Here is a 71,342-nt window from a genome sequence, read left to right on the forward strand (position 1 = left end):
TACTATAGGGTCAAGAAGAATGTATGAAATGGTTATTCTAGGGAGTGGAAAGTAAATTCCCGAGGAAAACAGTGATAGGTTTGCTCGGCAGTATTGAGCACCCACTTGAAGTCTGGGGTCGTAAAACTAGAGTGAAATAGTTGAGGGGAGGGTGTGTCTGGAGCAAGGAGGTGGAAAGACTTCATTTGGGTCTCTCTGCATTTGGAGACCAACCTTGATTCTTCGACAGAGAAGTCTTTCATCTGTGCTCTTTTGGCACATTGGATACTTTTTGGTGGGAAGGCATTGTCAGAAAGAGGGGTGCCATCAAAACACATGAATGACATAGAGCTGGGATTACCAGGCATTTAGAAGAGCAGCTGGCAGCAAAGGACCAGCTAGTTCCTGGAAGAACTGTTGGTGATGGGGCAGTGGGACATATTGGTAATGGGATGGATGTGTGGATTTGGGAGTGCTGGCTTTGGATACTGGTGCTAGCTTGGTGGTGATGGCATGTGGGTAAAGAGGTATTGGCACTGGGGTGTTAAAGGGGCAAGAATAGCTATGGATGCCCTGGGGGACAACAAGAAGGGCTGCCATTATGAGGTACAACCCAAACTGTGACATAGAAGAAAGATCAGAATGAAGCTTAATCTACAGAGACCAACCTAGACAGCATATTAAAAAGCAGAGACATTACTTTGCCAACCAAGGTCCATCTAGTCAAGGCTATGGTTTTCCCCAAGGTCATGTATGGATGTGAGAGTTGGACTGTGACGAAATCTGATCGCTGAAGAATTGATGTTTTTGAACTGTGGTGCTGGAGAAGACTCTTGAGAGTCCCTTGGACTGCAGGGAGATCCAACCAGTCCATTCTAAAGGAGATCAATCCTGGGTGTTCTTTGGAAGGACTGATGCTAAAGCTGAAACTCCAATACTTTGGCCACCTCATGCGAAGAGTTGACTCACTGGAAAAGAGTCTGATGCTAGGAGGGATTGGGGGTAGGAGGAGACGGGGACGACAGAGAATGAGATGGCTGGATGGCATCACCGACTCGATGGACGTGAGTTTGAGTGAACTCCGGGAGTTGGTGATGGACAGGGAGGCCTGGTGTGCTGTGATTCATGGGGTCACAGAGAGTCGGACATGACTGAGCAACTGAACTGAACTGAACTGAACTGAATCTACAGAGACAGAATAGCTTAATGGTGGCCTGGGGCTAGAGGTGGGTCCAGAGATTAACTGTAAGTGGGCACAGGGATCTTATTGGGGGTGATGAAAATGTTCTAAAACCAGATGATGTTCATAGTTACACAACTGACTAAATCTACTAAACATCGTTGAATTGTATACTTGAAATGGATGAATGTCATGGTATGAAAATTATACTTCAATAAAACTGAAAACAAAAAGAATGACAGGATAATGCGTGGCACAGAGCAGGTCCTCAATAAATAATTATTGAATGAATAAGCTATGCCTTCACCAACAAGTGAAAGAAAGTCAAAGTTTAGTCGCTCAGTCGCATCTGACACTTTGTGACCCCGGGGCTCCTCTCTCCATGGGATTTTCCAAGCAAGAATATTGGAGTGGGTTAGAGTAGTCTACCCAGGACTGATTTCCTTTAGGATGGACTGGTTGGATCTCTTTGCGGTCCAAGGGACTCTCAAGAGTCTTCACCAACACCACAGTTCAAAAGCATCAATTCTTTGGCTCTCAGCTTTCTTTATAGTCCAACTCTCACATGCATACATGACCACTGGAAAAACCATAGCTTTGACTAGAGGGACTGTTGGCAAAGCAATGTCTCTGCTTTTTAATAGGCTGTCTAGGTTGGTCATAACTTTTCTTCCAAGGAGCAATTTTAATTTCATGCCTGCAGTCCCATCTGCAGAGATTTTATTTACCACTCTCCAGATCCTCCCCTGCACAGAATGCCTCCAGGCCTTTGTGTCCTGTCTGCCTGGAACTCCCTTTCGGTCTCCAACTGGGAAACCTCCCAGCCTTCAGGGGCTCAGCTCTGTGAACCTTCCACAGCCCATTGCATGGAAGCTTGATGCTCTCCTCTGGGTTCCCTATCACTACGCAGCCTTGTATATGTGTCCCTACCCCACCCTCAACTGTGAGCCATCTCAAGGACAGGGGCCCTGCTTCCTACCTGAGCAGCCTAAACACCTGGTACTGGGCCTGGTACAGACTTGAATCCCTATTTCCTGGGAACCTGCATTAGCTGCCCACAGCCAGGCTGCCCAGTGACTGGGAAGGAGAGAATATTAGCACTTGGAAGGGGCCTTGTTTCTGCACCCCTTAAGTACCCTCCTTGTTGTCGGCCACATCCCATTGCCCAGTAGAGGGCCTGACCATAGTTGTTATTGTTCAGTCATTAAGTCATGTCCTACTCTTTGCAACCCCACAGACTGCAGCACGCCAGACTCCTCTGTCCTCACTACCTCCCAGAGTTTGCTCAAATTCATGTCCATTGAGTCACTGACTATCTAATCATCTCAGCCTCTGCCACCCACTTATCCTTTTGCCTTCAATCTTTCCCAGCATCAGGATCTTTTCCAATGAGTCAGCTCTTCACATCTGGTAGCCAAAGTATTAAACTTCAGCTTCAGCAACAATCCTTCCAGTGAATATTTAGGGTTGATCTTTAGGATTGACTGGTTTGATCTCCTTGCTGTCCAAGGGACTCTCAAGAGTCTTCTCCAGCACCATAATTTGAAAGCATCAATTCTTCAGCACTCAGGCTTCTTTATGCACCAACTCTTACATACATACATAACTACTGGAAAAACCATAACTCTGACTGTACAGACCATTGTCAGAAAAGTGAGGTCTTTGTTTTTTAATACACTGTCTAGGTTTGTCATGGGCTTCCCAGGTGGCTCAGTGGTAAAGAATCTGTCTGTCAATGCAGGAGCCACAGGAGATGTGAGTTTGATCCCTGGGTCAGGAATATCCTCGGCAGGAAGCAATAGCAACCCACTTTAGTATTCTTGCCTGGAGAATCCCATGGACAGAAGAGCCTGGCAGTCTACAGTCTATAGGATTGTAAAGAGTTGGACATGACTAAGCATGCACACACACGTAGGTTTGTCATAGCTTTCTTTCCAAGGAGTAAGCGTCTTTTAATTTCATGGCTGCAGTCACCATCTGCAGTGATTTTGGAGCCCAAGAAAATAAAATCTGTCACTGCTTCCACTTTTTCTCCTCCTATTTGCCATGAAGTGATGGAACCAGATGCCATGATCTTAGTTTTTTTTGTTGAATTTCAAGCCAGCTTTTTCACTCTCCTCTTTCACCTTCATCAAGAGGCTCTTTAGTCCCTCTTCACTTTCTGCCATTAGAGTGGTATCATCTATGTATCTGAGGTTATTGATATTTCTCCTGGCAATCTTGATTCCAGCTTGTGATTCATCCTGCCTGGCATTTTGCATGATGTACTCTGCATAGAAGTTAAATAAGCAGGGTGACAATATACAGCCTTGTTGTACTCCTTTCCTAATTTTGAACTAGTCCATTGTTTTGTGTCCAGTTCTGATTGTTGCTTCTTGACCTGTATATAGGTTTCCCAAGATAAAGTGGGAATACCAGACCACCTGATCTGCCTCTTGAGAAACCTGTATGCAGGTCAGGAAGCAACAGTTAGAACTGGACATGAAACAACAGGAAAAGGAGTACATTCAAGGTTGTATATTGTCACCTTGCTTATTTAAATTATATGCAGAGTACATCATGAGGAACACTGGGCTGGAAGAAGCACAAGCTGGAATCAAGATTGCCGGGAGAAATATCAATAACCTCAGATATGCAGACCACCCTTATGGCAGAAAGTGAAGAGGAACTCAAAAGCCTCTTGATGAAAGTGAAAGAAGAGAGTGAAAAGGTTGGCTTGAAACTCAACATTCAGAAAACAAAGATCATGGCATCTGGTCCCATCACTTCATGGGAAATAGATGGGGAAACAGTGGAAACAGTATCAGACTTTATTTTTTTGGGCTCCAAAATCACTGCAGATGCTGATTGCAGCCATGAAGTTAAAAGACGCTTACTCCTTGGAAGGAAAGTTATGATCAACCTAGATAGCATATTAAAAAGCAGAGATATTACTTTGCCAACAAAGGTCCGTCTAGTCAAGGCTATGGTTTTTCCCGTGGTCATGTATGGATGTGAGAGTTGGACTGTGAAGAAAGCTGATCGCCGAAGAATTGATGCTTTTGAACTGTGGTGCCGGAGAAGACTCTTGAGAGTCCCTTGGACTGCAAGGAAATCCAACCAGTCCATTCTAAAGGAGATCAATCCTGGGTGTTCATTGGAAGGACTGATGCTAAAGCTGAAACTGCAATACTTTGGCCACCTCATGCGACGAGTTGACTCACTGGAAAAGACTCTGATGCTGGGAGGGATTGGGGGCGGGAGGAGACGGGGACGACAGAGGATGAGATGGGTGGATGGCATCACCGACTCGATGGACATGAGTTTGAGTGAAGTCCGGGAGTTGGTGATGGACAGGGAGGCCTGACGTGCTGTGATTCATGGGGTCGCAGAGAGTCGGACACGACTCTGTGACTGAAATGAACTGAAGGTAAAGTGGTCTGATACTCCCATCTCTTTAAGAATTGTCCAGTTGGTTGTGATCCAAAACATTCAAAGGCTTTAGCATCGTCAATGAGGCAGAGGTAGGTTTTTTTTCTGGAATTCTCTTGCTTTTTCCATGATCTGATGAATGATGGCAATTTGATCTCTGGTTCCTCTGCCTCTTTGAAACCCAGCTTGTGCATCTAGAAATTCTCAGTTCATGTACTGCTGAACTCTAGCTCAATAACCACTTGTCAAGGGACAGAGGTTTACAGGCATGAATGAAACAAACCCCCATGCCTGGCAAGACCCAGGGGTGATTTGACCCGACCTGTACCACCCACATGTGTCCCAAACAAAGAAGCTGAAGTCCCCCATGGAGCAGGGGCTTGCTCAGGGAGAAGTAGTGGCCTCTCCCCGAACAAAAGACTAAAACCCAGATATCCTTTCCTTCAAACACAAGATGGTTTCCTCTCCAACCTCTATAAAGGAGAAGGCTTTCAGGAGCAGGTGGGGTCTGCTACTAACGTTGTCCACCATGTCTGAGCACATGCTGTGTGCCAGCTTGGTGCTTGGTGTCTTCATACATCTACTTGCATAATCCTAAGTGAGCCTGGAGGGAGGCACTTTTGTTACCATTTTACAGCTGAGAAATTGGAGACTCAAACAACTGAAGCTGGTGAGAGAGAGCTAAAGAGAGAATTTGAATACTTATTTATCTGCCCCCAAGACTGATTTTCTCAGAAACCACGTCCCGTACCAGGATGGTTTGGAAAGGAGTGCCTGAGGGGTGGAGTTGGCTGAGCAGTGTGTCCTATGTGAGGGGAAAAGGACCAGCAGGGTGATGGCCCCTTGCGAACGTGGACCCTGGCCCTTGACCCCTGGCCCTTGACCCCTGGCCCTTGGGGGCAGAGTTGGGAGGAGGTAACACTTAGAACCCAGGAGACAAGCCTCCCTTTCTGAAATACTAACTGCACAGACGCAGGCCCTTCTTCACACTGGCCTCTGATGGTCTTAAAAATGGAGTGGATTTTTAGGAGGTTATTCTAAATGACTTCATTTGGGTGCAGAAAAGATGGATTCTAAAGGAGAAGTCAGGTCATGGCCTGAGCTGACACCCAAAAACCATGACATTTGAAACCTTTGTCAGGGGCCATGGCGGCTCTTCTTCCATGCACTTTCCTCCCATCCAATTCCTTTTTAACAAGCTAAACAGGCCCACTTCTATCCCCAGACTAGCAATGGCTGTTGGTTGTCAACTAGTCCAGGTATCTTAATCTGGCATCACAGAGCTCTTTGGCCCCATCCTTGGCTATCTACCCTACCTCATCTCTCTCCCCAGTCTCTTAAACAAGCTCTTTGCAAACTTACACCGCTTACTATTGCTCTAAACATTCCTGCACAGAGCAGTGCTCAATGAATGCATACTGGCTAAATAAAAGCATGAGAGAACTTCTAAAATCAGAAGTATTTCTGGTCCAGGGGTATTTGATTTTAATGGAGATCACCACTTACCCTAAGTTAGAGAAATTATCTGAAACCTGGAATTAAGACAAAAACCTGCCCTTTAAAAGTCCTCCTAGAAAGATGGTACTGATGAATCTACTTGCAAAGCAGCAGTGGAGACACGGACATAGAGAACAGACTTATGGACGTGGGGTGGGAGGGGGAGAGGGTAGGAAGGAGAGGGTGGGAAGAATGGAGAGATTAGCATGGAAACATACACACTACCACATGTAAAAAGACAGCCAGCGGGAATTTGCTGTATGACTCAGGGGGACTCAAACTGGGCTCTGTGACCACCTGATGGAGTGGGAGGTGGGAGGTAGGAGGGACGCTCAAGAGGGAGGGGACATATATATACCTATGGCCAATGCATGTTGATTTAGGGCGGAAACCAACACAATATTGTAATTATCCTTCGATTAAAAAAAAAAGGGAAAAAAAGCATTTTCTAAGGATTGCCTAAGGGTTACTGACTCTAGGGATGTAACCTCATTTGAGTTACTATTTACCACTAGTCAGGGCCCAGATTTTGTAAACATTGATGTTAACTGTAGAAAATTGATAAGCTACAAAGGACTTCCAGACATTCAGAAAAAAACAGCCCTACAAACTATGTGGTTTGACTGTCCTGTGGGACATGAAGCAGTTTTGTATCTAATTTAGCTTTCTAATAAGAAAGGTCTTATTTCTGCTTTCTTTATTTCAGTAACTATATAGACCCCAGTGTCTAGTGCCCTCCTTTGAACCAGCTTTGCCATTCTGCTGGGTTCAGTTCTTCTGCCATTGCCCTCCTTCATGAATTCAACAAATCTTTGACATACGTCCATTACATGTTTGTATGAAAGCTCTGTGCTATAGATTTTTGTTCTAAGTTATGTGTACATTGACTCAACCTTTGGAGCATATTAGAAGCATCTGTGGGGGCAATTAAACTGTTAGATACCCAGGCTGCACCTCTGTATTCTGATTCAGGAAGTCTCGGGTGAAGTCCTCATGTCTGTCTATTCTTTTGACACTCTAAGGGAATTCTACTTAATATTCAGAGCTGAGGACCTCTCCACCAAAGGGTGTTGACCAGATGGTCAAAACTGAAATCAGATTGATTATAACCTTTGCAGCCAAAGATGGAGAAGCTCCACACAGTCAGTAAAAACAAGGCTGGGAGCAGACTGTGGCTCAGATCATGAGCTCCTTATTGCTAAATTCAGACTTAAATTTAAGAAAGTGGGGAAAACCACTAGAACATTCAGGTATGACCTAAACCAAATCCCTTATGACTATACAGTGGAAGTGAGAAATAGACTTAAGGGACAAGATCTGATAGACAGAGTGCCTGATGAACTATGGACAGAGGTTTGTGACACTGTACAGGAGACAGGGAGCAAGATCATCCCCAAGAAAAAGAAATGCAAAAAAGCAAAATGGCTGTCTGAGAAGGCCTTACAAATAGCTGTGAAAAGAAGAGAAGAAAAAGCAAAGGAGAAAAGGAAAGATATAAGCATTTGAATGCAAGTTCCAAAGAATAGCAAGGAGAGATAAGAAAGCCTTCCTTAGCAATCAATGAAAAGAAATAGAGGAAAACAATAGAATGGGAAAGACTAGATCTCTTCAAGAAAATCAGAGGTACCAAGGGAACATTTCATGCAAAGATGGGCTCAATAAAGGACAGAAATGGTAGGGACCTAACAGAAGCAGAAGACAATAAGAAGAGGTGGCAAGAATACACAGAAGAACTGTACAAAAAAGATCTTCACAACCCAGATAATCATGAAGGTGTGATCACTCACACTCACCTACAGCGAGACATCCTGGAATGTGAAGTTAGGTGGGCCTTAGGAAAATCACTACAAACAAAGCTAGTGGAGGTGATGGAATTCCAGTTGAGCTATTTCAAATCCTGAAAGATGATGCTGTGAAAGTGCTGCATTTAATACGTCAGCAACTTTGGAAAACTCAGCAGTGGCCACAGGTCTGGAAAGGGTTAGTTTTCATTCCAATCCCAAAGAAAGGCAATGCCAAAGAATGCTCAAACTACCGCACAATTGCACTCATCTCACACACTAGTAAAGTCATGCTCAAAATTCTCCAAGCCAGGTTTCAGCAATACGTGAACCGTGAACTTCCAGATGTTCAAGCTGGTTTTAGAAAAGGCAGAGGAACCAAAGATCAAATTGCCAACATCTGCTGGATCATCAAAAAAGCAAGAAATTTCCAGAAAAACATCTATTTCTGCTTTATTGACTGTGTGGATCACAATAAACTGTGGAACATTCTGAAAGAGATGGGAATCCCAGACCACCTGACCTGCCTCTTGAGAAACCTGTATGCAGGTCAGGAAGCAACAGTCAGAACTGTACATGGAACAACAGACTGGTTCCAAATCGGGAAAGGAGTAAGTCAAGGCTGTATATTGTCACCCTGCTTATTTAACTTATATGCAGAGTACATCATGAGAAACGCTGGGCTGGAAGAAGCACAAGCTGGAATCAAGATTGCCGGGAGAAACATCAATAACCTCAGATATGCAGATGACACCACCCTTATGACAGAAAGTAAGGAAGAACTAAAGAGCCTCTTGAAAGTGAAGGAGGAGAGTAAAAAGTTGGCTTAAAGCTCAACATTCAGAAAACTAAGATCATGGCATCCAGTCCCATCACTTCATGGCAAATAGATGGGGAAATAGTGGAAACAGTGGCTGATTTTATTTTTCTGAACTCCAAAATCACTGCAGATGGTGACCACAGCCAGGAAATTAAAAGGTGCTCTTTGGAAGAAAAGTTATGACCAACCTAGACAGCATATTAAAAAGCAGAGACATTACTTTGCCAACAAAGGTCCGTCGAGTCAAGGCTATGGTTTTTCCAGTGGTCATGTATGGATGTGAGAGTTGGACTATAAAGAAAGCTGAGTGCCGAAGAATTGATGCTTTTGAACTATGGTGTTGGAGAAGACTCTTGAGTGTCCCTTGGACTGCAAGGAGATCAACCAGTCCATCCGAAAGTGTTCATTGGAACACTCAGTCCTGAGTGTTCATTGGAAGGATTGATGTTGAAGCTGAAACTCCAATACTTTGGCCACTTGATGCGGAGAGCTAACTCATTTGAATAGACCCTGATACTGGGAAAGTTGAGGGCAGGAGAAGAAGGGGACGACAGAGGAAGAGATGGTTGGATGGCATCACAGACACAATGGACATGGGTTTGGGTGGACTCCGGGAGTTGGTGATGGACAGGGAGGGCTGGCATGCTGTGGTTCATGGGGTCGCAAAGAGTCGGACATGACTGAGTGATTGAACTGAACTGAACTGAACTACCAAAGGGAGACAGACTTTAAATTAAAGCACTTAACCACAAGCCTGGCACATAGTAAGTGCTTCTTAAAGTTAGCTATTATTCCTGGTAGCCTTAACCATAGAATTTTAGACATTGAGAGTGAAGGTTTGGCATAGGGCCACCATGGGTGTTCCTGAAGTCATATTACCTCTGACTTCTTAGATTATGACATGCAGCCAGGTTTATCACTGTGTTTTTTTTTCTTATTGCAGCTGTAATGAATTATCACAAACTTAGTGGTTTAAAACAGCACAAATGTATTCTTTTACAATTCTGAAGTTCAGACATCTAGAATGCGCCTTATTCAGTTGCTAAGTCTTGGGTCCAAGTGTTTGAGACCCCATGGACTGCAGCTCATCAGGCTTACTTGTCCTTCACTGTCTCCCAGAGTTTGTTCAAACTCATGTCCATAGAGTAGGAGATGCCATCCAACCATCTTATCATCTGTTACCCCCTTCTCCTCCTGCCCTTAATCCTTCCCAGCATCAGGGTCTTTTCCAGTGAGTCAGCTTTTCGCATCAGGTGACCAAAGTATTGGAGCTTCAGCATCAGACCTTCCAGTGAATATTCAGTGTTGGTTTCCTTTAGGATTGACTGGTTTGACCTCCTTGCAGTCCAAGGGACTCTCAAGAGTTTTTTGTAGCACCACAATTCAAAACCATCAATTCTTTGGCAGTCAGCCTTCTTTATGGTCCAACTCTCACATCTGTACATGACTACTGGAAAATCTAAAGCTTGGACTATACGGATCTTTGTCAACAAAGTGATGTCTTTTCTTTTAAATACATTGTCTAGGGTTGTCATAGCTTTCCTTCCAAGAAGCAAGCATCTTTTAATTCCGTGGCTAAAATCAAGGTGTCACCAGGGCTGTTTCTTCCTGAAAACCAGGGGAGAATAAATTCCTTGTCTCTTCCCATTCTGGTGGCTTCCTGCACTACTTTGCTCAAGGCCTCACCCCTCTCATCTCTGCTTCCACGTTCACATGACCTCTTCCTTTCACCCACTCATTCTGATCTCCTGCCTCTTCCTCCTATAGGATTACATCAGGCCCATCTGAATAAACTGGATAATTTTCCCATCTTAAAATCCTTAATGTAATCACATCTTCAAATTCCTTTTGCCATAAAAGGTAACATTCACAGGTTCCAGGGATTAGGATATGGATATCTGGGGGGACGTCATTCAATCTACTGTAGTTCTCAATGCCCTGAGCCCCTGCGACCCAAGGAATCACCACTTGCTGAGCACCAGCTGCTGTTTCCCCCAACCACCACAACCCCTATAACCATGGGGGACCGAGTCTGTTCTGTGTTGGGGATCGAGAAAGCATGTGGAAGTTGTGCAAACCTCCCAAACTAGGATTTTTATTTTTATTTTTTTAACCTTCCAAATACTGTTTACTTCACTGAAACTGGGGACGGGGAGAAGGTATGTGAAAGTCTGGGATGCCAAACCTAGGAGTGCATGTTGACAACAGCGACATACAGGGCCAAGGTGCTGAGGGTCAGCAGCCCCGTCACCAGCACTTGGGCCAGCAGTGCCATCCAGCTGCCCAGGGAACAGAGGTGGACGAAGGTCTCCATGACAAAGGCCTTGTAGACGCTAAGGAACATCAGGAGGAGGACTGCTGGCCAGTAAGTGTGGTACGGTCATAGCGTGTTATCATCCACACCTGGGCAGAGGCAACGATGTAAAATGGACCAGGCTGATGTTGGAGTCGATGCTCATCTGTAGGATTTTTATACTAAAAACTGTAATATATTTGGGACTCAGGAAGTCAGGAGGGAGAAGTTAAAGGCAGCTCTGATGCTCTCATTGCCTGTGGGTTGTCCACAAAAGCAAGTGTGACATCTCCCTGCCATACAGCCGGGTCAGGGCCACCTCTCTTCAGGACTGGACGCTCTGCTGTCTGGACTGCAGCTGCGTTCACTGTGTATTAAGCTGTTAAAACAAACCTATCTACTGTTTTTTTAAAAAAATGATCTCTATAGATAATAACAGAAACAAGTTGAGATTGTTGCTGTTATGTGTCCATTAAACAATTATAATCTAAGAGCTCCACAAAAGACCATTAGAGAAATGGTGGAGGAGGTTCATTTCCTTCCCTCTGGCTGGACACAGCCTAGGTTTACAAGGGCAGGCAGGGACACTCTGCACCATAAAAAGGCATGCCCTCCACGGTCCTGTGCCAGGGCGAATGGCTTGGCAAGCAGTAGACACTGGATGTCTGGCAAGACTCCCTTGAAGAGTCAACAACGTGTAGATTCGGACACAGCTGCCCTGCTCACCCAGCTGCATCCATCTCCCCCTGCCCCCACCATATGTGAATTTATTTCACAGAAGCACAGTCTTTACAAACTCTCAAAGCTTTCCCCCACAGCCTCTCACTCAGTCCTCACAACAACCCTGAGACACTGGCCACGGTGCTACCGTCCCATTCTGGAGATGAGAAAACTGAAGCTAAAAGACACGAGTGACGTGCCAATGTCAGTGGGCTAGTAGTGCTGGGGCTGGGTGTAGAAGCGCCACCTGTGTGACATCACTCGGTGTAAGGTGGCCCTGGGGCAGGGAATGGGGCATGCATTTCAGCAGGCAAGGTTTCCATCTTGTCACCTGCTACCAGAGGCCCAGTCTTTAGGAGGTTCCTTTTTAGAAAACTACCCACATTCTCCACCCCTCCCTGCCCTCCTCAGCATTACTTTTTCCACTTCTGATGGATCACACCTCTAAGACACTCAGCAAACACTCCCTGCTGCCCCAGCCATCATTACATCAGTTTCCATATTACAGGCCTCAGGGCAGATAAATCACAATTACTTACTCAAAGGAGTAAGGGAATTAACATGCTCTGAATGGATTTTGCCTTTAATTGAACAAGCCAGTACATTTGCTGTGGGTCTAACTAAAGAGCCTCTTGATGAGGGTGAAAGGAGTGAAAAAGCAGACTTAAAACTCAACATTTAAAAAACTAAAGATCATGGCATCTGGTCTTATCATTGTAAATAGATGGGAAGAAAGTGGAAACAGTAGCAATTTTTTTTTACTGGGCTCCAAAATGACTGTGGGTGGCAACTGCAGTTGCCAGTTAAAAGACATTTGCTCCTTGGAAGAAAAACTATGACAAACCTAGACAGTGTATTAAAAAGCAGAGACATCACTTTGCCAAAAAATGTTCGTATAATCAAAGCTATGGTTTTTCCAGTAGTCACATGCAGATGTGAGAGTTGGACCGTAAAGAAGGCTGAGAACTGAAGAATTGATGGTTTCAACTGTGGCACTGGAGAAGATTCCTGAAAGTCCCTTGGACTTCAAGGAGATCAAACCAGTCAATCCTAAAGGAAATCAACCCTGAATATTCATTGGAAGGACTGATGCTGAAGCTGAAGCTCCACTACTTTGGCCACCTGATGCAAAGAGATGACTCACTGGAAGAGACCCTTATTGAAAAGAAAAGATTGAAAGAGGAGAAGGGGAGGACAGAGGATGAGATGGCTGGATGCCATCACCGACATGAGTTTGGACTTGAGTTTGAGCAAACTCCAGGAGATAGTGAAGGACAGGTAAGCCTGGCGTGCTGCAGTCCATGGGGTCACAGAGTCAGACACAACTGAGTGGCTGAACAATGAACAACTAGGCTGAGGGTGGTCCCATCAGGGCAGCAGCTGGCTGGCCTTTCATGGGGCATCAGGGCCAAAAGAGGATGAAGCTCAACCACACTGACAGGAGGAATAGGCAGCCAGGTTGGAGGACTTGGAAAACAACTTGGCACTTTGTTTTGGAATAACTGGAAATTGCTCTGACTGCGAGGCCTGGGTGCCCCTGCTTTGCTGAGCAATGCTGATTTAGTGATGCTTTCTCTACCTGCACCTCATGAGGGGCAGAGATTAGAGAGGCATCCCACCCACCCTTTGCTTAAAAACCTTCTGCCCTCAGGTTGGCAGTAGATCCCACCTGGAGACTTGTAGTAAGAACAGACCAAGGAACCCTGTCCAGGGGTCCCCAACCTCCAGGATCTAATAGCTGATGATCTGAGGTGCTAGGTGCTCAGTCACTTCAGTTGTGTCCGACTCTTTGTGAACCAACGGACTGTAGCTTGCCAGGCTCCTCTGTCCACGGGATTCACCAGGCAAGAATACTGGAGTGGGTAGCCATTCCCTTCCCCACAGATCAGACCCAGGTCTCCCACATGGCAGGCGAATTCTTTACCATCGGAGCCACACCAGTACGTGCTTATAAAATGCACATAAGAAGTAGTAACAGCATGGTCTCTAGTTGCTGGGGATTGAGAGGGAAACTTTATATTAAGTTCCCCCGGTACTTTTCAATTTTGTACCATGTGCTCGCATTGCCTTTTTGAAACAAGATGCCTGCCTGACATTCGCTGGAGGCACAGGGAATATTGTGTACATCAGAAAGGGCAAGGCTGTTAAATTTTTTCATTGAAAAATGTCCCGGAAAAATCGTGCCAGCAAAACCTTCCCCCAAATCTCCTGTGATTACACCACCCACCCCCCTGCCAAGAGAACACAGCTCTTTTTCTGTGGGTCTTTCTTACGAGTGTCCTCTTCCAATCCCTCCTTTCACAGCCCCATCCCTGAGAGGAAGAAGCGTGGCCCTGAGTGGAGGCAGAGTGGTGGGGAGAGCGAAGAGATGTGGGGAGTATCTTTCCTTCTCATCAGCAGCTGACCGGCTGCATGATCTCACACCACAGCTGTAGCCACTTGAAAACTGCCAGCCGATAGACCTCAGCTCACGGCTTAGAGCCGCGCCTGCTTGCCAGAGCACCAGGCTTACCACCTCCAGGCAGCAGCGGCTGCTCCAGGGTGGGGCTCTCACCCTCCCCCAGGGAACAGCACACACTGGCTGCCGACGCCAGAGCCCCAGATGCCCACGGGGGAATGGCACAGGTCCCTGTGCTCTTGGGCTCTGCCCTTGATGGATGTCCCATTCTACATTCAATACTCCATAAAGAAGGGCAATGGAAGAAGGGAGGGGCCCCTTCTTCTCTGAAAATTTACCCTTGTTGAAATCTGTGACGGGAAAGCAGAAGCACATGAAGTGTAAGTGACTTGCCCAAGCTCACACTGCTTGAGTGTGGAAGAGGCAGGATGCAACCCAATTCTAGGTGGGATCATGAGTCCAGCCCTCTCACTAAAGGACAGGAACTCCAAGGCCACCAGGGAGGTCACAGAGACATCGGCAAAGGGTCTGTGCCCTTCTCTGCTGCCTTCCTTGACCCTTTTGTTGTTGTTCAGTCTCTCAGTTGTGTCCAACTCTTTGCAGACCCCATGGATCGCTACATGCCAGGCTTCCCTGACTTTCACGGTCTCCCGGAGTTTGCCCAAGTTCATGTCCATTGAATTGGTGATGCCATCCAACCATCTCATCCTCTGCTGCTCTATTCTGCTTTCTCCTTCAATCTCTCCTAGCATCAGGGTCTTTTCTAATGAGTTCGCTCTTCACATCAGATGGAACTTCAGCATCAGTCCTTCTAATGAGTATTCAGGGTTGATTTCCTTTAGGATTGATTGGTTTGATCTCTTGTAGTTCAAGGGACTCTCAAGAGTCCTCTCCAGCACCACAATAGCAATTTCTCATTAAAGCTCTTTGAATTTTCGTTTTCTTGGCTATAAGAAGGGACCACTAACACACATCTAAAAGATTTTGACGAGGATTGTTTGCTGAAGACAGTAGTGCTTCTGGCACATATGTCTCAACAAATATGAGTGCCCTTCTTCCTTCTCTTTGGCTTATCCTGAAACCTCACAGATTGCTTGAGGCTCAGTCAAGAACACTGCCCTCCCTCCAGAAGCCTCAGGTTTTGAAAAAATCCCTGGGCAGGCCTGGGAGCTAGGCTCTGCATCCTGGATGCTTCTGCCCTGAAACCCAGATCCAGATTCGCTTGGCTTGCCATCCTAACTCAAAGCAGCGAGTGCAAAAGTTGGGTTAACTTCTCCTGTTATTACCATTTCCAGGACTGTCTTCCCAAGTAAATTCTGAACAATTTTCAAAAAAAAAAAAGAGAGATGAAAATGCTCTGTCATCTTGAGCCTCTGACTCCTCAAAGGCAGGGCTAAGTGGGTTCTCTGGCAGATTGACTTGCATTAGCACATCTGGGATTCTGCTCAGCCCCCCATATCTGCCTCTCTTCCCCCACCCCCACCTCCCATCATGATCTAAATAAGCAACTGGATCTGTTACTGAATGGGATGGCTTCTACCTGTGTTTCTAAGACAAGTGTTCCTGGCGGAAGTCCCAGGCCTGGCTCCTGGCCCCAGAGCTCTCCTTTCTTAATGATGGAGCCAGCTCTCATCGTGGGCTCAGCCCCTCTTCAGCCTCTGAGACTGAGGTTGTCAATGGTTGGTACCAATGGAAGGAGCCCGAGGCTGCTACTTACCTTGGTGGCTTAACTTCAGATCATCCTTGCTACGGGCCTCACTGTGACCTCCCACCTGGAGTGTTACCGCTACTGTGTCAGGTCCCATAGCATCCTGCAGCTGCTCACTTGGCTAGACTTCCCTTGTTGCCTGTAACAGTTGGGCCTGCTGTCAGCTTCCCTGAGCCATCCTCATTCTCTCTCTCATCTGCTAACGTCTGCTCTGTGCAGTTACTGGGCATGGAAATTTGGAGATGAAGGAGATACAGCCCCTGGTCCCCTAAGTCCCCGGGACTAGCAAAAGAGACAGGCATTAATGAGACATTAATGAGGGTGGCCGGTGCTCTGTTGGAGCAAGGCACAAGGGACTCTGGCAAAAAAAAAAAAACAAATAAGGGAAGAAGCACTGAAGTTCTCTCAGAGAAGTCAAGGGTGGTATTCCAGTTATTTCTTGCTCCAAAACAAACCACTCTAAAATTTAGTGGCACAAAAATCCACGCGCGTTTACAGATTACAGAGGTCGGGAATTTGGACAGAGTGCTGTGAGGCTAACACTTCCCTGTTCTATGATACCTTGGGCTTCAGCTGGGGTGACTCTAAAGGCTGGACGTGACCTGAAGATTGGGTGTCTGGGCTGGGCTGGCTGAAGAATGGGCTCAGCTGGGACTGTTGACCAGAGCACCTACTTGTGGCTTCTCCAGCATGGTGGTCTCAGGGTAGTTGAGCTTTTTACATGGTGTCTCAGGGGTTCCAGAGTGAGTGTTTTCAGTGAACAAAGTGGAAGCTTTATAGACTTTTATGACCTAGTCTCAAAAGGAATGCAGTATTACTCCCAACATGTTCTATGGGTCAAGCAGTCATAAGATGGGTCATAGAATCCACTTCTTCGTGGGAGGGGAAGCAAAAAAAAAAAATTGTAGCTGTGTCTCAGACTGCTACAGAAGGTCTTCTGGAAGAGACACTCTTTGAGCTAAATTTTAAAGGCAGAGTAGAAATTTGCCAGACAAAGTGGGGAGGGTGTCCCAGACTGAGATATCAGCATATGCAAAGGCCCAGGGGTACAAGAGTGGGTTGTATTACATGAAATAAATCAGATTTCCTAGGAGCTCAGCAAGATATCCTGCCTGTCTCTCACCAAGCAGTTATCCTATGCTGGTCCTCCCCAGACTGCCAGGGCCCACTGTGCCCCAGAGTTCAGACACCAGCTCCCCAGCTGAGGGCTCGTCTCAATCAGGGATTTAAATGGCATATCTACATCCCCGTGGTCCCATCTGGCTCCCAGGCCGTTGTGAGCGTGCAGGGAGATGCCACCTGGAAGAGGCCTGAATACAGTCTAGCCATTCGCGCCACATGCATGTTCTCGTCTTCAGCTCTTGATTTAGAAGCCCTTGCAGCTGAGCCAAAGCTTTCTTGGTTTGGTTTCTTAAAGCACTGAAGGCTCTGTGTCTGTTGGCTTGAATCCCAGCAATTCTTTCCATAATGGTTTTTCCTTTTGATAGTAGGCATAAAAACTCAGACTAGATTAAACAAAAAGGGGAAATTATTGGTTCTTGTAACTAAAATGTTCTAGAAGTGAACTGTGGAGTTTAAAAAGTATCAGAATTCTATCTCTTCCTCTAAGCTTCTTAACTGTACATTTTTCTGTGTTGACCATTTTCAGGCAGCATCTCCACAAAAGTAATGACCATTGGCTTGAAAACTCTAGGCTTAACAAATTCTGAGAGCCAGAAAACCCAGCCAAAAGAGGGTTCCTCTTTCCTGGGCCCCCTTCCTTCCCAAACAGGGTTATGACTGGCCCAGCTCCGATCACATGCCCCTTCCCAGAACCAATCACCGGGGCCATGAACATGCAGTATTCTGACTAGCTATGACTGAATCAAGCTAAGTAGGGGTTAAGGGTTACCCCTGCAGTAACCACATAGAATCACTTCATTTCAAAAAGTAAGGTTTCTTTAATTAGAATGGAAAAGGAAAATGTGAAGGGCAGGCAAAATTTAGCAGCTATGGTCCCAGGGCCACTAGAACAGTTGCCCAGTTTGTGTACTGTGCAAGGGAGGATGGGGTGCCTTCTGTATTTGCCCAGAGAGCATTTATTTTTCTAATTCATGCAAAAGTGGACATGTGGACTACTGCCAGGCTTTGCAAAGTCGACCACACACTCCATTTCCCAGTGTTTCAATACTGCCTGGAAAATCCCTCCTCCTTCTTCATGTCCTTGTTCAAATGCCTTCTCCCCACCCTGAACTGACTGTGATGAATCATGAGTTTCCCATGTGTGCTAAGCTGCTTCAGTCATGTCCAACTCTTTGTGACCCCATGGACTGTAACCCATCAGGCTCCTTTGTCCATGGGATTCTATAGGCAAGAATACTGGAGTGGGCTGCCATTTCCTACTCCAAGGGATCTTCCCAACCTGAATTCCCCACAGGCTCTCAGAATTATGGCTTCTGCCTCAGTCAGGGTCATACAGTTGAACAGTTTTGTTTCCTCATCTGTATCTCCTCACCTGGCCAAAGACGGGCTCCAGGAAAACGGGGAGTGGGTGTGAGCTCCCCTCTCTGGCTGGCAGGAGGGCTGCACAGGTGGGATCTGTTCAGTGGATGGGAAGAGACCAGAACAATCCTCCTAGCTGCCTAGCCTCTCTCCTAGCTGTGGCTGCAGAAGCCAATTGTTGTACTGTGGTTATAAAATGACTGTTGGACTGATCCGTGCATCTTCTATCTCCCCTCTCCTAGCCCCTGGAAACCTTGCCCAAAGGAAAGGGCCTTGAATGGTGCGTTCACAGGGCCACCACCCAAGGCAGGGGCTCCAGAAATCTAGCACCTTTCTCCAGGAGGCCTCTGAGGAAGAGAAGGTGGCTGGGCTCCATCGGGGTCTCACTGAGGACTGCCAGGCCACTGCTCCAGGGCTCAGCTCTAGCTCCTGATTAAAACCAGATCCAGGAGCTTGGAACCTTTGGTGAAACTAGATACCTATCGATGGAGGTAAAGGAAATATACTGTGGGAGGGAGGGAATCTGGCCAGCAGCCCAGCAGCCCTGGGCTGGGCAGCAGGTTGAGCTTTCCTTCTGAAAGGTCCCCAGGAGCCCTTGCTATGTGAGGTGATGACAGCTCTAAGAAACTGGAGACTAGAGGAACACACCCACTGCTCTGTCACTTGCTTCCCACTTCTTCTCTTTGTCTGCTTTTTTTCTTCAGATAGAAGGCCTGGGTTCAAACCCACTACCAACTTTTATCCATTTGGGGTAAAGTTATTTAACCTCTCTGAGCCTCAGTTTTATCATCTGTAAAATGGGGATAAAAATTGTACCAACTTGATTAGTTTATTATAGGATTAAAAGTGATACTCCCTGAAAAGTGCTTTGCACAGAACTTGGGACAGCATGTGTCCTGTCAGTCACTTCAGTTGTGTCCGACTCTGTGACCCTATGGACTGTAGCCCACCAGGCTCCTCTGTCCATGGGATTCTCCAGGCAAGAATACTGGAGTAGATTGCCATTTCCTTCTCCATGGGATCTTCCAGACCCAGGATCGAACCCGAGTCTCAAGTCTCCTGCATTGGCGGGAGGGTTCTTTACCACTAGGACCACCTGGGATGCCTTGGGACATAATAAACCCTTATTAAATGTCAGTTATTGTTATACTGTCTTTTTTTTTTCCTATGAGAAGCCATTTGGTATCATTAAACTATAAACACTATTTTGTAGTCCTTGAAGAGCTCTCATTTTCCTAGGCCCTGGGCTTGGGGCACATTCCTCCCCCACAGCAGGACACCTGGCTTCTGACTTTGCCTTCTCACCCCAGCACATAGTGGAGGCGACAGGCTGAGAGGGCTGAAGGTAGGCTAAGAACCTGCATGAGCTTCTAGGGGCTTCCTTGGGTGGGAGATGGGCCTGGGGGTTGGCCCGGTGCTGAGGTGTGGGGGCTTACCCTGTGCTCTTGGCCAATGACTTCTGTGGAGGAACCGCCTGTGCCCCTCAGGTTGCAATGGAACTGATGCCCCAAGGTGGCCCAGAGACCCCTCAGCCTGAGGGCAAGACAGGAGCCGGGATGCAGAGCAACCCCAACTCCGAGGGAGCCTCCCCGGAGCCCTGTACCGCCCCCGCTGGCGCCGTGAAGCTGCACAAGAAGCTGGAGCTGAACCCCAAGGAGACTCAGGACATTAAAGCTCTTCAGAAAAACTCCGAACAATCTGCCAAGCTCGTAAAATAGAAGAGGATCACCCTGGAATCTACTCAGGCTGCTGTGGGGCTCACCCTAGGGGTTCTCTTTGGGAAGGTGTTCAGCTAAATGACAATCTGCCATTTCGAGGCTTTGAGGCTCAGTTTCAAGGACATGTATAAGCTGTGGCCCCTGCTGCAGAGATGGGTAGAGGAAACAGACAAGAATGAGAATCTGCAGGAGATACGCAAGGCAGAAACCCTCATGCAGGCCTGGAAGAGAAAGCAGACGAGTATGGAGAGTTGAGTGAGAGGCAACCTGGACAGCAACAGGAAGAACAGAGGCTTCCTGCAGTGCCCGAAGCCCACCTTGCAGCAGCCTAGTGGCCCAGCATTTTGGGCTTGAGAAGGATGTGGTTCTACAGCCATCGCCAGAAGGACTAACAATCAAGCAATGACTGTTCATTCCCAAGGAGAGGATTTTGAGGTTGCTGCAAAATCCTTGAGGTCTCTTTTGCACCAATACCCTTTCCTGTGGTGTAGGGCCCCATTTTGGTATCCAAGGCTATGGGGGCCCTCACTTCACTAGTCTATACTCCTTGGCCCCATTCCCTGAGGCCTTTCCCCCAGGAGTCTGTCACTGCTCTGGGCTCTCCCGTGCATTCAAACCGCAGGGCCTGCCCTTGCTAGGAATGGGGGGCAGAGGAACAGGAGAGCTAGGGAGAGAACCCTGTGGGTTTGTACTGGGGGGTGGGGGATTAAGTTCTTCATTCACTAAGAGAGGAACTGGGAACACAAAGGGTTTGGGGGCAGGGAGTTTGGGGGAAACTGGTTGAAGGGAAGGTGAAGTTCAGTGATGCTCTTGATTTTAATCCCCACATCAGTCATCACTATGTTCTTCAATAAAGAAGCCTGGGACCTAAAAAAATGAACACAATCTCTGGTGATCACAGTAAGGGAAACATTTCGTGTCACCAGTGGTAGAAAAAGCATTGGCTCTGGGGTCAGACAGCCCAGGATTGTAATCCCAGCTCTGCCATTTACAAACTGGGTAACTCACTGCAAGGACTTAACTTTTCTAAACCTCAGTGCTCCCACCTGTGAAATGGGACACCGGTATTACCTGACCTGCCTACATCGCAAGACTGCTGTGCACGTCACAAAGGATACATGTGTGAAGTGGTACTGGAAACTGTACACAGCCATCCACCTCGGTCATCGTTATCTCTGCTTCCAACATTGTGGCTTTTTGCTGTCTTCTTTTTTCTCTTCTTTGGTCCATCTCTTCCTTTCCCCAAAGTCTTGAGTCAAAAAACTTCATGGGGTCATAGTGTTAGGAGTCAGGGGACCTTTGTGATCATAGGTTCAGTTTTTCTATTAGAAATCACTTGGGGAAACACAAAGAAATTCAGATTCCTAGGCTCTATCCCAAGCCTCGACAAGAATTAGGATTTCTTACATTTTAAATGAAAATTTGCTTTAAATTACAAAAGTAATACATACTCTTTCTAAATGAATTTCAGCAATACAGAAATAATGAGAGTTAAAAACAGCCAATTCTCAGAGGCAACTGCTATTGAGCAGTTTGGTGTGTGTCCTCGAGGGTTTTGTATTTGTCCTGAGAAGAGCTGACCGTGTAGTTTTTGTTTTTCCCATTAAACAAGATCGTCACTCATCTTTAAAAACGATATAGCTTGGACAGCTCTTCACATCAGCACACATGCCTGCGCCTCATTCTCCTTGACAGCTGCAGAGAATTGCATGCTGTGGTCTACTGTGATTGATTTAACCATTTCTCTGTTGGACATTTTGGATCCCTCCTTGTGACTCATATGCAGCCAGTCCAGCCTCTGTTCACATTTGGCAACCTCTGCTTTGCACAGATGGGGAGTGAGAGCCTCAGGGAAGGGTTGTCAAGAACAAGAGCAACTTATTCACAAAGCAAATTAGCGGCGAAGCCAGGCTTACAGTTAGGATCCTCTCCTGTGCTCTCTGCATTGAACTATATCATTACAGTTATTATTTTTTTAATGACCAAGGGAACTTAATATTTTTCTGAACCTATTCCTGATAGGAAGAGAAAACAAAAAAAAAAACTCAGTGTTAATTTTGTTTTGTATATTTCTGAGAATTGGGTTTACCCCCAAACTTTCCCAGAGTTTTCACATTATGTTCTTTGTAAAAGTCCATGATTCAATGATTTTTTCTTGCACATTGTTTGCAAAGCCAATTTTTTTTAATGCTACAATCCCCAAATCTCACTTCCCCTGAGTATGACTATTCTTGGAGACCCTGATAAAATTCCACTTTAGGGACCCCCAGGCCCTACCCTTCACTCACCATAATTGATGAGTTTTCCTCTCCTGGAAACAAATGGAATTATACAATTGTGACTGTCATCTATTTTCTTATTAAGTAAATTTCTCCAAGTCCTGTAGGTAACTTTCCCAGAAAGATAAATTACCCAATTGTAACAAATATGACGCATAATATTTGCGGAACCCTTGTGAGAATTTGCCCTTTGCCCAGAAATTGTGCTTAATTTTCCTACAAAAGAATGGAACATCAATCCTGCCTCCCATGGAGTAAAGAGAGGTTTGATTGGAAGTGCACACTGCCCATCAAGTCACATGCTCTTTAAAGCAGATGCCCTCAGAGCTTGGTGCTGAATTGCATACAGATGTTTCCCAATCTACTTCCTCTACTACAAAGGGGTTGGTCAGAAACTACTCAGATTTCTGAGTAAAAAGGATGAGATGTCATTATCAGAAAACTGACCACAGACAGCGTTGGTAACATCTGAATGTTGTTTAGCACTGTCTTGGGCAAAAGATAAAGGGAACAGAGGACTACAGAGTTACTCTTCTGTCTAGTACTTGCCTCTTGGGTCCTAGAACTCTGGCTTCCGAACTAGACCCCTCCCCTGGCTCCTAAACTGTGTCTTCTATTGATAAACCCATTGCCTTCCAGAAGGACTGGACTTCTTGAAGAAATGGGTGATTCCAGGTCTGGAGCAGGAAACACACAGAATGAGCCTGGAACATCATGTCATACCAAACAGCAAGGAGTTTAAAAAGATGACCAGGGCTCTCCTGAAGGACTCAAGAGTCAATTTGAAAAGGCTCTCACTGGACAAAGATGGGCCACTTTCAACATCTATAAGGATAGCAACTGCAATGAATTAAAACACATCAACTATGTTTAGATCTACAAATTCACAGTGACTTTCCAAAAGAAAGCAAAAACAGGGACTTCCCTGGTAGTCCATGGGACACTTTGAATGCTTTGAATGCAGGGGGCACTGGTATGATCCCTGGTTAGGAACTAAGATTCCACATGTTGCATGGTGTGGCAAAAAACAAACCAAACAACAGACAAACAAACAAAAAACTCATCAAAAGTACATTGCTCTCTTTTAAAGGATGTCAAGAGGACCAATACATTATTTTGAAAACTAGTAAATACAGGGCAAGAATCAAACATTGAGTCTGCCTTTCCTATATAAGGGCTTCCCTGGTGGCTCAGACGGTAAAGAATCCGCCTGCGATGTGGTAGACCTGGGTTCAATCCCTGAGTTGGGAAGATTCCCCTGGAGGAGGGAATGGCTACCCACTCCAGTATTCTGGCCTGGAGAATTCCATTGACAGAGGAGCCTGGCTTGCTACAGTACATGGGTTCACAAAGAGTCAGACTTGACTGACTGACTTTCACTTTCTATATAAACTATGCCTCATGATAATCACATAGTAGATGAGAGGTATTATCTTTTAATGGAAATATTCCAGCTCACAAGTCAAGAAACAATGATTGAAGTAGAGTAGCCCCAGGTTTCAACCTCTCGTGAAACCATGACTCTAGGCAATGGTCACTGCTGCTGCTGCTAAGTCACTTCAGTTGTGTCCGACTCTGTGCGACCCCACAGACGGCAGCCCACCAGGACCCTCTGTCCCTGGGATTCTCCAGGCAAGAACCCTGGAGTGGGTTGCCATTTCCTTCTCCAATGCGTGAAAGTGAAAGTGAAGTCGCTCAGTTGTGTCCGACTAGTAGCGACCCCATGGACTGCAGCCCACCAGGCTCCTATGTCCATGGGATTTTCTAGGCAAGAGTACTGGAGTGGGGTGCCATTGCCTTCTCCGAGGCAATGGTCACTAGTGGCTAACATCACAGAGAGGCAGACAGGCATCACGAGTCCACTGAGTGACATACAGCAGACCCATGACCTCTGCAGTATTCTTGCCAAGAAAACCAAACCTGAATCCAAATGAGCTTGTGGCTCTAATTACCACTTCTCAAGAAATACAGGAGAAACAAAACATGTTAAACAACACCGTGGAAATGTAATCATCAAAATTTAGACTATAGGAAAATTTCAAGACAAACAACCTGTTTCTCCCACAAATTCACTGTAAAAAAAAATCAGATGAGGTAGAGAGGAATTTACAGATTCAAAGAGACTTAAGAGAAGTATCAGTCAGTCACAAAGTATGGCTATTTCAATCCTAATTTGAACAAATATGAAGAAAAAAATTATGAGACTGGAAACTCTGAACACTGACAAGATATTTGATGATATTAGGAATTATTTTTAATTTCCAAAATGTGAGAATGATACTGTAGTTACTTTTAAGGTAATGATTAACATCTAGAGACAATACACTGAAATACTTGTAAGTAGAATCTTAAAATGTCTGGAATCTGCTTCAAAATAATCCAGGAGAGGAGATCTAGGTGAAACAAGACGGGACACAATGGTTGTTGAAGGTGGGTGGTGGGCATATGGGGAATCATTATACAATTCTATTTTTGTGTATGCTAGAGATTTTCTATAATAAAGAGTTAAAAAAAAAAAACACATCTCAATCCAGAGAAAGAAGTCTTTCTGAACTTGACAAGCACCTACAATGATGACCCTGGGCAAATCATTTCTCCTCTGAGTTTCATCTCTTCACGGTTGAGCGCGCTTACAAGCAAAGCAGCCCTGATGAGTTGGGATAAGCACAACTGTCCAACCAATTTAAGGGTTTTCAGTCAGAGAAGACTTCAAATCTACTCTGACCCACATTTATCTGGCCATCGGGGACTTTGTAAAGATTAATTTTTCACCCAGTGACATACTGCTTTTCTTTTAGCTTAGAGGAGATGGTTTGCTGGACATTGGGGAGGCCAGATATAGATGCAAGAGACATTTTTTAGAAGATCCAAGGAATTTCTGGACACAATTGAGCTTTAAAGTAAAGGAGGGAAGAGCCCTGGTGTGTATTCCCAGAGGACAGATGGCTCTGAAAGCAGTGGGTGGGGTTGGACTGGTGGTGCGAAAGGCTGCATTGGCAGGCTGGTTGCCCTACATTTTCTTGAAAACATCCGCTGTTCACTTGGAAATGTTGGCTGCCATGATGAGGAGAAGATGAAGTAAAAGGGAATCTGAGGGACTTCCTGGGGTCCAGTGGCTAAGACTCCAGCGTTCCCAGTGCAGAGGGCCTGGGTTCAATCCCTGGTCAGGGAACCAGATCCCATATACTGCAACTAAGAGTCCCCAATGAAGATCGAAGATCCCACCTATTGCAACTCAGACCAGTGCAGTCAAATAAATAAAATTTAAACATTTTAAAAATAAAAAAGGGAATTAAGAAAGATATTACAATATACACAGAATCTTAACTGCCACAGAATATTTTGACATTATTTTTTCCTTTGAGCAAGATGGCACATTGTCTAGTTCCATAGCACTGGTAGTCATCATCAAGACAAGACTCCCTAGAAATCTGCAATCCAGACAGGCCCCTGTCCTTTCCATCACCTCAGTGTATCAGTTTGAAATGCTTTTACTTGCAAGTACGGAAACCACTGAATTAACAGGTTTGAACACACAAGGGCTTTTTTTCTTTTTTTTAGATCACATAGCAATACATCCAAAGAGAGGTAGGGGTTGTACTATCTCAATGAGTCTGAGCTGACAGCTCCTTTCCTCATGGTTATAAGATGGTTGCACCAGCTCCAGGCATCACAATCACATACCATATTGAGAGGCAGTAAGATGTTACCTTCTCAGGCTCTCCTCTCTCATCAGGAAGGAAAAGTCTTTCCCGGAAGACTTCTGGAAGACTTACCTTTATGGTTCATTAGCCAGAATTGGGTCACATGCTCAACGCTAGTTACAATGCAGGCTGGGAAAAAAAGCATTGACTTTCCCAGCCTCTACTGTGGGAGGTGGATGGAAGGGATGCTGGGACAAGCAATCAGTAAGTTTGCGTCTTCCAAGTTTTCCTGCTCCTAAGCAGGGTTTCCTGCACCATTCACACTTTTATTTTAAACGAGTCTTGTGATCTCTATCCCCCTGCCTCTGAGATATAATATGTGTGTATTATATATACTACCTACCTGAGGAATTTCTCACTGTTGGATGGTGTTTGAGTTGAGTACTGCTGTTTGTGCCCATATGTCTGCTTTTCCTTGTAGACATCCATTCAGGAAGGTTTGGATCTTATAAAGAAAAAGTTGGCCCTTCATCAGTCAGATAATCAGCACATGTTTACAGAGTTATTCCCATTTGCCAAGCCCTGTGGTGGGGCAGTAGGGGGTGGTGGGGGGAGGAGGCAGAGATGGTTAAGCAGCCATTCCTGGCCTCAGGGACCACACAGGCTTGTTGGCAGAAAATGTCAGAAACCTAGGAGATGTGGAATGACAACACAGGACCACAACAGAAGACCTTCAAGCACAAGGCAGACTGTAATTGTGAGCCTGATGTGGGTTCAAGAGACATAGAGAGAAGATGCCCTAGAGGAGGTGAATGTGGGCCTTGAAAATATAAAAGATCTGAGAGACTCAGAGGAGTGGGAATCAGGGTCTGGACCCGTGTGGCCACAGGACAGGATTGTGTAGAAATCTCAAAAGCTCTTTTGTTGCTCAGTCACTAAGTTGTGTCTGACATTGCGACCCCATGGACTGTAGCCCGCCAGGCTTCTCTGTCCATGGGGTTTTTCAGGCAAGAATACTGGAGAAGGTTGCCATTTCCTTTTCCAGGGGATTGTCCCCACCCAGGGATGGAACCTGTGTCTCCCATGTCTCCTGTATTATTAGGCAGATTCTCTACCAGAAGCCACCAGGGAAGATAAATATAAAACTTTTAGTACTTTACAAATCTTAGTTCCACTAATCTCCACATCAACCAGGCCAAATGGATTTTATTGTCCTCATTTTACATATCAAGGGACTAAATAATTTGTCCAAGGTTTGCTAGCCAGTATGGAGGATGGCTTAATCAGTTCCTTCCTACCCAGTTCTTTTCCCCCTAGTCTTCCTTTTCTAAAAGGATCTGCCCACTAACCCAGGAGAGGTCACATGTCTTAGACCTGGCCAATCATTGTACTGTGTTTCCCTCAATTGTGATTGGTCCAGGGGTGGTCATATGACCTAAATCAGTTCTATAAAGAAGTCAAAATGGAGTCAGAGATGGAGCGGGTAGAGGGGTTTGCCTCAGATTCTAGGGCCTAAGGCCTAGCTCCTGAAGCTTTTGCTTGAATCCTGAGAGTTTTCCCAGCATTCTTCACAACCAGGTCAGCACTTCCTTAGGGAAAAAAGCAAGCAATAGCTTTATTAAGATAATTCGTATATAATTTATCCATTTAAAATGCGTAATTCAGTGGTTTTTTGTGTGTTTGTAGAGTTGTGCAACTACCACCACATCAATTTTAGAACATTTTCATTACCACTGCCCCCACCCCCACCCCAAAGAAACTTTTTATTCCCATTTCCTCCCATTATGTCCAGCCTTAGGCAACCACCAATCCGCCCTATGTCTGTATGGATTTATCTGTTCTGGACATTTCATAGAAATGGAGGTCCTTTGTTACTGGCTTCTTGCACTTAGCATAATGTTTTCAAGGTTGAACTGTGTTGTCGCAGAGTATGTTCCTTTATGCTGGGGCTGGTTGGGGATGGGTTTCTTGTACTTGCAAACCAAAGGTGTGGCCAGGAGTTGAAGCCAGGTGTGACAGACACTGAAGCCCTCATTCTTTGTTTCACCTGGTGAAACCAAGACATGGAGGGCGCCAGAGAGTTTGACCTTTCTGTCACAGACCATGAGTTTGCTGAGCAGAGGAGTGACATGTTTAGAACAGCATCACAGTGAAGTTATTCTGATGACAGTAGTATTTTGTGTAGGTGTTCATCCTACATGTATGGGTAAATTATATATCATATGTGATGTGTCTGTGAGTTGCTCAGTCATGTCCGACTCTTTGCGACCCCATGGACTGTAGCCCTCCAGGCTCCTCTGTCCATGGAATTCTCCAGGGGAGAATAGTGGAGTGGGTTGCCATGCCCTCCTCCAGCGGATCTTCCCGACCCAGGGATGGAAGGCAGAAAAATGGCAGCCCTCTCCCTCGTTGAAGGCAGATTCTTTACCATCTAAGCCACCAATGTGTGTACACACAGATATTTAAAGGTTAAAAATTATAGCAGCAACTCCCATATTGGGTTCCATGCTAATGTCCCGTGAGCAGTGTTCCAAGAGGGATTGAGAAACACTGCCTTTTTCTCTGGAAAATGAAGAAGAAAAGGATTCAAGAGAAACAGGCTACAGTCTCTGTTCTGAGTCTAAGTAAAGTGGTGCTCCAGACAGTCCTGGTTCTCCCCTTCCTCCGAGGTGCCACTCCAGCCCCCTTCTTCCAAGAAACCATTAGGCAACTCCTCCTACATGTAAGTAGTAGAATCTTTGAGAAAGAGCCGAAGTTCCCATCAGCAAAGTAGGGTTCTGGATTGCAGAGGTGTGATAAGTCAGGTAAAGTTGTCCTCGTTTACAAACAGCTGGTGACACCTGGGCCTTAGGTGTCTGCCCATCAGGGTGTGAACTCTTTGAAAGTGAAAGTATTAGTTGCTCAGTCGTGTCCGACTCTGCAATCCTGTGGACTGTAACTCATCAGACTCCTCTGTCCGTGGAATTCTCCAGGCAAGAATACTGGAGTGGGTTGTCATTTCCTTCTCCAGGGGATCTTCCCCACCCAGGGATCAAACCCAGGGTCTCCTGCATTGCAGGCAGATTCTTTCCCATCTGAGTCATCCCGGGTGAGCTCTTTAGGGTCACCTTAAACTGGTCATCTAAATTGGGCCTCACCTATGCCCACCCAGCTAACTCTGGCCTGGCTTTGCCAAGAACCCCTGTGGCTAGGATGGTAGGGAGAGGTGCCCAAGAAGCCAGGCAAGCAATGCAAATGAGGGCAGGGGCAATGGTGGGGGCCATGGGAAGGCAGAGAGTGTAAGTTCCACTTAAAAAGGGGGGAAGTTGCTAAGCCAACTCTTGCCCTATAAGAGATGCCAGGTTTTCCCCATTTTTCTAAGGAAATAGAAATGCAGATTTTCATATGAATTCTGATTTTTCGAATGTTAGTTGGTGACTGTGGATTATTGTCCCTTTGCATGTTGGAATCCATTCTCCTCTTGGCTGTGTCCTAGGAGGGTAACTCTTGTGGGCAGTACCCTCCTCCCCCTGACCTGCCCACTCTTTTGCCTTCTAGATTCCAGATGGGTTTGGCCAGTGGACAGAATAAGTATATCAGAGATTGAAAGTTGAGTGGTCAGTATATTTAACCCCCTTGTTCCAAGCCAGAGACTCTCCCCCACCCTCTCAACCCCCCTCTACCCACATACTGGGGCTTTGGCAGTGACCACATTCTTCTGTGTACTCCACAACTCTTGCACGTAGTGGTCTCTCTTCCAGGCTCTTGTGGTCTGATGACCCCTCTGTCCGTCTCTCTAGGGGAGTATACCAGCTCCCTACTGCTGGTCTCTGAGTACCTCCCCATCCTTTCTCTTCACCCCATCCATGTAAAGGCCTGTGTAAATAGTCCCTTCATTCTGAGCTCTCCTCAATTAACCCTTTCGAATATGCCCTCCCTTTCCTGCTGGGAACCACCAATGTATCAACTAATTCAATTAAAACACCAGCAGAGTGAGGTCTAAGCACACCTGGATCTTCAGCGTGAATCCTTTCAGAGGGAGCCCAGCTCGCCTCCCAGCTCGGCACCAGGGCAGCAGGTGGAAGCTGAAAGCCCCTACGCAGACCAATGCAGGGCTCGGGTCACCGTTATCACCAAGACCTTTGTAGAAACTGAAGAGGCAATCCAAAGAAGGAGAAAGCCTTGAGGTGTGTACACCCAGTTTAATGACTGATGAAACCATACAGATGCCAAACTATGGAGCGCCAGGGACACAGAGGCACAAAGCCTTGGGGAAAACACTACAGCATTACTTGGGGGACATCAGGATCACCTAACGTTAATACCGGGGAAGAGGAGGTTTGCTGGCGGCTCAGAACTATGACATTCCTTGGGGGAACATGCATCCCACCCCCAAGCTGGAGCAAGCTGGCCGCCTTCATTCCCGAACATAAATCCTCGTGCAGACCACGTCATCGGCGCCGAACGTCTGCAGGGAAGGAAAACCAATCAGTGCAGATGCCTGTGCAAAAATGTTTAAAGCATATCGCTAATAAGGCCACTTACTGCCCTGTTAAAAACTCTTTGTAACAGACATTCAATTTCCTGTGCTATGTGTTCATGCTCAGCGCTAAGGATTTTTTTTTCCTCCCTTGAGCTCTGCACTGGCAGAGAGGCAAGTAGGGTATAGAATTATATTGTGTGCAGTTTTCCTTTGCTTCTGGAACCTGGGATTGCTGACATAAAAAATGCAAGTTTCCTGGCTTTGGTTTTTTAAATTAAACTGAAGCAGGGTGGTGGTATGTCATACTGGACATTTCTGAAGTGGTTCTGTCTCTTTTCAAGTGATTTCAAGAGAGCAGTGGGCCCGGGCCACTGAGCCCTGGGATCCAGTAATGAACAGTCAGGTGGGATATCCTTGGAAAGGATGTAGAAATGCCTTCTAGGAAGCAGCTGTCCATCCTTAGAGACACCTGAGATGTTGTGTCAGTAATACTCAAGGAACCTATGAGCTAGAAATGTGATCTTGGCTGCAAGAGCATGGCATAGTCCTCCAGACCTCCGCCTGCAACTCACAGCCAGGTGAGCTGTGATACCACTCTGGTCTCTTGGACAATTTGGAGATGGAGCGGGAGGGAGTTGAGGGAAGGAATGCAATTGAACAAGATGATCCCACAGTTCTTTCAGCTACAGTTTTATGACTCTTTGTTTGTTTGCTGTGGAGAGGGCACAAATTATTCCACAAATGGAGGAGGACCATTTTCTTCTGGCCTCTGAAAAGATTTCCCTGTAAGTAAGCTGCCTCAACTCTTCCAAAAACTAGCAATTACTCACAGGCCTGCTCTCCTGGGTGTCTCACAGATAACTGGGACAGAAAAAGCAATATATACATTAAAAAAAAAATTTAAGACAAACAGGATGTCCCCAGTCTGTCAACTGACATAGGTATGTTTGTTTGCAGACATACATTTTTCTGTGGGAGAGTCCCTATCTTTCAAATTGTCAAAAGGGTCTTAGGTTAAAAACCCTGAACTAAGCGCATGAATGGGCTTCCCTGGTGGCTCAGTGGTAAAAAAACAATCCTCCTGCAATGCAGGATCCACTGGAGACATGGGTTCCATACCTGGGTCGGGAAGATCCCCTGGAAGAGGGCATGGCAACCCACTCCAGTATTCTTGCCTGGAGAATCCCATCGACAGAGGAGCCTGGTGGGCTACACAGTCCATGGGGTCACAAAAGGTCGGACACGACTGAAGCAACTTAGCACACATGCATGCAAGAGCTTGAACATACTTGTATTTTCCCCTGGGTCGCTCAGTTGGTCATGAGAGGCTCTCAGAGAACATGAGCTGGGACATTATTCTAACGTGTGTTTCAGGGATATACTAGTCATTAGTGATTATGAAGGAATCAAATGCTCATCACCAGCCTAAATAGGCTGCTGATCCTACCGGCACAGCTGTATCTGCTCTGGACACCTTCCTGGTCTTCCTCCCTCTCCTCATTAGTGAGGAATTAGCAGATGATGCTGGGTGCTGGGGGAGGGTGAGGCAGGGGTTCCCATGGAAATTCACCTCTCAAATGTCCAGACCTCTCAGAACCATGTCAGTTTTCCAAAACTCTTCCAGCTCTGTGGCCATGGAGTGTCAAAGTTTGGGGATTGGACTCTTTATCTGTGCTGGAATGATCGACACCTCATCCAGGCCATCAAATGGCTTCACGAAACAAGAAGAAATGACTACATTTTCAACCACGTTCGAATGTCCTTCTCAGCCCGCAAACTATTATGAGAGGTTCCTGAAAGAAACTCTCCGTACAATGTTCCAGAGTGGTTTAAGGGACTTCACTCAGTTTTCAAAAGAAGGCAAGTTACAGCCCGGGGTTGCTGGGAGAGCTTATTTCAAGTTAACCAGAATAAATTGTCTCTTGTTTATAGAGACGGCATCTCCCTACATTTGGATTTATTAATGATAATAACCCTTGGAACAAAAGCCCATATTTTAGATCCCAAATGCCAAGAATTAATGTTCCCTTTGAGGCTCGTATGTATGCATGTATATGTCTGCTGAGCCAGGGAGAGAAGCACGCGTGGAGATGCAGCGGGGGAGTTGGAAGCAGGGGAAATCTCCTAACAGAATCAAGTCAGTGTGTGGGCTGCTCAGATACTACAGACAGTAATAAAATCACACTTTCTCACCAAGCACACCGAGCCTGCTTAACCCTCAGCTACCCTCAAGATCTCTAAAAATCATCTCCCTCTTTGCTATCCCTGGTCCCAATGAGTATGTCCCTTTTTCTCTTAAATTTCCATGTCTCGGCCTCAAATTGCTCCTCCAACCCCAGGATGTATTCCTGCCCTGGAAACAACATTAACCAGGTTGCAAATGAAGCCAGTCCTTTCTGTGAAAGGAGGAAGTCTGGGAAATCATCTCAGGGAAGGACAAGAAGGCAAGAGTGAGATCAAGCAGCCTCCACTGAAGTAACAGAAACAGCTCAACTGAGGGTCTTCCTACAGAATAAACATGTAATTTCAGGGCTGAGAGGGACCTGGGTGGGGGGAACCAGGCTTTAGTCCAAACCCTCATTTTAGAGCTTGGGGAGGGAAGGGCCAGGCCCGGGTCACACAGTGAGTCCTGTCCTAGCATTTCTTGCCACCTCCTTTCCCGACATTTCAGGGTGACGCTCATTAAGACGGGGCAAGCAGGCAGTCTTAGAGGGGAGATGTTAACAACAGGCCTGATGGAGAACAAAGGATATCATTTCCTGGTTACCCACAACAGCTTTCCCCTTTTCTAGTGTGGGGGTGGGGTGGGGGTGGTTGCGGGGAGTGAAGAGGCAGACGGGGAAGGCTGTTGTCAGAAAAGCTTGGTCTGTTCTGAAACACAAAGGGAGCATAACAGGGAGCCGTCCTTCACTCCTGCCCCCGCCCTTTGCTCCCCTAAATAAAGGGGAAGGAGGTGTGTGATTTAACTACAGAGGTTTCTAACTTGGCCTCAGCAGGTATATTTTGTATGGTCAGGGATGTTTAAAATACTTCAATCTGATTCCCTGATTACCCTCTCCAGTTAACCCTCAGACTGTCTTAAATTAGCATTTCTAGTCTGTCTCCCGGAAAGCCGTTGGAGTCTGTAAGTCGGGGGAAGGGGGGGGCAGTAGAAAGACTTCCAGTGTAGGGGAACTGAAATTTCTGAAATCTTTCCTAGGCAGCCAAGTGGAGAATGGTGAGGTGAGGAAAACCCCTTCTGCAGAGCGAACTCTGGGACCTTGCAGAGCCCACGCACACTGAGCCGAACTGGAGGGGAGGTTGGCTTAAGCAAGTCAGCAAGTCACCGCCGGGGTGTGTGGGTTTGGATAGTGGCCGGCAGCACAGCATGTCTCTAGTCCCTGCTCTGCCCCCTGAGCCACTCCGCTCTCCTGCCAACCATCTAACAGTGATTTCCTTTGGCCTAAACTGTCATCTCGAGCTTTCCTGCTCACATTTTAAGCCAGGGCATTGAGTGTCTCTCCCTGAATGGGCAAGTGAGGACGACGTTGGTGGGGCTCCACTGCGGGCAGCAGCTGGAAACCTGCGAGCTCCTTTCAGGGTTGGGTGTGGGGGGAGTCTCACTCACCAGGATGAGTTCGTCGTTGGCCAGCTCGCGGGTCCAGTAGGTTTTGGGGCCGTCCCCCTCCAGGAGAGTTTGTGTGCAGTGGATCTTGTTCTCATTCTCCCAAGTGGGTAAGCTCTGCGGGTAGGAAGACCATTAGTGACATTAATTACAGACTTGGCAGTGGGGAGCAGAGACAACAATGAGCACGGGAGAATAATTGCTGTGCAGAGAAGCAACACATGGTCCCTGTCAGCAGCGCACAGAACCTTCTCTGCTGTGCCTTATCAAGCCCAAATTCAGAGGGCTGACCACAGATTTTATGGGAGTATAAATATACCTTATATCACACACACACACACACAGAAGCAGCAAAGCCTCAGGCATGCCTTACATCTTCAGGGAAAAAAAACTGAGAGCATACAATGATTCATTTACGTCAAAATGGACTCCCCCTTCAAGCAATTTGGCTGCTGAAGGCAAAAAGCTTCACAACGGAAATATAAAATTTTAGAACAGTTAAGACACCATATTTGTGACCACATCTAGTCAGCAAATCAGGAGCTGTTCCTTGCACGGATTTGGGGATAATGCCTCTCTTTCTGTTTGCACTCAGCAGACGCAATACACAGCCTGCTCTGAGAATCCTGAGTTTCTCTGACTCTGAGAATAAAAACACTGCCCCTTCCCAGGTTACATCTCTCTAGAAAAAAAAATTTTTTTTTATTAAGATCTGAAGGTCTTCATGCTGTCAGAGGTAGGAGGCAAAGAAGGGATTCCCCTGTAGTTTTCCCCAGTGTCTGCATGAAGCAAAATGCTATACAGTTGGGCGAGGCGGCTGTACTGAATGTGCACACACTGGCTTTTTAACTAACACATGGGACACGTTCACTAGGCTGGGTGCGGATGGATAAAGCCCCGCTCCCCAGGCTGTCTTGTGAACCTTTGATTTCTGATCAGAATTACTGTCTCCAGCAGTACTCACTGTTGGATGTAGCCAAACTGAGTCCTGCCTATACTGCCAGGCCTTTTACCTTAGGCTCCCAGACCTTCCCTCTATGCTGAAGAGATGTTCTGCTCTTTTGTTTTTGCAAACAGAGCAGTGGTTGAGGGCTTGGGTCATGCCAGCTCCAAGCCCAGATATCATTTTCAGGCTGTGCTAACTCTAGGGGTCAGATATTGCTTCGAGGGCCAGGGTGCTTCTGGGGGGGCTGTGTCTCTCTGTCCTCCCAAACCCGGTGCCCAGAGAGTCTCACTCTAGATCAGACAGGTGTGGCTCCGGAAAGGTGAAAAACAATTTCTCACTCTCTGGGATGCTATGAGTTTTTCTTTTTTCAAACCTTGGGGGAGAGGAGGGAGACATTTTGTCACTTTTTAAATAAGTGGTAGCATCAGCGATTGTTTTTCCATCTGTCCTCAAAATACAAGGGTAGCCAACCCTCCATTCTATTCCAGAGACCAACCGAATGCGACTTTGCCCATCTAAAAAAGGAATTTACAACCCCTTGCTTCAGTCCACCGATTCATCCCTGGGACCGATAAACGGACAGAAACAGAATTCTTGCCCCTGAGGACTAAAAGAGGGCACTCAGTCCATTTTCCGGGCAGAATCTGCCTTGCTTTTGGAAATATTTCGTCTTTTTCTTTAAGGAACCTAACTGAGGGTGGGCAGGAGAGGTACCGGGGCCATCAAGACTGCTGAAACTGGATCCAGAGCATTCCCAAGGGCCCAGGGACCTGGGAGGGCGGGACGCAAGAGCTGCGGCTCCACCTGCGACAGGAAACGTGGCAGCCGCACGGCCGGGCAACCCGGCCCAGCCGCCTCCTCCTCCCCAGCCGCCTGCACTCGCGCGAGGATCGCTGCAAAATGCCGCAGAAACCCCTGCAGGGAACGCGGTGTAACCCAAAGCCCGCGCTTTAAACGCGGCTGTTAGCACCCCGGGAGGCAATTTAGGGATGAGGTTGGGAGGGGCTGGGGTGGGACTTTGTCCTGAGCCCACGGCAACGCGTTGCATAGATCCTCTGGGCAAACAGCCGGTGCTCACGCCCTGCAAGGAAGGCGCGCCACAGGCTGCAAAAGGAGACGGGGGTCTCATCTGGCTGCAGCGGTTCCTGGGTACGGAGCAGGGATCCGGGAACGCTGCCCAGACTCTGAGATCTCACCCTGCACTTGCGTCCGTCTACGGTCTCCTCCTCAAAGCCTTCTCCGACCTTGAAGTTGATCTCGGTCGTGCGCACCGTGGTGGACGTCTTGATGTAGAACTGATCCCCGTCCTGGCGGATCTCCACGTGCGGCTTGGACGCAGCCGCCACGGCCACTTTCCTCAGCATGGCGTTCACACCTGCCCCGGGAAGAACAGGGGCGACCCGGGTTCGGGTCACGGGGCCTCGCCACCCGCCCATTGTCCCAGAACTGGCCCGGCATTTCCCAAACCCTCTGACTATAGAAGGGACACTTACAAATGAACCATTCCTCCCCCTGCTCTCGCCCTGATTTTCAAGATGAGAAACAGCCTCAGAGAGGGTAAATGGTTTTCCTTCGGTAGCACGTGGTAGGGCCTGGTCTCAAAATGAGTCCCCAAATTTAAAGTCCCTGACCCTCCCAGAATTTTAGTAATAATCTCTCCTCGCGATGATCTAACGAGAGATAAAGGCCGAGCCGTCGGGGAAAGCGCCAAGGATCCAGCAAACGTTCGCTGGATGAGTGGATGCCGGGCTCTCCTCGCCACTTCTAGATGGGATGCTCCTTGGAATTCGCCCCGATCTAAGGCACCCAGGACTCCCTCCTGCCTGGTATTGGTCCCTAAAGCCGACTCCCCGCGGGCCCCGGGGCGCCTCCGGCCGCTACTCTCCGTCGGGGCGCGCTGCCCGGGCCAGCTTACCCAGCGCCTTGAGCAGCTCGTCGAAATTCTCGCTGCTGCGCATCTTCCAGGTGCCGGCGAAGTTGGGCATGGTGGCGGCGGCGGGAAGGCGGCGGCAGGCACGGACAGCTGCGGCGCAGCGGGCACACTCCAAGCTGCAAAGGCGGAGACTGCAGCTCTGCGCCCAGCCCCACGCGCCTTGAGTCACCGGGAGAGCGCCCCCAACCCCCTCGCCGCTCCAAGCCCCGCCCCGCTGGTCCCGCCCCACTGCCCCCCGCGGCCCCTACCCAGCGTGAGCCCCTCTCCCGGCCCTACTGTGCAAGCTTGGCGGTCTGTCTCTTGGCGGTCCATTCACCAGGGGTGCAAGCTTGGTACCAGCTCTCCTACAACTCTGGGCGGGGGGCGTCTCTGCCACCCCCAGGCCACTCACATCCTTCTTTAAAGTGGGTGGTGGGAGAGGGTTAGATGTAACAGAATTGGCCTAGAGGAGAAAACTGTTGAAGCTCGGCGGTGGGGCTTGGCGAAATCATTATACCACTCTCTCTACTTTCGTATATGTTTGAGAATATACATAATATAAAGTTAAAATAAGTGGGTAGTAGGCCCACCAGGGGATGACAGCCACCCTGTCCCCACTCCCAGGCATGCCTTCTGGATACGCCCCGTAGGTCGCCTCCACTCCCAGTCCTGGATCCTATTCCGCAACCACCGCCAACCCACCTAACTTCCGCACCACCAGCAGCAGGACCACGGAAGGAAGTGGCGGAAAAGCCTCAAACCACTCCAGCACCGCCCGGCACTGCTGCGCGGAACCCAGGATCGCGCGAGATTGTGGGTCCTCCACGTTGGCGTGGCGGTAGAGAGCCCAGGCCGCTGCACCCCTGTGGGTAGCTCAGAGAAGAGTGGACTGAATAAGCTCCAGAACCCTGGATATCAGCGGCCTGTTTTGCAAAAAAGTGCAAAACACTTGCTGGCAGGCTGGGAGGGCCGTGGAGGAAATCACCTCTTTTCTCCCTTTGATCCGAAATATGGCCCAGACCTAACGCCCCCTCACTGCCTCCGCTACGAAAGTACAAACATTTCACCACAGCTCTTAGAGCTTTGCACGCAGACCCTAAAATTCCCTTCCAGTCTCTTCCCACTCTTCCTTCTGCCGTCAGTATGCACCCCAGGATTCTGGGACCTGCCAGGCATCTTCCCAACTTGAATGCACCTGCTGTGCAACCGTCGGGGAAAGCCCTTTTCCTCCTCGGGTAAATAAAATTTTGCCCACTCATGGAAATCCACCTTTATGTCATTTCTTTTGAAATTCAGTTTCCTAATCAAATATGATGATTTTTTTCTGAACCCGCTGAATTCTGTGTTTGGTTCTGCTCTTCTTTAAGTTTTAATCCTGCTATTAAACTGAACTCCTGGAGGGCAGTGATTGAGCCTTTGTCAACTTGTCCTCTCTTCCACAGGCTTAGCCAGGTGGGGCTCAGTCAATACGCATTGATCTGAGGAGGGTGTATGTACCCTGCAGTCCAGAGGTAGTGTGGGGGTGAAGATTCCCAAAGGGACTGCAGGAATTGAGTGCCTGCTGAACAGGGCTCTGGACCTCTGCGGGTGCCTGGGGCTGGGGTCCTGCTCTCAGGCCCTGAGGAGCTGCCCTAGAAAGCAGCTGAGGACAGGAGAGGGGAGAGGGGCTGTCCCCAGCTGGGAAAGGGTATGGGCAGAGCCAGCTTTCATGGACGTGAGACCTGTGTAATCACACAGAGCCATGCATTTAGGAGGGCCTGGTGTTTCATTGCTCTCCTACCGCCATCTTGAAATTATTAACCACTTTTGGGCAAGGGGTCCTGTATTTTCATGTTGTACCGGATCCACAAATTATGTACCTGATCCTGAGTGTGGGAGGCAGAGGCTAGGGCTGCCACAGAATCAAGCCCACTTTATGGAGGGTCTGGTGTCTGCACAGTGAGGGGGCAAAGTGGGGGTGCTATCCAACTAACGCAGACCGCTGCCCCCATCCAGCTCTCCTCCCCAACATGACCTCTGCCATCTTCAGACCAGTCTGGGGAAGGGTTGAAGCAGGACAGTGGAGGGCAGTAAAGTTGGGCCACAGGGAAGGCCTTGAAGTGACTGGCAGGTATTGCAGCAAAGGCACTCAGTGGGCAAAGAGGAGAAAAGGAAAAGAGACAGGATGGGGAAGTCGTGGTGCATTGCTCAGGCACTGAGCAAGGGTGGGAGAGGGTCCAGGAAGAGGAGGGGACTGCTAGTTCAGAGAGCAAGTTGGTCCTGGGGTCTTGTGAACCCACTGTCCTTGTTAATGAAGTTCAGAGGTGGCCAGGGCAGATAGAAGGAGCTAAGACTTCTCAGATGCCCCAAACCTTATCAGAGGGCACATGGAGAGGGGGAATGCAGCTCGCTCTCTGACCTGGCTACTAGGGGAATGTCAGAGCCTGGGGGGCAGCACAAACCCCACGAAGGTGATATTTCTGGGAACCCAGCCTGAGAATCTAGAGCAGAGTCCCTGCTAAGAAGAGGTCAGTTGGTGGCCTGGGCCGAAGGACAGATAGGCAGAATCACCCCGACTCCTCTGGGCCTCTCTGTTCTCTCCCATTCCTTCTCTTATTTCACCCTTCCATCCACTAATCTTTCTGGGTTCAGCTCTGGGGATGGTGACCAATTAAAGTCCAGGCTCTGTCTTAAGAGCCCACCATTTACCTGGGGGGAAAATCCTAGGAAATCTGCGGTCCCCATGTGGGCTAACAGTGCCTGAGGGGCAGACTTTTAGCCCAGCTTGTGTTGAGCCTTAAGAGTCAATCCAGAGGGGCTGAGGGAGTGAGGAGGTCTGATTAGAAAGAGCAACATGTGCAAAGCCAGGAGCTGTAGAACAGGGCTGTGGGTTTGGGGACTAATTATCCTTGGGGGCAGCTGGAGTGCATCATCTGAGGAGAGGGGAGTGAGGCAGGAGGTGAGCAGAAGTGACTCCACTAAGTGCGCGTGGCTGTGAAGTGGGGTTCTTGGAGGGGACATATAGAAGGGTTTTAGGAGAGGTAAGCCATAGTCCTTCCCTGGTGGCTCAGAGGTTAAAGCGTCTGCCTCCAATGAGGGAGACCCAGGTTCGATCCCTGGGTCGGGAAGAACCCCTGGAGAAGGAAACGGTAACCCACTCCAGTATTCTTGCCTGGAGAATCCCATGGATGGATAAGCCTGGTACTCTACAGTCCACGGGGTCGCAAAGAGTCGGACACGACTGAGCGACAGAATGGAACGGAACGAAGCCATAGTCCTATGGCATTTTAGCTTCAGTGTGGAAAACGGATCAGATGGGGCAAGCAGAGGTGCTGTTGGCAGTGGAGATTGGCAGGGGACAAATCAGAGAACAGTGGTTCCTAAATGCCAGTCTGGGACTTGAGCCAGGCATCCCAGCAGGCTGGAGGTGCTTTCTAGGAACTCAGATTCCCAGGCCCAGCCTAGGAGCTTTGGATTCAGTAAGTCAGAGTAGGGCCCCTGGAACTGTGTTTGGCAAGTTTTCTCCTCTGTACAGGCAGGTTGGCTCTGCCATACTGTATGATCGGCTATGCCTGGGAGGGAAGGAGAAGTGGAAGGAAGGGACCAGGTGACCCTAGTGTCTGGGTTGTGCACTTGATGGTCTCATTTGCTGCTGGGGGAGCACACAAGCAGGAGATGAGTCCTTCTCAGGATGTGTTGGCTGTGAGTTGTCTGGCGCATCCAGGATACAGCAGACAGTGGGCAGTGTGGTCCCAGAGTTCCAGAGAGAAGTCTGAGATAAGGCCAGGGGTGTGGGTGGTTGCATGCTGGGGGGCAGTTGAAGACATGAGTGTGGATGAGATGCCCAGGGACAGGGCACACATAAAGAAGAGCAGACGACCAAGGTGGAGCTTGGAGACTCTCAGCGTGTAGGGGGCAGGTGAGCAGGGCAGAGTCAAAGGAAGCGGGAGGAAAAGCAGGGGCTCATGTCCTACCAGCTAGGACATAGCTGTGTACAAAAGAAGGGATGGGCCATCAGTGCCAGCTGCTCCAGGGAGGATGGTGAAGGCAAGGCAGTGAACGCAGGAGTCAGGTAACTCTAGGCGACTGTGGCCAGAGCAGTTTCAGAAGGTGGTGGAATCTGAAAGGCTGAAGTGGCTTGAGTTTGGAATGGAAAGAGTGAAATGGAAATGAAGAAGACAGACTCTTCTTTAGAAAAGTAAGGCTATATGGGGGAGGGGAGAGAGGGATCAGCAGTTATGAGAGGAGGTGGCATTCAAAGGTCTACTGGGAGGGCGGGTTTCGTTTGCATGTTGGATGGAAGAGTTTGATATTTACAGGCTGAAGGTAGAGACTAAAGCAAAGGTGGAAGATATAAGAGAAAGAAGATGGATGCAGGTGGTAAAGGGGAGGGAGGACGAGACGCAGAATGTAGATGGAGATGTCTGCTTTCAGGGGAGGCAGGAGGAAAGGGAACCAGACATGAAGGGAGGTCCTAAGTTCTCTCCTCGCCCCGTAAGTAGGAGATGGTCTTCTGCAAACTTAGAAAAGCCCCTTCTGAAAATGGGAGAGGTGACTCAGGCTGCACAGAAGTGATGCTGGGCACGAGGCAGGGTTCCAATGAGGTCTACAGGACTAGGGTAGAGAGGAATGGAAGGGCTTGAGTTCTGGATGTCCTGTGAAGCTGAAGAACGTGTGTGCTGGGGGAGAGCAAGAAGGTGGGCGTGGTCAGAGAGCAAGATGCTGGAGTGTAGGATGATGAAGTCAGCTTTTAAACTTTTATTTATTTTTGGCTGTAGTGAGTGTTCATTGCTGCTTGTGGGCTTTCTCTAATTATGGTGAGTGGGGGCTACTCTCTTATTGCAAAGGATGGGCTCTAGGGCACGAGAGCTTCAGTAGCTGTGGGGCACAGGCTTAGTTGCTCCATGGCATGTGGGATTGAACCTTTGTTCCCTGCATTGGCAGGTGGATTCTTAATCGTCGGGGAAGTCCTGAAGCCATCCGTGAGATGCTAATATACATTATGATCTTAAAGAGGGGCATTGTGTATAGCATTTCCTGAATCATATGTCTATGAAATATCCTGCAGGACTGGTGTGGCGCTAAACCCACTGGGATCAATTCCACTGAAAACAGTGGGAACCATGGAAGATTTTTAAGGAAAAAGTGACTTGATCAGATTGCATTTTAAACAGATCCCACTGGTGGCCTGTATGGAGGATGAATTGAAGGAGATTGAGAACTAATGCATGGAAACCAGTGAGGAGTTTACTATAACTATCCAGGCAGGAAATAAAGAGGGCTCAAGCCTGAGAAGGGAGTAAATTGAGAAATATTTAGAAAGGTAAATCAGTAGGGTCAGGTGGCTGAAGAAGGATATATTTGTATGGGGTTTTTAGCTTAGAGGTGGCGTAGAAGATGAGAGCCCCAACCCAGACTCTGGTAGATGATTTTCATGGGAAGGATGTTGACTTCCACCTTGGATGATATAAAAGCTTTGAGGCTCATGGGGATGCGCAGATGGAACTGTTAAGAAGTGGAATTCCATAAAACAACAGGAGGGAGCATTTGGGAAGGCCTCTAGGATGAAGAATTCAGTTTGCCATAATGTGGGGGCTCTGGGGTAGAGAGACAGCCTGGCAAGGGATGAAGGTCTGGGTTAAGATGGATCACAATGTTTGAATTTCAGGCTTCAGAGTGCATCTCTGCTGGGGGAGTGGGAGGTTCTGGTGACAAATAAAGGGGCATTGCCCTGCCTGGGTGGCCAAGAAAGGGGGTCAAACTCTGGCTCCTTACTCCTTAGTCCAAGGGGATTCACCTGGCACTGGCAGGTAGACAGAGGTGACTTCTTGGCTGAGCACAGCTACACCCTGCTGGTCAGTTCTTCATTTATGGGATTCTAGCAAATTCCCGTGGAGAAGGAAATGGCAACCCACTCCAGTGTTCTTGCCTGGAGAATCCCAGGGACGGGGGAGCCTGGTGGGCTGCTGTCTATGGGGTTGCACAGAGTCGGACACAACTGAAGTGACTTAGCAGCAGCAGCAAATTCCCAGGGCGCCCTGTGTAAATGTTGCATGCTCACACACACGTATTTACAGTCAGGGTCCTCTTTTTGATTTGATCTTCAAATCTCTAGAGCAAAAAGGCTCTTTTGGAACATAAGACCCACTGGTAGATTCATTCACTCAGCCTTTTTGGAGAGAGTACCGTGGACCAGGCACAGGATTCAGAGGTGAAGAGACAGGTTCCAGAACTCACAGCCTGGTAGGGAAGATAAAAGCACCCAAGAAAGTTTGAGACAATGTGGTAAGTGCTCTGAAGCAGGGAGAGGAGGCACTTTGGGAGCCTAAGTGAGGACATCTCACTTCTAGGGCATCTGAACTTCCCAGAGAAGGTGGCATTCAGCTGAAGCAGGGCTCTGCAGGGTGAAGAGGATTTCAACAGGCAGACAAAGGGGGAAGGACTACAGAAACAGCAGAGGCAAAGGGCTGGAGCCAAGCAGTGCTCTGAGCCCCTTACAGCTCAAATAGGAAACGAGTCTCTCTCCCTCAGAGGCAGATGGCCTCACTTTAGGATCCAGGGGTCCCAGAGTCCAGGTTAAAAGTGGGCATCAGCAGCAGCCTGAAGTTGCATATGCTGTATGGCCAATTACTGGCCCTTCCTCTCTGGTGTAGATTTCTCAGGGGTGGGGCTGGAGCCTGGACCTTCTCTCCGAGACCCTTTTGTTCTCTGGCTGGCAGCCCTTGCCTTTGCAGACCCCGTGTTGCCAGCTCCTCCCAGGCCACTGACCTGCATCCCTGTCGGGGTAGTTCTGCTGAGCTTTGCTACTTTTGCCTGGAATCATGCCAGAGAGCCTCAGCCTCCCAGGGGCCCTGCTGGCCCAGGCCCATGCCCTTAGGCAGGCCGAATTCATGCTGGAAGAATGGAGGTCAGAGTTCAGCCCCCCAAAGCTGGGGACCCTGACAGGGTCCCAGTGGGGGTCTTCAGGACAGCGTTCTTAGTGGGGGCTGGGGCCGCTCAGCCAGGACAATCTGGGAGTCAGCAGAACAGGACAAAGAAGAGCTGGATTCTTAGGGAAGACTGGGGGTGGGGCTGCCCTTGCCCTGCTGGGTGGGTTTCTTCTAGGTTAATGGAGTGGAAGGAGCAGTGGACTGGGAGTCAGAAAGCAGGCAGCGCCAGGGCTGAAGGGGTGCTGGGGATCATGGAGACCCACAATAGAATAAAGACAAGTAGCTAACATTTACTGAGCTTTTACTGTGAGCCAGGCACTGTAGTAAGTGCTTCATGACCAGTCATGCTTTTGCCACTGTCCTGTGAGAGGTACTGATTTACAGATGAGAGAACTGAAGCACAGGAGATGAAGCACCAAGTTCAAGGTCACTGAGCCAGCTAAGATAGATCTGAGAGGTGAACCCAGATGGGCTAGCTGGTTTATTGCACACATGGGGACCTAGAGGCCCAGAGAGGGGTGCCTGGGCCCAGGTCAAGCAGTGGAGCAGGCTGGAGCCCTCGTCCTGGCCCAGCAGCCCTAGGGGTCTTGGGCTTGTGGCACTCTCTGCAGCCTGGAATGTCTGACCCCATGACTGCTGATGAGAACAACTCTGCCTAAAACCAGGACAAGGAGAAATAGGTTACGCAGTTCTGTGTGTCTGTCGACCGGGGCTTTAGCCACTGAGTGGCTGTGCAACGTGGAGTGACACAACGCTACGAACCTTGGTTTCCTCCTCCGTAAAATGAAAGTGAGGATACCAGCCATGCCTGCTGTAAAAGGTAAAATGAATTAATATGGAATTCAAAAGTTGAAACCATGTGAAAACAAAAGATTAAACAGTTGTGGGCCGCTAGAATCTATACTCAACTCACTCCCAGCATTTCATCAGCCCCAGTGGGAGCTCTGAGGGTTCTCCTTAGAGTGATTGTTTCACTCATTTATCAAGTATTTATTAAAGTACCTGATATGTACCAGGTTCTGAAATTCTCAAAATAATGCTGTGGGTTTTGTTATACCCATTTTATAGATTTTAAAACTGAGGGTGAGAGATTGGGTGACTCATTCCAGGCCGTTGAAGCCAGGCAGAGCCAGAAATTGAATCTGTGATTGCCTGAACCTCCTAGGAGTTGATGAGGGAGGCTGGTTCCCAACTCCCGTGGTGCCACAGAATAGAGGAGAAAGGGGGAAGACAGAGCAGCAAACAAGCCTAATAAGTGCCCTGAAGCTGGGGCACAATGATAGAAGCGGGGCATGGGGGCAGTTCTAAGAGGTTCAGGAGCAGGAAGGAAGGATGGTGCCAGGGGCAGTCCAGGAAGCCTTCAGAGTAATGATGACCCCCCTGAGCTGAAGCTTAAAGCTTCGTTTGCTGGGAGAGCATTTCAGAGAGAGGGAACTGCAAGAGCACAAATCTGGTGGCTTGAAAGTAAGGGAAACAAACGGAAGGAAAAGAAGGGAGAGGAGGATAAGAGGAGGGAATTGTAGCTGTGGTGGGGGAGCAGGGCAAGCTGAGAGCTGGGAGGTGGACTGAAAGGGCAGCAGGGAGGTGCTGGAGGGTGCTGCAGCCTTTTCTGGGACATCGTTTCTATGGGAGGGAAGGTGAGCAGCCCAGGTACACCGTTTGCTCTAAAATCAAAGACATTGCCAACATTAAAAAATCAGAAGATTTCACATGTAAATCCAGACTTCTGGCTCATCTTGAGAAATCAAATGATCTCGTAACTTGGGGCTGACTTCTTTATAACAAGCTGTTGTGGGTTACATCATGTTCCCCTTAAATCATATATAGAAGTCAAAATAAGTCATTGAGGGGGGACCCTGATCCAGGATGACTGGTATTCTTATAAAAAGGGGAAATTTGGCTGCAGACACACACAGAGGGAAGATGATGTGATGAATCACAGGGAGGATGGCCATCTGCCAGCCCCGGAGAGAAAGCTGGAGCAGATTCTCCCTTCAAAGTCCCCGGAAGGAACCTGCCCTGCCGATACCTGATTTTGGACTCCAGTACTCTTGCCTAGAAAATCACATAGACAGAGGAACCTGGTGGGCTGCAGTCCATGGGGTCGCTACTAGTCGGACCCGACTGAGCGACTTTACTTTCACTTTTTACTTTCACACATTGGAGAAGGAAATGGCAACCCACTCCAGTGTTCTTGCCTGGAGAATCCCAGGGACAGCGGAGCCTGGTCGACTGCCATCTATGGGGTCGCACAGAGTCGGACACGACTGATGCGACTTAGCAGCAGCAGCAGCAGCAGCATCTGCAGAACTGTGCACAGCAAATTTCTGTTGTTAAAGCCCTTCGGTGGCAGTACATTGTTACAGCAGCCTGAGAATGAATGCTGGTGGAGCCTCCCCTTGGCCCTGTCTGGTCCCTGCCATGGGGGAGGCAGAGACTCAGCCTTTCAGCCTAAGCATCTGTCCCACTGTGAGGCAGGGCCTCTGAGGACACTCTGGCATAACCTACTTTACTGGGGATGTGCAGAGGGATGGAAAAACCTGGTGGGCCTGGTTGGTGGGCTGGTGGCCCATCATGAGACTGCGGTTTCACAGTCAGTCCTTGGAAGGAAGGGAATGAGCTCATTAGATCGGCTGAGCCTGAAGGAACTTCCTGAATGACTGAGCCCTGTGGTCTGAGAACCGGCAGCATCAGAAGCACCTGGGAGCTTTTTTGGAAAATGCAGATCCCAGGCCCCAGTGTAACCTGCTGAATCACAGTCTGCATTTGAACAAGATTTCCAGGCATCATTTTCAAGGTTGAGAAGCCCTGGTTCTTAATCTGGCCATGCACTGAGATCTAGGACTCCAAGTAAATGCTAATGCCTGGGTGCCTCCATCAGAGGTGCTGATAAAATTGTTCTAGGATGTGGTTTGGACATCAGATTTTAATGTTTTTATTTATTTGTATCCATTTTTTTATGGATCATAGTCTTGTCTGGCAAAGGGGCTTGCATAACTCAATGAAGCTATGAGCCATGGTGTGCAGGGTCACCCAAGACAGACAGGTCATAGTGAAAAGTTCTGACAAAACGTGGTCCCCTGATGGAGGGAATGGAAAACCACCCAAGTATTCTTGCCATGAGAACCCTATGAACAGTATGAAAAGGCAAAGAGATATGACATCAGAAGATGAGCCCCCTACGTCAGAAGGTGTCCAATATGCTACTGGGGAAAAGCAGAAGGCAACTATGAATAGCTCCAGAAAGATTGAAGTGCTGGGCCAAATCGGAAATGACAGCTATGGATGTGTTTGGTTGTTAAAGTCCAATGCTGTAAAGCACAATATTGCATAGGAATCTGGAATGTTAGATCCATGAATCAAGGTAAATTGGACATGGTCAAGCAGGAGATGGCAAGAGAGAACATTGCTATCTTAGGAATCAGTGAACTAAAAAGGATGGGAATGAGCGAATTTAATTCCAATGACTATTATATCTACTACTGTGGGCAAGAATCCTTTAGAAGAAATAGAGTAGATCTCACAGTCAACAAGAGTCCAAAATGCAGTATCTGGGTGCAGTCTCAAAAATGACAGAATGAACTGGGTTCATTTCCAAGGCTAACCATTCAACATCACAGTAATCCAAGTCTACGCCCCAACCACTGATGCCGAAGAAGCTAAAACTGACCGGTTCTATGAAGACCTACAACATCTTGCAGAATTAATACCAAATATATAAATATATATATCCTTTTCATATAGGGGATTTGAATGCAAAAGTAGGTAGTCAAGGGATACTCAGAGTAATAGGCAAGTTTGACCTTAAAGGCTAACAGAGTTTTGTCAAGAGAACAAACTGGTTGTAGTAAATACCCTTTTCCAACAACCCAAGAGATTACTCTATGCATGGACATCACCAAATGGTAAATACTGAAATCAAACTATGTTCTTTGCAGCCAAAGATTTAGAAGCTCTATACAGTAAGCAAAATGAGACCTGGAGATTACTGTGACTCAGATCATGAGCTCCTTATTGCAAAATTCAGTCTTAAATTTAAGAAAGTAGGGAAAACCACTAGGCCATTTAGGTATGACCTAAATAAAATCCTTTATGATTATACAGTGGAGGTGACAAATAGATTCAAGGGATTCAGTCTGTTAGACAAAGTGCCTGAAGAACTATGGATGGAGGTTCCTAATATTGTACAAGAGGCAGTGACCAAAACCATCCCAAAGAAAAAGAAATGCAAGGCAAAATGGTTATCTGAGGAGGCCTTAAAAATAACAGAAAAGAAGAGAAGCAAAAAGCAAAGGAGAAGGGAAAGAAAGATATACCCAATTGAATGCAAAGTTACAGGGAATAGCAAGGAGAGATAAGAAGGCCTTCTTTTTTTTTTAACTAATTTATTTTTTATTGACAGATAATTGCTTTACAGAATTTTGCCGTTTTCTGTCAAACCTCAACATGAATCAGCCATAGGTACACATATATCTCTCCGTTTTGAACCTCCCTCTCATCTCCCACCCCATCCCATCCTTCTAGGTTGATACAGAGCCCCTGTTTGAATTTCTTGAGACATACAGCAAATTCCCATTGGCTATCTATTTTACATATGGTAATGCAAGTTTCCATGTTACTCTCTCACCCTCTCCTCCCCTCTCCCCATGTCCGTAAACCTGTTCTCTATGTCTGTTTCTCCACTGTTGTTCTGTAAATACATTCTTCAGAACCATTTTTCTAGATTCCATATATATGTGTTAGAATACAGTATCTATCTTTCTCTTAGGTTCTAGGTTCATACGCCTCATTAGAACTGTTCCTTTTTACGGCTGAGTAATATTCTGATGTGAGAGTTGGACTGTGAAGAAAGCTGATCGCCGAAGAATCGATGCTTTTGAACTGTGGTGTTGGAGAAGACTCTTGAGAGTCCCTTATACTGCAAGGAGATCCAACCAGTCCATTCTAAAGGAGATCAGTCCTGGATGTTCATTGGAGGGACTGATGCTAAAGCTGAAACTCCAATACTTTGGCCACCTCATGCGACGAGTTGACTCACTGGAAAAGACTCTGATGCTGGGAAAGGTTGGGGGCGGGAGGAGAAGGGGACGACGGAGAATGAGATGGCTGGATGGCATCACCGACTCTCTGGACATGAGTTTGAGTGTACTCCGGGAGTTGGTGATGGACAGGGAGGCCTGGCGTGCTGTGATTCATGGGGTCGCGGAGAGTCGGACACGACTGAGCGACTGAACTGAACTGAACTGAACTGAATATTCCATTATATATATATATATATATATATATATATATATACCACAACTTGTTTACCCATTCAAGAAGGTAAAGAAATAGAGGAAAACAACAGAATGTGAAAGACTAAAGATCTGTTCAATAAAACTGGAGATATCAAGGGAATATTTTATGCAAGCATGGGCATGATAAAGGACAGAAACAATAAGGACCTAATAGAAGCAGAAGAGATTAAGAAAAAGTGTGAAGAATACTCAGGAGAACTATACAAAAAATGTCTTAATGACCCAGATAACCATGATGATGTGCTCACTCACCTAGAGCCAGACATCCTGGAGTGTGACGTCAAGTGGGCCTTAGGAAGCATTACTACAGAACGAAGCTAGTGGAGATGATGGAATCCCAGCTTAGCTATTTAAAATCCTAAAAAGATGATGCTGTTAAAGTGCTGCACTCAATATGTCAGCAAATTTGGAAAACTCAGCAGTAGTCACCGGACCAGAAAAGATCGTTTTTATTCCAGTCCCAAAGAAGGGCAATGCCAAAGAATGTTCAAACTACCATACAATTGTGTTCATTTCACTTGCTAGCTGGGTTATGCTCAAATTCCTTCAAGCTAGGCTTCAGCAGTACATGAACCGACAACTTTTAGATGTACAAGTTGGATTTAGAAAGGGCAGAGGAACCAGAGATCAAATTACCAACATTCGTTGGGTCATAGAGAAAGCAAGAGAATACCAGAAAACTATCTACTTCTGCTTCATTGTCTATGCTAAAGACTTTGACTGTGTTGATCACAATAAACTGAAAATTCTTCAATAGAATTCTTAAATTCTACCAGACCACTTTACCTATGTCCTGAGAAAACTATGTGGATCAAGAAGCAACAGTTAGAACTGGACATGAAACAACTGACTGATCCTAAACTGGGACAGTAATACAACGCTGTGTATTGTCACCCTGCTTATTTAACTTCTATGCAGAGTGCATCATGCAAAATGCTGGGTTGGATGAATTACAAGCTGGAATCAAGATTGTGGGGAGAAATGTTGACAGCCTCAGATATGCAGATGATACCATTCTAATGGCAGAAAGTGAAGAGGAACTAAAGAGCCTCTTGATAAGGGTAAAAGAGGAGAGTAAAAAAGCTAGCTTGAAACTCATCATTCAAAATATTAAGATCATGACATCTGGTCCCATCACTTCACAGCAAATAGAAGGGGAAAAAGTGGAAGGAGTGACAGATTTTATTTTCTTGGGCTCCAAAATCACTGCAGATGGTGACTGCAGCCATGAAATTAAAAGACACTTGCTCCTTGGAAGGAAAAGTATGACAAACCTAGACAGCATATTTAAAAGCAAAGACATCACTTTGGCAACAATGGTCAATATAGTCAAAGCTATGGTTTTTCCATTAGTCATGCATGGATGTGAGAGTTGGACCATGAAGAAGATTGAATGCTGAAGAATTGATGCTTTTGAATTGTGATGCTGGAGAAGACTCTTGAGAGTCTCTTGAACTGCAAGGAGATCAAACCAGTCAATCCTAAAGGAAATCAACCATGAATATTCATTGGAGGACTGATGCTGAAGCTGAAACTCCAATATTTTGGCCACCTGGTGCGAACAGCCGACACATTAGAAAAGATCCTGATACTGGGAAAGATTGAAAGAGGAGAAGGGGAGGACAGAGGATGAGATGGTTGGATGGCATCACCAACTCAATGGACAAGAGTTTGAGCAAACTCCAGGAGATAGTGTAGGACAGGGGAGCCTGACGAGCTGCAGCTCATGTGGTTGCAAAGGGTCAGACATGACTTAGAGACTGAAAAACTACAACAAATGTATTTGTTTGTTTATTGCCTACAAGTAAAGGCGTGTAAAAATATTGCTAGTGCATATAAGTGAAGTTCTGAGAACTGAGTACAAATATTGAATTCTCACTGCTAGTTCTTAATTCACCAAAATCACTAGCATCAGAAATAAATTTAAGGAACTTCCACGATGATCCAATAGTTAAGAATCCGTGATTCTACCGCAGACTGTGCAGGTTCAGTCCCTGGTTGGGGAATTAAGACCCCACAGGCAGCACAATGTGGCCAAAAATTAAAAAATAGATTTTCCTGGAGTTAAAAAATAAAAAAATAAAAAAATAGATTTTCCTGGAGCAGTTAAGACTCAGCCCTTCCAAAACAGGAGGCAAAAGTTTGATCCCTGGTTGGAGAACTAAGATCCCACATGCCTGTGGTGCCAGCCAAAATAAATAAATAACAAAAAAAATTTAATAAAATAAAAAAGAATTAAACTTCCTCCATCCACATTATTGTCTAACATCCAGAGGATACTCTTCCTGATCCAGATGCCTTCCCTTCCACTGTCATAGCTGTCCCGGGATTCTATGTAAGTATGACCTTTAGTGCCCTTCTGGACACATACTGGGGGATAATTTCATTGTGTGTTTATCTAGAGTCACTTTTAAATTACAGTAAATAAACTAGCTTAGCCAGGGTAAAAAAGATTAAATAACAAGAGTAAATTTACCTTTACAAGTCTCCCGCATTTTGTCATTTAGTGGAACACAATTTAAGTGTTTCTTTCACCTGTATCTCCCAGACTTCAGTCCTAACAAACCCTAAATAAATGCTTCTTTATTAAAAAATAAAGAAAAGAAAATCAAAAGAAAAACAGTTGATCAGAGGGCTTCTCACTCACAAAACAAATTAAAAAGGACCTGTAAAGATGAGAATGATTTCTATACCTGTAAAGGAAGAGAAATGGGGAAAGAATCAGTTGTACCACAAACAGTTTGTAAGAATTAAGTGAAAATTTATTAAGTGAATGAATAAAACTTGGCTATACACTGCAATTGCTGGGGACACCAAGTGACTACAAATGCCTGAGTGCCTTCCCCAGAGGCTCTGATATAATCACTCTAGGGTGTGGCTTGAACCCTTGATTCTTAAAAGCCTCCCAGGTTTATTGTAATGTGCAGCCAAATATGGGAACTGCTGTTCTATTGTAGGTTTTTACACTAACTCCCTTTCGCATCAGAAAACTTTTATGGCAAATAACAAAACCAGAGCTGGGAAGTCCAGGTAGAGAACCCGCAAATGATCCTGGCTGTCTGGGGAGGGGCCACTGCAGATGGTCCCTGACCAGTGAAAGGCATGGTTAGGGCACCGTTCAAGTGAGTTGAGAAGGCTCTTGGACTGTGTGGCATTTAAGTCCTGGGAGGGACTTGGAAATATTGCCTAAAGCCCAAAGATGTTAAGTAATTTACCCAAGAGCTCATGACTATTCTTGGCAGGGCTGGGACCTGTGGGTGGGTGTCTGGGTCCTTGTAGGAACAATTTGCTGCTCAAAGTCAATGTTACAGTCTGTCCCCTGGGGCCCAGAAACAACTGTCATGTGTCCTGTCAGAAAAGGTTCATGTCCTGAAGCACTGAGCCATCTCTGGGCTGCTATTGTGAAACCTAAGCTATGTCCAACACTGATGAACGTCAGGAAAGGCAAACAGGCTGCTACTGACTCTGAGGACCAGATGGTTATAATGAAGGTAGAAGGGAAAAAAACATTTCTTCTTGGAAACCAGCAAGGGACCAGCAAAGGGAGAGGAGGCAGGACCCTGCTCCCAAATTTTCAGGGGGTCCCAAGCCAACCCCTGCACTCTGGACATTAGTCTATGTGATAGGCAGCTGAGGCCTTCAGGGCATAAATGTTGAACTTGAGGTTGAAATTACTTTCCTTTTGCTTCCATTGATGCCCATGACTGTTTTTCACTAAGTAGCTGAGACAATAGAGGGTAAGGGAGTGTAAGGGAAAGAACATGGGCTCTGGAGTCCTGGGATCCAAGGTTTGAGACCCAGTTCCTCATTAACTAGCTGTGTGAACTTGGACTAGTCACTCAGCCTCTCTGAGCCTTGGTTGCAGGTCTGTGAACTAGAGGTAACATTGATACTCATAGACCTCCCTGGTTCTGGGAAGGTCACATGAGATAATGTATGCAGACATGTACTGTTGAGGGCAATGCCTGTTGGACAGACACTTATGCTTTGTATACTGTTAAGGGTGAGGCAGTGCGTGCAAACACACACATAACGATATACCATCTATCTGAATTCAAAGGTGCACAGGTCCATGGTCCCTTATTTGAATCCTTTGGGACCAATATGTTTCAGATTCTGAACTGTGCACATTTTCAAAACTAATATGATTTCCCATAACCAAGCACCTTAACATTCCCACAGAGACACATGCATAGTCGCACGAAATTGGATAAACAAGCTCATGTCAGTTTGGATAAGGTTGTGCCTCCTAACCAGTTAGGAAGAGATGTTCTGTTTTCAGTAAGTTTGGGGTTTCGGAAATTGAAAACAGGGACCAAGGATCTGCACCATAACAGTTGTGATGTATTGAACATAACCCTCTATGTGCCTGGCACTATGCCTGGTGCTTCACGTTTGCTCACTTAATCCCGCCCACATCCTGTGAGGATGGAAGGTGGTGTCCAATTCATGGGGTGAACTGTGTGCAGGACGCTCCCCTGCAGACTTGGCTAGCTGAGTCGGGTTGGAGAAGCTTCCCTTGCCAGGAGAATTCTGGTGTGGGCCCCGGCCGTGGTCTGCTCACTCCTATTCTTCCCTTCTCAGAAGCATTTCTTTAACATTAAAGCAAGGCCCAACTCCCATTAGCCTACTGATTCAATGGTTGATTTTGTTCTTTCTGAAATTTGCTTGGCCTTTGTTTTATTGGCTTTTTATTGTTCAGTTGTGTCTGACTCTTTGCTACCCCATGGACTGGAGCATGCCAGGCTTCCCTGTCCTTCACTATCTCCTGGAGTTTGCTCAAACTCATTTCCATTGAATTGGTGATACCATCAACCATCTCACCCTCTTTCACCCCCTTTTGCTCTTACCCACAATCTTTCCCAGCATCAGGGTCTTTTCTAATGAGTTGGCTCTTTGCCTCACGTGGCCAAAGTATTGGAGCTTCAGCTTCAGCATCAGTCCTTCCAATGAATATTTGGTGATTTAGGTTTTGGTATTTCTCTTGTTCAGTAGATGTGTGGGTGTGGGTGTGGGTGTGGGTGTGTACATGCATGCGAGTCAGCCCTATGTGTCTGTATCTGGGTGTGTGTTTGTGTGTACTTGGTCTCTGGGGTGGGCTGGGGCATGTCTGGGTGCCTTGTGTCTCTCTGCTCTGTGTGTGACTCAGTGTGTCTGCCCAGGTGTGTCTGTGTCTCCATGTGTGCAGACAGCTGTGTGTCGTGCATGTCTCTATGTTATGGTGACCAGCTCTCGTCCTAGTTTGCCCGGGACTGAGGGGGTTTCCAGGACATGGGGAACATGGTGAAGCAGTAAAATGGAGAAGTCCTGGGCAGACCGGGATGAGCTGATCACCCTTGTCTGACCATCTGGATATACATGCTCCGTGACTGTGCTTCATGTGCAAGCTTCCTCCGTGTGTGTGTGCAAACTGTGACACACCTCTGTGTGCCCACGCGTCCCAGTCTCTGCTAGTTTGTATCTGCGTGCTTTGGGAGGCGTTCTCTGTGTGGGTTGGTCTCTGCCTTGTGTCTGTGAACCTCCCTGCCTGGAAGCCCATGTCTAGGAGGTATGTGTTCTCCGGAGTAGACACTGTGTCCCTGCTGTGGACTTGTGGCCAAGCTGGCCCCTCCTGTGGCTCAGTCGCCCTTTTTTCTCATCCCCATTTCCCAGTGAAGCTCTTTCTCAGTCACCTTCTCTCCATCTTCAGGCCTGGGCCCAGCACAGAACCATCTCAACAGACAATTCACTGTCCCAATCCATCCTCCGAGGTTCAAGGCGTAAATGTTGTACTTGAACATTTGCCAGTTCAGTGCAGCCTCCGAGGCTCCTGACACTGCTGTGCTCTCAGGCACCCCTCAGTCTCCTGCCTACTTCCCACCTCCCCCTTCTCAGCACCCTCCATCCTGCATTAGCTATTTCCTCATATCTCTGTCTCTCCCCCATATTCCATGCCCCTAAACCCCCAATTTCCCCCAACCCCTCTTCTAGAAGTCTTACCTCCGCGTCCCCTGCTCTGACTCCTTCCCTGGCCAACCCCAGGTGGAGCTGTGCATTTCTTCCTCTGCCCTCCCACAGCCCTGGGGCGGTTTCCTACAGGTGGAGGGAGTCAAGGAGAAAGGGAAGGAACTCACCCTTTATTGAGCCCACCCCCAGGGGCCAGGGACCAGGCTAGGCCGGTGCTGTATTGTCATTTCAGTCATTTCATTCTTATGACCATCCTGTGAGGTAGGCGTTATCACAGCTGCTTTGCAGGTGAAGCCACCAAAGCTCAGAGAGGCTGAAGCACTGGCCCAAGACCACACAGCTAGGAGATGGTGAAGCTGTTCCTAAGTACAGACTCCTCCCACCAGGCCCCCTTTTTGCTGCCTTTGGTAATCTGCCTGCCCCACTGGCCCGTGGACCTTTTGTAGGCTGAGACTAAGTCCAGTATGTCTCCATGGCCCCAGGGCTCAGCACAGGCGCGGGCACCCAGCGGGCATGCCATAAGGTTTACTGAGTGAATGCCTGCTCTCGAAGATGACAACCTCGGCTTTCATTAGTCTGATTTATACAAGTGCTGGGATCCTCAGGACTGCAAGGCTGGGGAACGGTTGGCTATAATTTATCAGAAAACACGGCAACTGTTCCAGCTTTCCTTTCAGTGCAAAGAGAAGGTAAATTGATGGCCCACAGCCCTGCACTGGGAAGGCTCCCAGCCCGGTTAACAGTGATATGGAGCACGTGATATAGAGCTCGCCCCCGACTGTCCCCAACTTGGGCCTGTCCACCTGCTGCCTGGAGGTGGCCACATGGGGGTCAGCTGCCTCTCATTGATCGCCCTGCTCGGGATGCCAAATGGTGCCTTTGAAAGTCCACAAAGGAAGAGACACCCGTTCGTCCCTGATCAATTACCTCTTGCCGCCCCTTGCCCGGCACGTGCGGGCACAGCACAAAGCCTGCTCATCACGGGTGCTCGATCACTGTAGCAGGATTAATGGTTTTTCAGATGAGAGAAACGCCCGCCTCCTTCTCTCTCATCCCCAGACCAGGCGTCTCCAGGACAATGCTGCAGTGGCCCCAGCAACCCCCAGCTCCCTGCTGCCCTCCTTGATCGAGGTTGACGGATGTGGGGCGAGTGGGTCTATAGAAGCCCCCGGGCTCCTTCTGGGGGGCTGATGGGCAGGACAGCTGCCTCAGCCTTCCCAGATGTCCGGGAGAATCCATTCTCTTCTCCCCATCAACAAGGCAGCTGGGCCAGCCCTGGGAGCATCAAAAGGCAGCTGGGCGAGCACTGGGAGCCCCACCTGAGGGGCCTTGGGCCTCAGGCCTCGGGGTCAGACCACATGGCCCTGCACAGGCAGGCCTTCGATCCTGAGAGCTGGGGGGCTGGTTTGCTTCTCTCTCGTCACCCCAGTGACAAGCTCAGTGGCCCCCTCTGCCTCCTGAGGCTGCCCCAGCCTGGGCTTTGAGTGATGAAGAGGGTTTTCCTGGCCTAGGAGGATGATTGCATTACTGCTGATAACTTGAAAATTAATCATCATAATAAGACCTGCCGGCTGCTGAAGGAGACGGATGGCTGCCCGCATTCCGGCAGCATGGCGCTTCCCGCTGGGCTTGCAATCATGTCCTCATCCTCACGGCTCCCCGAGGCCCTGCAGGATGTGAATATTTAATTAATGTCCTTCTCTGCTCACTGGAGTGTTTGTAAATATGATTCATGGCCGCATTGTTACCTCAGCAGAGCTCCGCTCCGCCTGCAGCATCTCTCAGGCAGAGTCAGCCACCTGGCAGCTTAACACCCCCGTCCTCGCGGGTCTGTCCACACCCTATGCCCCTGCAGGATTTGGCAGCAGTGGGGGCTCCGGGCCTGGACACAGCCCGCCTTCCCTTCCATGGAACCCAGGGTGGAAATCGGAGGCCACACTTCATGTTGGGTTTGGACCAGTTTATTAACGGGTCTTTGAGGAGGCCCCCGCCCCACCGGGAGCAGAGGCCTGACTCAGGCTAGTTATTCTAGGGAGTAGGGGACGACCCCATGGGAAGGCCTGACTCCTCCCTATCCCCACTCAGAAACAAATACGAGAATAGTGGACCATAATTACCAAATATCTTCCCAGCGGCGTGAACAAGGCAGATGGTGTTGCTCTGAGGGAAAGGAGTCAGATGGAGGAGCAGGAGCCCGGGGTTCTTTTGTGGGCTCTGCTGCCATGTGCTTCCTGACTTTGATAGGTCATCGGGCCTCAATTTTAGCATCTTCATCGTGCACACATTAATACCTATTCCATCAGTCTCATGGGATGCTGCAAGTGCTGGGGAAATCATAAAAAATTCTGTGCATTTTGAGGAATGTAGCACACTCAAGCCACTCCAGTACTATTGCCTAGAAAATCCCATGGATGGAGGAGCCTGGTAGGCTGCAGTCCGTGGGGTCGCTAAGGGTCGGACATGACTGAGCGACTTCATTTTCACTTTTCACTTTCACACATTGGAGAAGGAAATGGAAACCCACTCCAGTGTTCTTGCCTGGAGAATCCCAGGGACAGGGGAGCCTGGTAGGCTTCTGTCTATGGGGTCACACAGAGTCGGACACGACTGAAGTGACTTAGCAGCAGCAGCAGCAGCACACAGTCAATGCGGGAAGGGCTAACTCTCTCACCATACAGAAAACTGAGGCTCTGAGATGAAAAGGGACGTGCCTAGAACACAGTCAAAACTGGGACTGATTGTGGATCGGCTTACTCTCAGCTAGAGGTTTTTTCTGGAACAGAGTTTGGAAATGGACCATTTCATTCTTTCAGATCAGTTCCCAGATTGACTCAGTGGTTCTCACCCCAGGGGACCAAGGGTGGGCACTTCTCCCCGAGACACAGTGCAGGCCAGGAACGTCCATGTGTTCGCCCAGGGTAGGGGTGGGGTGCTGCAGCCTGGGGGCTAGTGGTCACATGCAGGGGACTAAAGGCAGCTGGTTGTCTGGGCAGATCCTCAGTCTTGGGGTCTGGCGTGGAGGACTGTCTCAGGCTGCCCCTGCAGCTCTCTTAGAGCCCAGGCAGGGCTGACCTTGTGGAGTATCCACCCAGCAAAGGAGGACAGGCCCTGGGGACACCACCATGGATGGGCCTTCTCTGACCTCACACCTCCCTGTGTGCCCTCAGCCACTGCCCTGGCCCGGCCTTGTCCTGATTCTTAGGGGGCAGCCTCCATGGGTCTCCCAGTCCTCAAGTCAGTCTTCACTCAGCAGCTCACAGATTTGACTGTGGTCTCCCCTGCCTGAAATCCTTCTAATGTGGCCCCCAGCTTCAGAATCAAGTCCTCACCCCAGCTTCAAGTGCCTTTGTGGTCTGAGTCCCTCCACCCACCTCCCCTCATTTCCCTGTATACGCCCAACTTTTCACTTCTGTTTTACACTGCTCCCCCTTCTATCTGCTTGACAAGACTCCTTTCTTACAATCCAGAACCCAGCTCACCTGTCCCCAGTTCTAAAATCTTCCCAGACCCTTGCCTCTGGCACCTGGCAGCCCCCATCATACCACTCTTAGAGCATCACCATCCTGTATATTTATACCTCCGTGTTCTGCCTAGCTTGAGAGCAGCTCTGGTTGAGTGCCCAGCCCAGGGCACAATACAGAGCAGACTTTGGTGATGCCCAGTGAGTAGATAAGTCGGTGATTGAATGAGAGGACTTCTCTAGGTGGGTTCTTGGTCGGTTCCACAAGTATGCACGTCCATAGAGCAGCTGTTCTGGGGGCTGCACACATCCCTGCCTTCCCAGGCCTTTGTCTGCTGTGCTCCTCAGGGCTGACAGCCAAGAGGTCTTGGAGATGGGGGTGGACAGGACAGAGGAGGAGAAGGCAGAGGGGGAGGCTGGAGCCCCATGCATCTGGGGCCCGGTTCCAATCAATGCTGCTTCTCTGGAGTCCAGTGGGAGGCCCCAGGATCTGATGAGCTTATCAGGCTCCTAATCTATGCCCCTCCCCTGAGGGTGGAGCAGGTGGTAATGGTGGTTAGGGGCTTTTGTCCTAGGCCTTTCATCATTCTCTGTGTCCTATTTTCCCCACGGTAGAGAGAAGCAAAAATATGATCCAAGAAGCGGGGCTACACCTGGCTTTACGAGGCGAGTGAGACCCTTGGGATGGAGCTCCTGCCTTCATCTGAGTTGGAGGCTCTTCTGGGCCCAGGTGACCTCACGCCTCGGCTGGGAAGGCCTTTACCCACCTCCTGCCCCTTCCTCCTCCTTGAAATGCGGCCATTATTGATGCCGCCTTTGGGTTGTCCCTAACAAAGCTCAGATGCCTCTCTTCCTATTTGGCATGGGTGCTTCAGAGATGGGGAGAGTGGATCTTACAAGGGGAGGTGGGGGTTCCCTGAAAAGTTATCTGGGGGGGCATAAATGAAGAATAGTAGTGACTGGGCTGCTGGCCTTCAGGGAGGCTAGGCCCCGCAGTCATTAGAGCCATCCACCCAGCCCACAAAGAGGGTATCAGACTCACTAACTCATTAACCATGGCTCATCCATCTTCTTTCTCTGCCTTGACACATCCATCGCCGCTGACAGCTGACATGACTGTCCTGGAGGGGATGGGGAGTGGGGTTGTTGGGTGGGAGAATAAAATGTCTGCTTGGAAATTTGTTTCAACCACTAGGAAACCGCAGAATGCTGTGGGTCACCAAGAAGCCTGTTGGTGCAGTTGTGCGGCAGACCCAGGTTTGATGTGGGCTGTATCACTCTCTTGCCATGGGCCTCGGGGCAAGTCAGTTCCCTTCTCAAGGAACTGCAGCATCCTCCTCGATAAACTCTGGAGTCCATCCCCTCCCCGGATGGAGTGTTTGTAAAGTTAAGTAAGACAATGGATGGGGATGCTGGCGCTGCCTACTTTTTAGATGCCAGGATTCCTAACCTGAAAATGACAACACTGTTCTGCTGTTCACAGGCTCACTTTGAAAACTGACCTGACAGCTTCACATCCTGGACATCAAATCCTTGTGCATAACTTATGAAGAGCCTTTGGAAATCTCTTCTAGGCATTGCCCACTTTCTGGAGGGCGATGAAAGAGATCAGTAAATGACAGGCTGTTTCACGTTGCCCAGCTGTCTGTGCTTCAGTCACCAAGATGGGGCTCTGCTGACCCTTGTGTAGATGCGGCTTTCGGCTGTCAAGCTGTTTTCTGACTTGACTAGCCCTGGACCACTTCTCCCCAACCCACACCAGCCCTTAGCGCTGCTCACCAGAGACACTCCAAGAGGCAAGTCTACTGTCAGGTATCAAGTGGTATAGGCGCAGAAAGGCTTCTCAGCCCCATGTATGGAGATGTACAGATTCCCAGGCTGTACTGGGCCTCAGGCATCTAGATCAGACCCTCTCCACCGTATGTGCATTCTGCCTGCAATTCCTAGAGGTGCCCCCTCCATCAGTGGCACAGCCTGTGAGATGCCCTGGCTCATTCACCTTTCCTCGCTCAGCTGGTTCTGCTTTTGTGGGGCTCTGGACTCAGCCACAGCAGCAATGCAGACGTGTCAGCCAGAAGATGTGACTGGACTGTGCCATCTCCTCCCCAAAATTCCTGTCCCCAGGAACCCCTAGTCTTTTCTGATGAAACACGTTTGAGTTTCTTCCTTACCCTGGGCTTCATTTTGGAGATACGTTCTCCTTTGTCAATGTCCTTCTTTTTAAAAATATGTGCATATATTTTAAAGATTAAAGTATTTTACAGGAAAATTAGAAAATGGAAAAATAACCTCTGTTTGTATTTTTACATTTCCTTCCAGTTTTCCCCTCAAATAGGAACTATATTTATTTTCTTACTTTTATAGCATAAGCAGTTTCCATGTTGCAGTATGGTGTTCACTTTACTTTTTTTAAAATTTTCAAAAATAATGCAATGGGATGACTCAATATTATATAGTTTTCTATCCCAAGATACTCTATAAATTCAAGTCTAGTCAAAATAGTGATAGGATTTTTTTATATTTGACAGGCTGGCTCTAAAATTTATGTGGAAGAATAAATATACAAAGATCACCAAAACAACTTTGAAAAGAAAAAGCAAAGAGGGAGAACTCATCTCACCAGACATAAAATATTTCGGAAATCTTTAGTATTTTAAAACCTTGGGCATTGGCATAGGAATAAACAAACAGATCAGTAGGACAAAATTGAGAATCCAGAAGAGTATCATCCATGTGTAGGTAGAAAAGCAGTAGATCAAAAAGTGGCACCTCAAGGACTCATCTGGCAGTTCAGTAGTTAAGAATCCACCTTGCAGTGCAGAGGACGTGGGTTCGATCCCTGGTCAGGGAGCTAGGATCCCAGATGCCATGTGCTGCAACTACTGAGTTGGTCCACCACAAGGAAAGATCCCACATGATGCAACAAAGATCCTGTGAGCCACAACTAAGATCTGACGCAGCCAAATAAATAGATTTTTTTTAAAGAAAAAGGTGGCAATTCAAACATAATGCACTTACATAATATTCAAATGTTCCAGAATTAAATACCCTCCTACTCTTTCTTTTTCCTCCTAATTTCAGAATATCCAGCGTGGAGAATTCCATCATATGGATGTACACTAATTTGCTTAACAAGCAGACCCCTTCTATTAGACGTTTAAGACTTACACTTTTTTTCTTTAACTCCATGAAGAGCATTGCAGTGAGCATCTGTGTCTCTGTAGGTTTTTCCCCTTCTGTTTTTGGATTACTTCCTTAGAAACTGTTCCAGGAGTGGGACTGATGAGACAGAGGGCAGGGCCATGCCAGGGCTCTTGGCAAATATGCCCGAAACCCTTTCCTGAAGGGTTGGGCCTTTAGTCACGTCATTCCTTCCTTCATTCACGGAGCTCCTCTGCTGGTGCTGGGACTGGGGAACCAGGTCAGGCATAGAGTGTATGTAATTCTTTCAAAGGAGCGGCATGGAAACGACGATCATTATCGACATGCTGCCTGAAACCAGGCAGTACGTCAGCCCTTGGAACAGTGCACTGTGAGAGTCTAGAGGAAGATTCCCCGGGGCCAGTGGCACTGAGACCAGCTGCCTTCCTGAGAGGGGCACATGAAGTGGGCAGAAGGCCTCAGGCACCAGGTCAAGGAGCTAGGACTGTGCCCCAGGTCCACGGGGGATGGGTGAGCTAAAACAAGCTGGTGGAGGCAGGCTGGAAGCAGCCCTTTCGGCTTCAAGTCCTCTGTTCCCATCTCTGCTGGGCTGCTGGCCCTGCCTCAACCTCTGAAACAAGCCAGCGTCCCACATCTAGAGGCCACCCCAGCCTAAGGCTCAACTCTTAAAGGTCCAGAAATGAGCAAAAGCCGCATTCTGCCCTCTGCAGCCCTTGGGAATCTGAACTTTAGGATCACTGGGGGTGTGTTGAGCTGGCTCTGCACCGAATGGAGCAGGAATATCTATGGAAGTTCATCACAATAGTTCATGTCCTGGTTCTGCTGCTGATTCCTGAAGCCACCTTGGATAAGCCCCTGGCTTTCTCAGGCCTCAGTTTCCCCACCATATACTGAAGAGTGTGAATCAGCTGGTCTGAGGATTTTGTCAGCCTGGACTTAACACAATGCAAATGGAACCCCAGTTCTATCAAACATCAGCTGTAATGGGAGAAGCACTGGCACAGGCCAAGCAGAAATGCCTCCAGTCAACTTGTGTGGTTTTTCTGGTGTGCCTCTTCACTATTGACTCCTTCCAGCTATCTCTGTTCAAGCCTCTGTCATCTGGTTCTGTCCGCAGAGGTGAGTGAGGGCCACTTCCCTCTAGTATCCAGCCCAGGGTCTGTCTCAGACCCCTGATCTTCCCCCAGGCAGCAGAAGCCTAGCGACAGGCCTCATTCATCTTCCCCACCACCTCCAAGATAAAGGCCTAATGTGTGTGCAGATGGGCCTGCCCTCCATCATCCCTTACAACCCATGGCCGATAATGGGCCTCCAACGAGTCCCTTGTGGCCACCAGCTGACCAAGGGGTGGCCAGGCAACGGTGCATGCAAATACAGGGACCGGATGACAAAGCAAGTCTCTTGGGGGAGGGCATAGAGCCAGGAGGCATGATCGTGGCCCCATGGTGGATCACATAACTCATTTCTGACACAGATATGTTATGCCTCTCAAAGACCACTTGCCCCTGGACACTGAGCTGCCAAATTGAGTGACAGGGGGTCTGCTGATGCAGCCACTACAGGACAGGAACCCCCACCCCCAGAGGCCTAGCCCCAGGAGCCATCACTTTCCGTGAGGACAGAACCATCCCCTGCCAAGCCTTCTGGGCTGATGAAGACCTTGGCCACCTCAGAGTGCCTGTGTTTGTGTGGTTAAGAAAATGGGGTCTCAGGGAGAGCCGTGATGTGCTCCAAGCACATGGCTCGTTGGGGGCAGAGCTGAGGCCAGAGCCCAGGTCTCCTAACTGCCCTCCCAAACCCTTCCCCTCACTTTGTGGACAAGTCCCAGGGGAGGCCTTGAAGGGCTCTGATGCACAGTGGGGCCTCCCGTCCTCTGAAGGCCAAAGCCAGTGTCTCCAGTCCATCCTCCCACAGAGCCAGCACAGAGCCTGGGCCTTCCCTGGAGCCCAGAACCTGGTCCTCCACCTTGACAAAACCCCTGAAAGCCAGGCCCTTCTTAAAAGCAGATACAGAGCAGATGTGGAGGGTGGGAGACAGGATAGAGGAGGTGCCAGCAGTCCTGACGTCCTAGCTGGCCCCTCACTGAAGCCAAAAAGGGCTTTGGATGGAGTGGGCTTCAAGGGCTCAGCTCTGCCACTGGCCCGTCTCAGAGTCTCCGTCAGACCTGCCGTCTCTTTATACCTCAGTTTGCCTTTTAGCAAAATGAAAGATGACACAAAAACTAGTGACTCAACCCCCAATCGCTCCTACGTATGGAGCACTTTCTGGGAGCCAAACCCTGTGCGAAGTGTGGCATAGTCATCTCATCAACTGAGCCTTCACAACAACCCCAAGACGTTCTCGTCTCTTACAGATGAGAAAACTGAGACATAAGTAGCTGAAGGCACCTCTCTCAGTAGTGGCCAAACCCAGGGTAGAACCCAGCCTGACAACGGAGCGGGTTTCAGGCCGTCAGTCTGCCTGTGGCACTCTGGCTTGGGGACAAAGAGAGAGGAGGGCCAGGAAACAGGGAGGGACAGACTTCCAGAGGCCCAGCTCCCGCCAGGAGGGCGAGAAGCATGGTTCTAGAGTAGGGAGGCCCCGGGGAGAGGCGCAGGGTAGAGAGGACAGTGTGGCTTCACCATTCTGAACTGCCCAGCCCACATCGCAGCAGGACTTGCTGAAAGCCCTCCATTCTTCCCATGAACCTCTGCCTCCAGCCCCCTTCCCGCAATAGGGAAACCTAGACAGCACATTTGGAGAAGGCGATGGCACCCCCCTCCAGCACTCTTGCCTGGAAAATCCCATGGCAGTGGAGCCTAGTAGGCTGCAGTCCATGGGGTCGCAAAGAGTCAGACATGACTGAGCGACTTCACTTTCTCTTTTCACTTTCATGCATTGGAGAAGGAAATGGCAATCCACTCCAGCGTTCTTGCCTGGAGAATCCCAGGGACGGGGGAGCCTGGTGGGCTGCCGTCTATGGGGTTGCACAGAGTCGGACACGACTGAAGTGACTTAGCAGCAGTAGCAGCAGAAGACAGCATATTGAAAAACAGAGATATCACTTTGCGAACAAAGATCCGTATAGTCAAAGCTATGGTTTTTCTAGTAGTCATGTACAGATGTGAGAGCTGCACCATAAAGAAAGCTCAGCACCAAAGAACTGATACTTTCAAATTGTGCTGGAGAAGACTCTTGAGAGTCCCTTGAACTACAAGGAGATCAAAGCAGTCAATTATAAAGGAAATCGACCCTGAATATTCATTGGAAGGACTGATGCTGAAGCTGGAGCTCCAATACTTGGGCCACTTGATGTGAAAAGTCGACTCGTTGGGAAAGACCCTGGTGCTGGGAAAGATTGAAGACAAGAGGAAAAAGGGATGACAGAGGATGAGATGGTTGGATGGCATCACCGATTCAATGGGCGTGAGTTTGAGCAGACTCTGGGAGATGGTGAAGGACAGGGAAGCCCATGTGCTGCAGTCCATGGGGTCGTAAAGAGTCGGATGTGACTTAGCGACTGAACGACAACAGGGTTATCCACATCCTGGTAGCCTCAGCCTGGTTGTCATGGAGATTTCAACAGCCCCAAACCCTTAGCCTTGCTTCCCCGACTGTCTTTCTGGTTCCATGTTCTGAGGCTTTGTCATGGAGTGAGGTCAACTCATGGGGTACAGCCTCCAGCACCCAGACACCCCACTGATCCATCACCTGAGCACATCTGATCCTATTACTGCCCTCCCTCCACCTTCCTGTCACAGCGGCTTTGTCTCCACTCCTGGACCTGAACAAAAAGAGGCCCTAAAGGGGCCTCAGAGAAGGATTCCTGCATGGCTTGAACAGGGCATTGATGACCAGCTGGGCTTGGAGACTGTGAGAGAAGCCACAGCGGGGGGAGAGGAATCTGCATGCAGGAAAAGCAAACACTGAGGCCAAGGAGGCAGGGCCACACCCCAGACTGAGGGTCCCAAACGCAATAGGTGAGGACTTCAAGTGGACCTTACAGCTCTGCACAACAGACGTCCCCAAGATCTGGGGGCTGTGAGTACGGGGTTGCCCAGGGGAATATCCTGGTGTGGATTCAGTGGATTTGGGGGGATGGAGCAGTGCTGGGCTGAGAGTTTGTCCTGAGTCTAAGCTCCCTTCAGCCTTTTGCAGCCCTGCTGTCAGCAGCTCAGAAACAGGAGCAAATCCAAAGTGACTACGGAGGAGGAGACAGAACATACAGGGCAGGGAGGGCCCCGAGGCTACACTGTGGTGCTGGGGTCTGCTCTGCCAGTCCCACATCAGGCTGTTAGGCTACACCTTGTACATCTTCCCCAGAACAAGAGGCTCACCCCTAGGAGGCAGTCCCTGCACTGTGGAATGGGTGTGCTTGTGACAAAGAACCTTCTGGTCGGGAGTTCAGACACCCCTCTGTGGCCCCACCTTGAGGTCAGAGCCTGCATTCACTCCTCTGACCAGCACTGCCTGGCAGAAGTCTGTGGAGGAGGCTTAGGCACCTCCACTCCCACCCCAAACCCCCAGGTCTCTGCAGGCCAAAGATGCTATTATCTTGTTTTTGTTTTTTAATTTTTACAATGTTGTGTTTGTTTCTGCCATACAACAACGTGAATCAGCTACAACCGGACATATATCCCCTCCCTCCCTAGCCGCTCCCGGCCCCATGCCAGCCCTCCAGGTCACCGCAGAGCGCCAGACTGGGCTCCCTGTGATACACAGCAACTTCTCACCAGCCGTCCATCTTACACCCGATAGTGCAGGTGTAATGAGGCTGCTTTCTCCATTTGTTCCACTCTCTCCCTCCCTGACCAGGGCCACAAATCCATTCTCTGCATCTGCATCTCCATTCCTTCCTTGCAATGCTGTTGTCTTATAGCTGGCTGTTCCAGGGAGTATAACCTCCTCTCCCCACCTGAATACTGCCTCTCCTCCGGGAACCCTCGGCAGGGCAGAACCTTCAGTCTCATAACTGAGTGCCCACAGCTGGTATCTGCTGGCTGGCACCCCCTACCCCAGCCTCATTCTCCCCGGTTCTGGCATTGAGGTCTACAGAGGACCTGATCAGTTCCTCTTCATCAAGGCCTTTGTTCAGAGAAGAACTCAGCTCTGCACGCACAGGACACCTCAGTAGCAATGACCCACCCCTCTCCCCACCAATGTGATGAGGTTTCATCGTTTCATCAACACTCCGACCCACCCAGCACAGGCTCCTCACTGATCTCCCCTGGCTCCAGACCTTCCTCTTATACCCACTTCCCCAGGGCTGAGCAAGGCCCCTCAGAGATTCCCTGGTTCCATGGGCCTTCTTACTCCTCCAGAAGTCATCTGAACGCAGGGGAATGAGAACTTCACTAGCACACAGCGTCACCCCTACTTTGTCAAATGGTGGATTATCCTCAGCCATGGGCCCTTGGAAACTCAGCCTGGATTCCCTCCAGAGCAGAGCCTGAGGCCAAGACTGCCAAACTGGGAGCTTATTAGAAAAACAATCCCAAGAGCTGGATGGAGAGACAGGGGTGAAACAGGGCAGAGGGAAGGCCAAACCGAGGATGTATTACTGGGCTGGCACCCAGAGCCTGCGACTGGCGTTTGACCCCGTTGGGCCTTTGAAGGGTCATATGACAGGTGTCTCAGAACTGGGGGACACTTGCCCGGTGGCTTCTGCCCCACATTGGTCAGGGCCACCCCACTAGCTGTGATTTCCCCCACCCTTCCAGGAGAACATGGAGCAGCTCCCCAAGCAGGAAAGTGGAGAGTCATGGAGAGGGGAGATGCCATCGGCTTCCACTTGGGCTGAGCTGACTGAAACCTGTGCTGAGCAGGGCCTGGGGGAGTGGCTGGACTGAGAGGTGAGGCTGAGGGACACTCAGGGCTGTGCAGAAAGTACCCCTTATGTGCAACACAGGTAGCTCACAGCCGACATGGCCAACCAGCCAGCAGAACACCTCGGTCCAGAACAGCCGAGATGGATCTGAAGGTCAAGACTGGAAGTTACCTCAGAGCCGATGGGCTCCCTGGAGAGATAGAAGAGGAAACTAAGGCCAGGAGAGGGCTCTGGCAGAGGCCAGCCAGAGACATTCCCTTCTAGATCCTCTAGTGGCTAAAGGAGATAATTTGGGTGAAATGCCAGCTTCATGCGTGGCATACAATAAGTGCTGCTGCTAATTTTATCAGTAACAAGGGCAAGAATGATAACAGTTCCCAGTGTTCCCTGTTCTGGCTGCCACACCGCACAGCTTCCTGGGGCATCTTTGATATAACTGCCCAGCAGGTTCTCTACATGCTTTCATTCTTCTGCTCTTAACTCTGGTGCAGTGGCAGACAAGGGAAAATGTTGATACTTTCAGCTGAACTGAGCATCCCAGGAATGCATTTGAAATTCCTGTCTGGTGTGCGGCTTGGACCTCAGCTCCCTCCCTGAGTCAGGGCTGTGGGAGGTGGGGAGCTTTGTGGTAAGGCTGTTTTAAATCTTCTTTTGTTTTGTTTTATTCCCTTTGTCCTTCAGAAATGCATTCAACACAAAATACCTGGTGCTTTCCCAAGCTTTCCAGCTTGGTGCTGGCACCTGTTTGTCCTGGCTAGAGATTCTGGGCTTAAGCTGTGGAGGGGAAGAGATCCCCAAGTTCTACTGGCCGTGAGTTCTCTTTGCAGGGCTCGGTTTGCCCCCTTGCCTCCCAAGTCCAGGCCCCTCGGCTCAGCATTTCCTTGCAATCCTGCCTTCTGTACTCTGCTGTCAACCCTTACTCCCCCTAACTTTGCAAGTAAACATTCCTAAATTTCACAGTCCCTTATTCTGATGCTGCTTTTCCCAGAGCAGCCTCTGGAGTGGACACTGCAGGGTATGCACTCCCCGGACACACCCTGGGTCAAAAATCACCAGTGGTGTGCCAGAGCCTCGCGTATCAGTTTACCAGAGCAGATTCTGTGCACTGGTCAGTGACATCATGTCAGTAACTTGAAATCACCCACGGGAGCTATATTTACACCACAGTAATTGGCCTATGCTATGAACCAGGTTTTGATGCTTTCTCTGAAGAGCCTGCTGTTAAACATTCAGCAGCTCAAGACTGGAACCCCTGCTCCGCCTCCTCCTGCTCCTCTGAGACTCTCATCATTCAGGTAGACCCCCCTCCACCTTCCTCATCACCCTCACCTACCAACCTGTCCCGTCTCATTCTCTGCAGACTGTAGGAATGGCTTACAGCTTCCCACTCAATTCCCACCACAGTTTTGGACTCAGAGCCTCCTCTTGACAGCCCACCATCCTGGCTTCCCTGGCTCATCCTCTGACACTCTCCATTTCTCCAGCAGCCTGTTTCGCAGCGTGACTTTGCTGCTTCCTGTGTCACTCGGTAAGTGCCCAGAAAGTCGTGGTGTGGGCCCCAGCTATGGCACAATTCTAGATCCTACTGGGCTTGCCCAGCCGCTGTCCCTCCCTCTGCACAGCTGCACTCCCCCAGGAGTGTGACCCAGTCCCCTAGTCTCCAGTGAGTTCACCCCTGGCTCCTGCCCATTCTTGAGTGGTGTGGGCACTGTGGGTAGTTGGAAGAGGTGGGACTCTGGCCCTCAGGGTCAGAGATACCACCTGCCCAGGGCCTCAGGGAGACTGGGTTCCCATTCCCATTTTCCCGTGGCTTAACTTAGGTGTTCTGCATTAACCTTGTTCGCTTTGCCAACTTTTCTATAAAATTGTGTGCTGTGTGCTCAGTCGTGTCCGACTCTTGGTGACCCCACAGACTTTAGTCCACCACGCTCCTCTGTCCATGGGATTTCCCAGGCAAGAATACTGGAGTGGGTTTCCATTTCCCTCTCCAGGAGATCTTCACAACCCAGGGATCAAACCTGTGTCTCTTGTATCTCCTGCATTGCCAGGCAGATTCTTCACCACTAGCGCCAGTTGGGAAGACCCTTCTATAAAATGAGGGCTTGTGATTCCTAGACTTCTGATGTAGGGAAAAGCAGACAGGCTATGGCTTTTCTGATTCAAAGGCTGATTCCTTTGAGGATGGTCTAGAGGCCTGGCGAGAATCACTGGGAGCAGCAGCATTTCCATCTGATGCCTTTGTGTGTTCCCAGCCTAACCCCATTCAAGCCAGGCTGGTGGACATTGACACAATAGCCCTGGGCAGGAGGTGACAGTCAACTCGTGGCCAGCAGCTGGTGAATCGAATCGAATAGAACCATGCTGGTTGGTGATTGGGTGCAAGGCCAATCAGATCCCCAGGCCGTTCCCACAGGCTGCAGCCCTTAGGTCAGGTGTGTGCGGAGGGTGAGGGCCTCAGCTGCACCTCCCCAGGCTCTCTTTCCCCTGCTTCTACCATCTGCTCACACTCCCTTGGGGGATCTTCCTAGACAACGCCTATAGGGATTGCCAAGGGGAAACCCGTAGCTCGGTCCCCAGGGCACCTGAAGAAAATGGGGTTTCTATCCTCCTCCCTCCAGGCTTTGTGAGAACCACTACCTTGTTCCAAGGAGCATAACAATAATCCTTGATAGCCGGCTTCCTCCTCCATCTTCTCGTTTGGGTGAGATCATTGGTTTGCACAAGTTCACCTACATCATAGTCACCCTGGAGGGCTTCTCAACACAGACTGCTGGGCCCAGCTTCAGGTCTGTGATGGGGCCTGAGAATTTCACATTTTGAAAAATTTCCAGGTGACGCTGATGCTACTGATTTGGGAACCACGCTTTGAAAACCATTAGCGGTTTAGGACATGGTATTATGACCTCCACTTTCGAGGTAAGGAATTTGAGGCCTGAGACGCCCTTGCTTGGGGTCCCAAAGCAGGGACTGAGCAGTAGGCAGTTCCTGCCTCTGGGGTCTGGAGGAGCCCAGGACAGCCGATTTCAGCTACTCCATCCCTTTCCGCCTGCATGGGCCGAGTGACCAAGGGCAGGCAGTGACTGCCACCCTCTGGCCAACACCAGTAAAGCCCCAAGCTGGTGGCTCCACAGTTCTGGACTGTGTTTTGGGTGGAGATTGCCCAGACTGGATGGGGACTACCCAGGGACCCAGGTTGCTCGGTAGGAAGCCATTTTCCAGGAAGTTTCCTGACTCAGCCTCCCCAGACCAGCTGGAGAAGGAGCAGTGGGATCCCCGTGGGTTTGTATATGAACCCAATCTCCTGCCTCTGGCCCAGTAAGAGTTCTGTCCCCACCCCTCTCAGCCACCCCTGTCCTTCCTGTGACTTTCTATTCCCTACCTTCCCCTCTCGTAAAACTATGGAATTGGGAATAAAAAAAATATAGCCATCTCCCAATTCAGCCTGGGTTTCAACCCGACTCCGCAATTTGCTGACTGAGTGACACTGGAGACGTCACTTTCCCTTTCTTAGGGTCAGTTTCCTTCTCTGTGTAAAACAGCATTAACCCCTATGCAGCATGATCACAAGTATTCTGTGCAGTTGTGTTTCTCAGTGCATGGCTGCAGTCATACGTTCACCATTGCATCTCTCCAAATGTTTAAAACCAAAACAAAAATTTGGAGGTGTTAGGATCTGGGATTTGTGTATACCAGAAACTGAGCAAGACCATCCACTGGGATATGGCAAGAAAAGATTAGCCCTCCTGATTATATTTATTTTTATTTCATCTTTTAAAAAATATTCATTCATGTATTTATTTGTGGCTGTGCTGAGTCTTCATTGATGTGTGGGCTTTCTGTAGCTGCAGCGAGCAGAGGCCATTCTCTAGTTGTGATGCATGGGCTTCTCATTGAGGTGGCTTCTTTTGTTGCAGAGCATGGGCTCCAGGG

General features: G+C 48.5%; 1 protein-coding gene and 1 pseudogene across 1 annotated transcript; one reads left to right on the forward strand and one right to left on the reverse strand.

The window, feature by feature from the left end:
- Window positions 1-14,377: 14,377 nt before the first annotated feature.
- LOC129550070 (POU domain, class 5, transcription factor 1-like) lies at window positions 14,378-20,624 on the forward strand (annotated as a pseudogene).
- A 9,446-nt stretch (window positions 20,625-30,070) lies between these two features.
- CRABP1 (cellular retinoic acid binding protein 1) lies at window positions 30,071-36,939 on the reverse strand. Its single transcript, XM_055417599.2, has 4 exons — window positions 36,837-36,939; window positions 36,118-36,296; window positions 33,979-34,092; window positions 30,071-30,356 (listed from the first exon to the last, which is right to left on the reverse strand). Exons 1-4 carry the CDS (start codon window positions 36,904-36,906, stop codon window positions 30,306-30,308), a joined length of 414 nt encoding a protein of 137 aa, XP_055273574.1. The 5' UTR covers window positions 36,907-36,939; the 3' UTR covers window positions 30,071-30,305.
- Window positions 36,940-71,342: the final 34,403 nt, after the last annotated feature.

This window comes from Moschus berezovskii, chromosome 21 (assembly GCF_049115385.1).
Source record: "Moschus berezovskii isolate FMDL1 chromosome 21, NW_MosBer_1.0, whole genome shotgun sequence".
In the NCBI taxonomy this organism is placed as follows: domain Eukaryota; kingdom Metazoa; phylum Chordata; class Mammalia; order Artiodactyla; family Moschidae; genus Moschus; species Moschus berezovskii.

What these genes read in the sequence shown, in the direction of transcription:
- CRABP1 (XM_055417599.2), bottom strand. Translation starts at nt 36,906, where the DNA reads ATGCCCAACTTCGCCGGCACCTGGAAGATGCGCAGCAGCGAGAATTTC. An exon ending in TAGACGGACGCAAGTGCAGG is followed by an intron (nt 34,093 to 36,117) that starts GTGAGATCTCAG and finishes TCCTACCCGCAG; the next exon opens with AGCTTACCCACTTGGGAGAA. An exon ending in CCAACGACGAACTCATCCTG is followed by an intron (nt 30,357 to 33,978) that starts GTGAGTGAGACT and finishes CCTTCCCTGCAG; the next exon opens with ACGTTCGGCGCCGATGACGT.